Genomic DNA, 72,089 nt, shown 5'->3' with positions numbered 1-72,089 from the left:
TATTCTTGTTTGTACTGATCATAATCCTCTCACCTTCATACATAAAATGAGAAACAAGAATCAGAGGTTGACTAGGTGGAGTTTATTGTTACAGGAATACGATGTAATTATAAAACATATTAAGGGTAAAGATAATGTAATAGCAGATGCTTTGTCTAGAGCTTATTAAAACACTTTGTATATACTATGTATTTTTGTTCATTTTATTCATGATAAGTTTTTGTTACACTAAAACTTCTTTTAAGGGGGGAGGTGTTATGATATTGTAATTATTGTATTTATTTATATTGGCCTAATTTGTGTTGTATGGCCTGATAGTTGTTTACAAAATAATCTTATAACTGTGCAGTTAAGAAAAAACTGGAACAATCACAGATACTTATGGAATGATTGGAACTTTCTATTTGACTTACATAATGATTCCAGAATGAACCTAATAAAAGATGTGTTATATAAACTTCTACATTTTACTAGAAACTTCCGTTGTAACTTTCTAGGACATCCATTCGAGAGTGTTCTAGAATTTTCCATGACAATATATATATATATATATATATATATATATATATATATATATAAGTCTGAAAATTACACCAAACAGTGTTAGAGTTAGATTTTCTACTGACAAATTTTTGTCCGTCCCTCAGCGGGATTCGAACTCACACCTTTGATACACTACAGCACCAATCGCTTAGCCTCATGTCCAGCGCTCTAGACCACTCGACCACATCCGCTATATAAAAAATATAACTTCAATAGTCGTAGTGTTACCTTGTCACGGAAGGTAAATCTAGAGATAGACATGAGACACGTGTTTTTTAAGCGTGTGTAGATGTTATATTATTATTTTCATACACAATGTATTTATTATTTATCAGCAATCTAACTCAACAATTTTTATATATCATATAGGATCATGATTCATTTCATTATACAGTCACTAGAAATAAGTATATCATACAAACAAGTCTAAACAAGTGACAAACCATACAATATACATGTCCACTGGATCTAAGAGTGATATAGATACAAGGTTAATGCAAATATTTATATAAGTCTGATATATATATACAGACACTAAAGTTAAACTCTCAGACTTAGACTTGGACTTAGACATCGATAGACACTAATATTCATAGATAGCATTTTGGATTGACACTTTTATTCTACAAACAACATCATACTGGATTGTTACTTTAATATTCAGATTGGATTCCGAAAGATATCCGGATACAGATAAAGATAAAAGATTGGACTCATATTTTGACAGTTAAGTTGACAGTAATATTTGTGTAATACTTCTTGTAAACTTTTGTATAATAAATATTGTTAAATTTTATTATTGAACTGTGTCTTTTGTTGGCTACAATTTAAAGGTAATTTCTGGCCGTAACACTATACATATATAATACCAGAAGAATATTAGACCGTTGTTGTGCTATATTTCAACAGTGATATACTGGTTTGTTGTTATATCATATAAAAATAAACATGGCTTCAAATGTCACACTGTCACTACAATCTCAACAAATAAGTCAACATCAGCAGCCACCCCAACCAAGTGATTTGGATGCGATACACAATAAACAACTTATCCCTCAGCTGAGAGAGTCTCTAGCTGTATGTATATATTGAAGCATTTTTTTTTATTAAATAGTGTCATGAATTATAAAATTTTTTGAAACATAAACATTTTTAACATGTATGGTTGCCTATTTCACACCGAACCAGAGATAGTTTTCAATTTTGATAGGCTCTAGCAATGACTTATGACATCCATAAAGACCGGAAAAACGTTTACTATGTGTTATCCTGCATGCACTTTATAACTTTATAACTAACTAACTAATTTTATTCAGTATAAAATCCAGTACAAAAGGATCATCGCTGAAACCTGTGAACACATATAAAAACATATACAAAACAAAACAACAATAAAACATAACAGCCAACAATTTTGACACTTATAACAAGCAATAGACAAAACTTACACTTCAATATTATGCAATTATTCCCACTGATGAATGTCTAATCAAAATACATTGTTCTATATATATAAGAAATCTGGTGAGTACATCCGTGTCCGAACAGTACATTAAATATTTGAATATATCAAAATTATTTAAATTACAAAAACATGGTATAATATTAACAATGTCATCATAAAACTTTCCCCTCTAGTCTTGATAGAGTTTGCATCCACATATAAAATGAAACTCATCTTCAATTTTGTTATCAATACAATGTTTACATATTCTTTGATCCAAAGGCGTATTATTATATCTGCCTTTTTCAATGTGTAAATTATGGTTAGAAATTCTTAATTTGCATAACTGTCTAATATATTGTTATGAAATATTTAACTTTGTATAAGTCTTAGGTTTATATTCCTTTTTTATACGACCGCAAAAATTTTAATTTTTCGTCGTATATTGCTATCACGTTGGCGTCGTCGTCTGCGTCGTCGTCTTGTGTCGTCGTCGTCGTCCGAATACTTTTAGTTTTCGCACTCTAACTTTAGTAAAAGTGAATAGAAATCTATGAAATTTTAACACAAGGTTTATGACCACAAAAGGAAGGTTGGGATTGATTTTGGGAGATTTGGTCCCAACATTTTAGGAATTAGGGGCCAAAAAGGGCCCAAATAAGCATTTTCTTGGTTTTCGCACTATAACTTTAGTTTAAGTGAATAGAAATCTATGAAATTTTGACACAAGGTTTATGACTACAAAAGGAAGGTTGGGATTGATTTTGGGAGTTTTGGTTCCAACAGTTTAGGAATTAGGGGCCAAAAAAGGGCCCAAATAAGCATTATTCTTGGTTTTCGTACAATAACTTTAGTATAAGTAAATAGAAATCAATGAAATTTAAACACAAGGTTTATGGACACAAAAGGAAGGTTGGGATTGATTTTGGGAGTTTTGGTCCCAACAGTTTAGGAATTAGGGGCCAAAAAGGGGCCCAAATAAGCATTATTCTTGGTTTTCGCACCATAACTTTAGTATAAGTAAATAGAAATCTATGAAATTTAAACACAAGATTTATGACCATAAAAGGAAGGTTGGGTTTGATTTTGGGAGGTTTGGTCTCAACAGTTTAGGAATAAGGGGCCCAAAGGGTCCAAATTGAACTTTGTTTGATTTCATCAAAAATTGAATAATTGGGGTTCTTTGATATGCCGAATCTAACTGTGTATGTAGATTCTTAATTTTTGGTCCCGTTTTCAAATTGGTCTACATTAAGGTCCAAAGGGTCCAAAATTAAACTTAGTTTGATTTTAACAAAAATTGAATCCTTGGGGTTCTTTGATATGCTGAATCTAAAAATGTACTTAGATTTTTGATTATTGGCCCAGTTTTCAAGTTGGTCCAAATCGGGGTCCAAAATTAAACTTTGTTTGATTTCATCAAAAATTGAATAATTGGGGTTCTTTGATATGCCAAATCTAACTGTGTATGTAGATTCTTAATTTTTGGTCCCGTTTTCAAATTGGTCTACATTAAAGTCCAAAGGGTCCAAAATTAAACTAAGTTTGATTTTAACAAAAATTGAATTCTTGGGCTTTTTTTGATATGCTGAATCTAAACATATACTTAGATTTTTGATTATTGGCCCAGTTTTCAAGTTGGTTCAAATCAGGATCCAAAATTATTATATTAAGTATTGTGCAATAGCAAGAAATTTTCAATTGCACAGTATTCAGCAATAGCAAGAAATCTTCAATTGCACAGTATTGTGCAATAGCAAGCAATTTTCAATTGCACAGTATTCAGCAATAGCAAGAAATCTTCAATTGCACAGTATTGTGCAATAGCAAATATTTTCAATTGCACAGTATTGTGCAATAGCAAGAAATATCTAATTGCACAATGTTGTGCAATAGCAAGAAATTTTCAATTGGAGTTATCTTTCTTTGTCCAGAATAGTAGTTGAATCAACATAAATCATTGTTTTATACAATATACAATGTATATTCACTTTTACTACCAACTGATAAATTAAAACAATCTTTACCATTCAGTGATAAGCACTTTATTTTACATTTTAATATTTTATGATGTATTTAAATGAGTAGTTATTGTTGCAAACTCCATTAGGAATTTGAATTGAGATCAGTTTTGGAAAAAGGGAAAAGGGGATGTGAAAAAAAGGGGGGGGGTTAAATTTTTCTCATTTCAGATTTCATAAATAAAAAGAAAATTTCTTCAAACATTTTTTTGAGAGGATTAATATTCAACAGCATAGTGAATTGCTCAAAGGCAAAAAAAATATTTTAAGTTCATTAGACCACATTCATTCTGTGTCAGAAACCTATGCTGTGTCAACTATTTAATCACAATCCAAATTTAGAGCTGAATCAAGCTTAAATGTTGTGTCCATACTTGCCCCAACTGTTCAGGGTTCAACCTCTGCGGTTGTATATAGCTGCGCCCTGCGGAGCATCTGGTTAACTTGTAATTTGTGCGTAGTTTGTTTTGCTTTTCACCTGACAAACATAAGAAAAAATAATTTCCATATCTTTCTTGTAATATCTTTTTCACTGCAGATATGAGTTTTCCTTCTGACATAGTTCCTTTATTATTCCAAACATAATCACTTTATATATGTCCCTGAATGATGATCTTATGTAAACAGAGTACTATAATTACTATAAAAAAAATATCACAAAAATACTGAACTCTGAGGAAAATTCAAAAAGGAAAGTTCCCAATCAAATGGCAAAATCAAAAGTTCAAACACATCAAACGAATGGATAACAACTGTCATATTCTTGACTTGGTACTGGCATTTTCTTATGTAGAAATTACTATCTTAGTACACCAGAGCTCTTTTTATAAGACTCCCGCAGTACCTGTCTCTGAAAAAAAAAGAACCTCTATACCTAAATTTAACACAAGGTACCCATCTCCATTTGAAATATAACGCTTGGTCTGTTGGTATTTTTGTTATTCATTTGTCAGAATTAATCAAAGTTATTCCCTACTGTAACTTCAAACTGTACTGATTTCTGAAGGAGTGCACATAATAACATACATGTATGTATTTCACTAAGTTTTCTAAAAAATAGTCTATCATTAATGATTATTCTTTAGTATTGATTTAAGAAGTGTAAAAAATTGTGTAATGTGTAATGTGTAATGTGAACATTCTTATTAAAATGTACTGTTCATTTGCTAAAACATTAGATGGTCATGAATTTATTTTATAAATATTGTTTTCAGAATTTAATGAAAATTGCTGGCCAATTACTACACCAGAATGCCACAACAGATGACTCTTTGTAAGTATGATAAATCAATCTCAGATTTGTTTGTAGAAGTTTATATGTTGTTTTTAGTCTGCTATACTAGTTCTGCAGAAAAAAGAAGCTACATATCACATGCTTCAAATGAAAACTGGAAATAATTGAAATAACAAATATGAAATTCATAGCATTTAACAATAGTGATTAGAATCTTGTTTGGTTGTCCGTTGAGGATAAAACTTAGTGTTCCTACTAAAACACCTCATCTCAGATTTAAATCTTATTCATGCACTGTATGTTAATTTGGGGAAATTTAGTGTGCAAAACATATATATTTGACTGTACATGCTGTATGTACTAATATAATAATTTTTGTTATTTTCAGAAAATCTATAGATGGTCAGCAACAAAGACTTGAAAGAACTCTTGAAGAATTTTACTCAATATGTGATCAATTGGAAGTAAATCTAGTAAGTTGTGAAAAATTCATAAAATCTATTTGTCTGACTTAGAAAATCAGCAAACACTTGTTCTTTTAATGAAGCAATTATAATCTCAATTAAATAAATGTATGTTGAGAAATCTGAAGACAATATATAAAATATTATTTATATATATTACAAATTACGATATCATGTCTGTCTTGTAAAGTTGTTCATGAATTAAGCAGACAATCAAGACTTTGCATTGACACAAATAATCAACAAAATTATAATTCCTGAAAAGTACATTATAGTCTATTTTAAATTATTCATATTCTTTTTAGACTCAAATGGGAGATTTAAAATTGAACATATTATTGTTGTATGGGAACTCATTTTAAAGAAAAACGTAAATTAGTAAATGTTCTTCTACTGATACTTGTACAAAATAAAAGAAAAAGGACCAATAACTTTGACTCTACAGAGAAAAATGGACATTGAATAAATATAAATATGTATATAAACAATATCAGCAGAGAAAAATCTATTTGTCACAAAACATTTTATAGATTTTGACTTAAATATGTACATATATAAACTCTTTCAGAGGTTGAATTTAGAAAGTGTACAACAAAATGCTGACAGTTCCAAGTTTTTGCCATTGCAAGTTAATGTACCTAAAGACAACAGCCAGCTTCCAGAGGGACAAGCTTTACAATATTCACAATATTTACAAATAACAAAACAACAAATCAGCTGTGCAAAGGAAGTTCATGACCTTTTGTTAAAGTTTTCCAAGAAGGTGACTGACAGATGAGACCATAAAATATTTTGGACTGTTTTAGCTTTTTCATTTTCATTCATTATTACATAATAAAAGGCATAATAAAGAAAACAGTGTTTTCCTATTTTAATTAAATAACCTTATAAATGTATATAGTATTATTGCTCTATATGCAAAAATTCCAGAAATTAAGATTATAGGTGTTATATTTCTGATGTTAGATATTGTGTAGATTTTGAAAAGGACTTTTTAAAGGGATCCACTTGTGATTAGTCTATAATACCTATAAGTATTTGTATCAGTTTGCATTATTTCCAAAAAAACTTAATATTTCATTTTATTGTTCACACATGCCTGTAATAATTGTACCTTTTAGTTATATTTATGTATGTTCTCTATAACTATGTAATTATAAAATAAGATGTGGTATGATTGCCAATGAGACAACTCTCCACAAGAGACCAAAATGACACAGAAATTAACAACTATGACCTCAACTATAGGTCACCATACAGCCTTCAACAATGAGCAAAGCCCATACCGCATAGTCAGCTATAAAAGGCCCCGAAATGACAATGTAAAACAATTCAAACGAGAAAATTAACGGCCTTATTTATGTATAAAAAATGAACGAAATAATTGCAGTTAAAGTTTTCATATACTAGTACCCAAGATCCATCAAGTTCCTATGACTTTGCAAAGTTTACATGTTACTTTTTGTATAAGAACCTTTAATGATAAATCATTTTATAACATATTGTATCCACTCAAATAATATCAGATAATTTTATTTCTTGATTTTGTCATTTTGATTTCAATGCTGTATAAAATCCTTTTAATTTATTCCCTTAAATTTGGCATAGATTGTACCTGATGATAGTAATTCCAGAAACACAATGTGCACACAATAAACAGTTAGCTCTCTTGGTTTGTACGACCATCTCTTAATGTCCATATATTGTCCTCATCCATTAACTTTTCACATTTTTGTTTTTTCCACTTAAATCATTTTGCTAAACATGGCTGAAATAATATTTATGGATGGTCCTTTACAAATGATGTTCAATATGGTTTGAGACACTACATTGCCGCATGATTTTCAAAACTTACATTGAAAGTATTAGGGTGTATGTTTTATACGACCACATTTTTTTTTTTCTTCGTATATTGGTATAACTTCATGGTCGAATGAAAACCTTTGGTTTCCTGACAATAACTTAAGTATAAGTAAATAGAAATCTATGAAATTTACACAAGGTTTATAACCACAAAAGGAAGATTGGGATTGATTTTTGGGGGTTATGGTTCTAACAATTTAGGAATAAGGGGCCGAAAAAGGCCCAAATAAGCATTTTTCTTAGTTTCCAGACAATAACTTGCGGAACAGTGTATGAATCTCTCTGAAATTGTACCACAAGTTTCCATACAACAAAGGGATGGTTAGGATTGACTTTGGGGGATATGGCACAAACCGTTTAGGAATTAGGGGGAAAACCAGAGTTTCTTGTTTAATGGACAATTTAAAGGCAGTGTAAAGGAGGTAATCCAAACACATATAAAGAACAATGTTGTGTATGTTTGGATTTACCTCCCTTACACTGCTTTTAAATTATGTATAAAAAAATGTTGTATTGTCTTGAGGTGATAAGCTGTCACTACTTTTATATGACTGCAAAAATTAAAAAAAAATTGGTCGTCTATTGCTATCATGTTGTCGTCGTTGTTGTCAGCGTCGTCCGAAGACAGATGGTTTCCGGATAAAACTTTAGTATAAGTAAATAGAAATCAATGAAATTTTAACACAATGTTTATAACCACAAAAGTAAGGTTGGAATTGATTTTTATACGACCACAAAACGTATATTGGTATCACGCCGTCGTCAGCGTCGTCTGAAGACAGATGGTTTCTGGATAATAACTTTAGTATAAGTAAAAAGAAATCAATAAAATTTTAACACAATGTTTATAACCGCAAAAGGAAGGTTGAGATTTTGGGGGTTATGGTCCCATCGGTTTAGGAATTAGGGGCCCAAAGGGGCACAAAACATACATTTATCTAGTTTCAGGACAATAAGTTGTGTATTAGTATTTCAATTACTCTGAAATTGTTACACAATGTTCATACCATTAAGTAGAAGGTTGGGATTTATTTTCAGGGTTATGGGGCAAACAGTCTAGGAATTAAGGGCCAAAAAGGGGCCAAAAACAAGCATTTTTGGTGTTTCGGGACAATAACTTGTTTAACTGAATGGATCTCTCTGACATTGTACCACAAGGTTCCATATAAAGAAGAGAAGACTTGGTGTCAGTTTGGGGTTAATATCCCTGAACATTTAGGAATAAGGGGCCAAAAAAAAGGCATTTTTCTAGTTAACAGACAATAACTTGTTTTAAAGTGTATGGATCTCTCTGAAATTATACAACAAGGTTTGGTACTACAAAGAAAAGGCTGGAATTGAGTTTTGGGGTTCTTGCTCCAAGGTGGATTTCAATAAGTGAGGGGCCAAAAAAAGGGTCCCAAATAAGCATTTTATTAGTTTTCAGTCAATAACTTTTGTTTAAGTGTATAAATCTCTCTGAAATTATACCACAAGTTTCCATACTACAAAGGGATGGTTATATGGGGTAGTGGACCAAATTATTAAGCAATTAGGGGCAAAACAAGGATTTTTCTGGTTAAAGGACAATTTAGACAATTTAAAAGCAGTGTAAGGGAGGTAATCCAATTAAAATTTAAATTTAAAGAATACTGTTATGTATATGTTTAATCACTTTATTACCTCCCTTACACTGCTTGAAAATTATGTTAAAGGAAGTGATAATTATCTTGAGATGTGAAGCTCTAAATTTATTTTTAGAAGTTACTGTTAATTAATATTAATTTTAACCATGACTGTAAGTTATTTTATATTTTAATACTTTATGATGTATTTAAATGAGTAGTTAGTGTTGGCAACTTAATAAGAAATTTGAATTGAGATTATTTTTGGAATAAGGGATTGGGGGAGGTGAAAAAAAATGGTGAGGGGTGGGGGGGTAAAATTTTTCTCATTTCAGATTTCATAAATTAAAAAGAATTTTTCTTCAAATATTTTTTTTTGAGGGGATTTATATTCAACAGCAGAGTGTCTTGCTCAAAAGCAAAACAAAATTTAAGTTCATTAGACCACATTCATTCTGTGTCAGAAACCTTTGCTGTGTCAACTATTTAATCATAATCCAAATTCAGAGCTGTAGGAATAAGGGGCCAAAAAACAGGCCATATTATGTCGAAAATTTGATCGCAATCCAAATTCAGAGCTGTATCAAGCTTGAATGTTGTGTCCATACTTGCCCCAACTATTCAGGGTTTGACCTCTGCGGTCGTATAAAGCTGTGCCCTGCGGAGCAACTGGTTGGGGTTATGGTCCCTAAGGTTTAGGAATTAGGGGCCCAAACGGCCCAAAAACAACCATTTATCTAGTTTCAGAACAATAAGTTGTGTAAAGTATTTCAATTGCCCTGAAATTGTACCACAATGTTAAATACCATAAGTAGAAGGTTGGGATTTATTTTAAGGATTATGGGGCAAACAGTCTAGGAATAAGGGGCCAAAAACAAGCATTTTTGTAGTTTCAAGACAATAACTTGTGTAAAAGTGTATGAATCTTTCTGAAATTAGACCACAAGATTCCATACTACTAAGGGATGGTTAGGATTGACTTTGGGGGGTTATGGCTCAAACCATATATGAATTTGGGGCAAAAAAGGGGAAAAACAAGATTTTTTTTCTGGTTAAAGGACAGTTAAGACAATTTATAAGCAGTGTAAGGGAGGTAATCCAAAAGTAATGTTGGAACTATTTCACACTGCTTTAAAAAATGTGTATTGGAAATTTGCAAATAACTTCAGTATTAATAAACTCCATTGGAAATTTGCCAATAACTTAAGCATAATAAACTCCATTGGAAATTTGCCAATAACTAAAGTATAATTGGAAATTTGCCAATAATTTTAGCATAATTGGAAATTTGCCAATAACTTAAGTATAAGTAAATATAAATCTTTGAATCAAAACACAAGGTTTGAAACCACAAAAGGAAGGTTGGGATTGATTTTGGGGGCTATGGTCCCTTTGGATTAGGAATAAGGGGTATAAAAGGGGCCCAAATAAGCATTTTTCTAGTGTCCAAACAATAACTTGTGGAACAGTGTATAGAATTGCCTGAAATTGTATCACAAGATTCCACACCGTAAAAGAATGGTTAGGATTGGGGTTGTGGAGTTAGGGGCAAAAAAGGGGGAAACAAGGGTTTCCTGGTTAATGGACAATTACTTTAGCTTTGTTTCTTATGTTGGTACTCTTTGCTAGTTGTTTGCTAGTTCTAGTGTGAAATATTTTATAAACTGTTTCTAGAAACATCAAATACTGTGATTTAAATACATATAATAATTAAGAAATTATGATTGTCTTGAGATCATTAGCTGTAAATTTATTTTTAGAAATTACAATTAAGTATTAATTTTAACCAGGACTGTATGTCATTTTATATTTTAATTCTTTATGACGTATTTTAATGAGTAGTTATTGTTGCAAACTCCATTAGAAATTTGAATTGAGATTATTTTTGAAATAAGGGAAAGAGGTGGGTGAAAAAAAATTGAGGGGGGGGAACAATTTCTCTCATAATTAAAAAGAAAATTTCTTCAAATATTTGTTTTCAGGCAATTAATATCCAACAGCATGGTGTATTGCTCAAAAGCAAAAAAAAAAATGTTAACTTCATTAGACCACATTCATTCTGTGTCAGAAACTTATGTTGTGTCAACTATTTATTGTAAAGTTACTATTAAACAGTTAAAGGAATATTAATTTTAGCAAGGATTTGTATAGTAAGTCTTAAAATACAAATCCTTGATTTTAGCCATGATTATGTATGTCATTTTCTATTTAAAGACTTTTATGGTGTATTAAATTGGCAATTATGGTTGCTAACATCATTGGAAATTTTAATTCAAATTATGACCATATCTTGAGGGAAAGACTTTTTTTTTGGAAAAAAGGGGAGATGTGAATTAAATGGGGATGGGGCAATTTTTTTTATCATTTCAGATTTCAGAAATTATAAAGAAAATTTCTTCAAATATTTTTTTTTGCAAAAAAAGGGGAGGGGATTAAAAAAATATTTTTGGGAGGGGGTCAATATGCAACAGAATTTTGTATTGCACAAAACCAAAAAAGCAGGGGTAATTTTTTATTTGGGGGGAGGGGTCAATATGTAATAGCATATTGTATTGATTGTATTGCACAAAAGCAAAAAAATGAATGTAAATTCAAATCATATAACCAATTTTAAATTCTTTGTATACAGTTAGTTTTCTATGTTGTGTCATGTGTACTATTGTTTGTCCTTTTCATTTTTAGCCGTGGCGTTGTCAGTTTATTTTCGATTTATGAGTTTGACTGTCTCTCGTATCTTTCGTCCCTCTTTTATTCTGTGTCAGAGACCTATTATGTGTTAAATATTTAATAACAATCCAAATTCAGACCTTGAATAGTCAAAAAGGGAGACATGGGTATGCTGTTTCTGGCAGCACTGGCGTACATAAAGTATAAGTTTGTGATTAGGTCAGTTTATGGGAAACTACTTGTGGTAGGTTAATGATATGAGGTATGCACGAGTTGTATAAATTTGCGTTAACACATCTCATTTCCATGGAGACGATTTAACCCCACCTCCTCAGTCATGGTCTATTGACCACAAAACTTTATTAAAAGTTTGGGCCAGTTTAAAGGGAATTACTAGTGGTAGGTCAATGATATTTGGTATGCAGTTGTATTTGGCCGACATGGCTAAAAATGGAACATTGGGATAAATGAACGTTTTCTCTGGTTTTTTTTAAAATAATAGTTTCAATCGACATCTTACAGTAAATCACATTTGATAATTTTTCATGAAAATATAAACATTGCCTATTTTAAACAACCGTGACAGGATTGATTTACAGTGCCGGATCCAGCCATTTTAAAAAGGGGGGTTCCCAACCCAGAGTAAAAGGGGGGGGTCTAACTATATGCTCCCATTCAAATGCATTGATCGGCCAAAAAAAAGGGGGGGTTCCAACCCCTGGACCCCCCCCCCTGGATCCGCCACTGATTTATCAAAGCACTTCTACAAATTATCCTCACAGGGGAAACTTTTATAGAACTTGATGAGGATTAGGAAACCCTCCTCATAAATTTCCTTATTTAGTGTTACTGAGTTGCAAACATAGCTGCGGTAGTGGAACATAACTCAAACTGACTAAAACATGAAAATCACATAATATCTCTGAAACCTCTACAACAATGTATATTTAGTAAACTAATATTTGGCTGGAATGATATATAGAAGGATCTTCACGAACAATACTCTTTGGTACAGAATGGGACCAGAAACGCTACCACCAGAGACTGTGCCAGTGGCGGATCCAGAAATTTTCATAAGTGGGGGCCCACTGACTGACCTAAGAGGAGGCCCGCTCCAGTTACGCTTCAGTGCTTCCCTATATAAGCAACCAAATTTTTTCCCAAAAAGGGGGGGCCCGGGCCCCCTGGCCCCCCCCTAAATCCGCCTCTGTGTGCGAATCCTGATAGGCCGATCATAAAAAATCTTCTATACAAAAACAAGGCGAAATGTTTGTAACTACATTATGTATGAATATTAATATACCAACTACAAGCTATGATTATGTTACTGTAGATATGTTTAGTATGACGATCTTAATACATACTGCGACAAAAAAATGAAGTTTATACATAGAACCAGCGTTGTCAAGCAGATGCAGATTCTTCAAAATTGTAAAGATCTACTCCCAAATCTCCAATCATAACATTGTAATTTTACAGTAATATCAAAACCTTAATGTTTCTACCCTTTCCACTGCTATTTGAAAGATCGACTACATCATTTTATTATGAAGTGTTTTCTGTTAAAAGTAGACTCAAATTCAAGGTCTGGAAATTTTACTCTGTGAAAACCACACTAATTCACACAACAATTGCAGATGACATTATAAAAATTCCGGACTTTTTGATAGACAGCATATTTGTTGAGTTTGGTGGATTGATGTTTCAGCAGACAGTCGGTATTTAAGATCTAGTTGTGCATCAGTACTGTTCGACTTGTTTTTGTACTCATATGAAGCAGCATTCATTCAGAACCTTCTTTATGACAAAAAGAAGAAACATTTTGGTTAGTTTTTTAATTTCACTTACAGATAAACTAGTTTTGATGATGTTGGTCCGTGTAACACTTATCAATTCAAAGTTTTAAAAAGTTTTGAAATTTTAGATTTTTGGAATTTTGATCAAAGTTTTAAAATATCAAAATTTCTTCAAATTGTGTAAAAGTTTTGAAATTTTAGATTTTTGGAATTTTGATCAAAGTTTTAAAATATCAAAATTTCTTCAAATTGTGTAAAAGTTTTGAAATTTTAGCCAAATTATTAAAATATTAAAATTCTAAATATCGTTTATTTTGATAATTTAGGAATTTGATCAAACTTTTAAAATACTAAACCTAACGTGCAATTTTGATTATTTCACTTTTTGAAAGCTTGATTTTTTAAAATTTTTGATTCAAATATCAAAAATAGTAAAGGGGCGAAAAGAGGGGTACCTGTTAACACTGATGTAAACACGGCTCTGATAACAATCATTCTTAGTTATAAATAATTATTATACTTCCTGTAAGAATGTTCTTCTATATAAAAAATTGCTCTATTTTTGCATAGTTTTTTAAAGAAATATATAGCGTTAACTGCACTATGCGAAAATAGTAGGCCTTGCTGTTGCAACAGACTATTGATTTTCATGTTAATCATTGTCAATTTCACGTGCAAAGGCGGAGCTTAGTTGCTTTGACAGACAAGTGGGTTGGACTTATGAGCATAGCAATTAATAAACTAAGGATCACGGCCGACACTCGGCTAACCGAGAGATTGGTCGGTTAATCTATATTGAGTATGCGGCTATATCGGCGGTTGGTCTGTTAATCGGGTTGGCTAAAGTCTGTTAATCAGGTGTTATCGAGAAAATCATTGAAAGTTTAGCATGTTTCATTGTATAACTTTTTAAATATATTTTTATTATAAACATTATTCATGTCTAACAAAATAATTCAACATACCGAATCCAGTGGTGTAATTATTATTTTTCTAGCTTCGATGTACGATCTATAAAATGAAAAGGCGGGTTACTCATCAATAAATTTATACACATTTTACACACACAAAATGTACACAAAATGACACGTTGGTTGATTTTACTTGCATGCAATATTTTGAACATTGAAAAAAGACAGGCATTATGTTTGTTAACCATATTGATATCTTTGTGTGAAAAATCTACACGAAAATCTGTATTTTGGTGACATAAATCAATCTTGATTTAAAACCTGGTCTGTTAATGGGTCGGATGTATAAAACCCGGTCTGTTAATTGGTCTGTTAAGAGTTATGAATGGCAATACAAATGTTATTTTATTGCTATATGGGGTGTTATCGGATCAAATGGGTAGGCTCAAGACGAGCAGCTAAAATATACGGAAACAACACATGAGCAATGAAACATAAAATATACGATAGCAGCACATGACCAATTAACAATTTAGACAATGGAAATTGAAAATTGATAAAAATGGTTTCAAAAAGTGTAATATTGAAGTAATATCAATTTCATCCAAGAATGGTAGCATATATCGTATGGATTCTGTTTACATAATGAATTACACGAATTTGTCATCTTCATTGGTAACCAGTATATAAATCAGAGATAAACGTCGTAATGTAACTAAACATCAGTAAGTAAAATATATTGGGATGCTAAAATATAAAGAATAGAGAAAGAATAATATACATTTATTTCCCGTGCCTCAGGGAGATATAAAGATTTGTTCAATGACACGTGGGATAGTCTCAACCAATCAGATATTGATTAAACTATCAATGTGTATAAACAATGGAATGATATACAATTATAGCCTTTGTATGAGGGCAATACAAGAACATATTGACCTAAAAGAAGTATATTGACTGAGGACGAAGTCCTATGTCGAAATACTTCTTTGGGTCGATATATCCTGTATTGACCTCATACATAGGCTATAATTGTTATATTATAAAATTTCCAACCATATTTGTATCAAAATCGTCATTTAATTTTGTTTGAATTTTATAGATATCATATTGTGTAATGTCTCCTATACATTAACGACATATAAATAAACCGTGCAATATGCTTTTTGCTGTGCAATATGCATTTTGCTATCCGCCGTTTTTTATCACCCTCGAAAATATAGTTTAACATGTGACTATCCCTGAACGAATCAATAAGTTAAAATATACGAATTAATAATACTGAGTAAGATAAATAAAATGTAGAGAAAAGTGACATAACAATTTAAAGAATAAAGAAATAAACACCACCCGGGCCCTATCCGGACCCTCATGGTATACACGAAAATCTGGATGGAGACGCAGAATATAGAATAGTAGATAAGGACAGTAGAGATTGATGCAGTGCTAAAAAAGAGAGAAAAAATAATAATTGTTTAAGAATACAGACATGAAACACCCCTGGGTGTTGAAACAGTAACGGATTGCGATGTACTCATATTGGTGACGAATGCTAGAAGTTTACATGCGGACAACTGCAGTTCTCCTCTGCACTCATGTAACTTTGTAACTAAAACAGGGGTATGTTTTTTTTTCACATGTCGCACCGTATCTCAAAAACCATTCTTGATTATTGCTTAAAACTTTACACACTTCTTAGTTATATTAATCTTAATATCTGTATACTTTTTGGTGATGATTCAAAATTTCATTTTTGAGTTATTGGGTATTTCGTAGAAAAGGGGAGGTTTTTTTTTTTTACATTTCGTGCCGTATCTCAAAAACGATTTATGATTATTGCTTAAAATTTTACACACTTCTTTGTTATATTAATCTTAAGATCTGTATACTTTTTGGTGATGACTCAAAATTTTATTTTTGAGTTAATGAGTATTTTGTAAAAAAGGGGATGTTTTTTTTTTACATGTCACGCAGTATCTCAAAAACAATTTATGATTATTGCTTGAAACTTTACACACTTCTTTGTTATATTAATCTAAAGATCTAGATACTTTTTGGTTTGATTCAAAATTTTATTTTAGTGATATTTATTTTTTTGTTAAAAAAAACCAAAAAACAGGGTGTCTCAAAAACAATAAATGGTTATTGCTTAAAATTTTCTCAGGAACTATTTATGATTATTGCATAAAACTTCCACATAAGACGTCGGGCGTATCATGCGCTCATGGCGCAGCTGTTTATTTTTTTAACGTTTTTCAATTTATTTTCACTTTAAAATAAAATTCGTTTTTTTTTATGTATAACCCTCTGTATATTCTTATGTGTAGATTTAAGAATACTCTTATACAAAAGAATAGAGGATAACAAATATAAATAAGTATGGTTAACTCGCCAGAATAAGAGTTTTACAAGAAAGAAAAAAATGAAATATGAAAAGAATATTTTCAAATAAAGCTTAACCAAAATAAAATGAAAAAAGGGGGAACACTCAACAAGAGCCTGTGTATGAAATACTTTATTTTCAATATAATACTTCCATGATAAGATAAAATAGTAACATATGGTATTGATTTGTGATACAGCATTAGAAAGGATTTGTCTTGGACCCATGGAACGCTTATATACTATGTAAATATTGACACATTCGTGTTTATATTGCAGTCAGTTTAGGTCATGGAAGTATTATATAATACTTACATATTAGATCGATAATTATGGAGATTTGCTTAAAAAGAATTTTCGATGTATTTTGTCATTTTTGTTATCAGACGACATTTTATGAATATTCTAAACAATTAAATCAATGAACGAATGAGAACATAAAGATAACATATCCTACATGTACCAATGATTTTGACGCTATACTATCTTACTATTTACATTCAAAATACTTGCATTTACCTCATTGAGCTCTTTCATATAATGACAACAACAATACCCCCTAAAAATAACAGGCTACCTTTTTCATAAAACAAAACGAATATACTTTTTTATATGTTTTGAATAACATTAAAATTTCACGTTGCCATCTTTTTGAAGTAACGTTTTATCATGATATACTCTATTTCAATTTACTTTTTCAGATAATGTAACCAATTTTCTTCAACAAATCAATCATCGTGTATTCAATTAATTCATTACAAAGTAATGCTATTATTACTCGAAACTATACAAGTTAAATTAAACAGAGCCTCTTTTTAGAAAAAAACAAAACATCCCTTTTCTGTACTTTTCTCAAAGATGTCGACAGAATCACAATACTTAGTTTTGATGTTACTTTAAAGACCTCTTTGGTATGACAGCAATTAGTGTATTGCTTAAAACCTAAATAGATATATTTATTATTTAATAATGGATGTAAAAAAATTTAAAAAAAAATCACATCATAAAAATTCAACTAAATAACACCAACCACAATTAGTCTTTGAACATGTTGAATACGGTCAATCGTAGTTGTCTGAATTTACGTTGTAATGCATAACAAAAATTATGAAGTTCCACTTTTAAAAGCATAGGGACAACAGTAAACATTATTTTAAAATGATGATTTTTGTACCATTTGAAAGGAAAACATTTTGTCAATACTGTATAATTCATTAATTTAATTTACAATAAAAAATGAATTAAATATGATTTTTTTTATTAGACATGTATACTTCGTATTTGCTATATTCAACCAGAAGATACCCCGACTTTCAACACGATGAGGACACCAGTAAATTTCAAGATAAAGTGAATTTTATTACACCATTTTAAAGCTGTAAAAGTGGTGCAATCTCTATAATTTGTTAATTTTATATGATATATATAGTATAGGCAAAGTATTCGTTTATCTAACTAGTGGTCATAATTCCCCATAGACAATAACGTTAAAAAAAAATCAATGATAACTGCTCTCTGTGGGATAGTTGATAAGGCCATCCAGCTTAGCTGTCCGCAATTCTTGTGTATGTATGTAGAAAGGAACTAAACGGAATAAAATGAATTAAAACTTAAGTTAACAAAATGTAGCTGCATTCGCTCCTTTCCATTTACTTCTTTAGAATGATTTGAAAACAACATATCATTAAGTAATAGATGAAAAGAACCAATTGGATGATGCTGTCGAATCAAGTGTTAACGTCCAGTGACAAATATCATGTGCATATGAGAACGACAACACGTTATATATGTACCCCTGTGTTGTATTAGAAAGACACTTTCAGTCGGATTTGAGAACGTGCTACTTTGAACAGATTCAAAAATTAAGGCTGATTGAAAACGTTGATATTAAATGCATGCATATTCCAGCGGCCAATCCATATCATGCTATATTGAAGTGACACACCCTTCAACAAAATGCAAAGAAAGTCAAAATAAAAATGCTCTTACTAGAACGTTATTTGCACCGTATTGTCATTTTTTTTTACTCAAGAACATCTCATTCTTTACTTTTTCAATGGGAAAATATAAATGTAGCAAAACTGTCAAGTTACTATTGCCGTGGCTAAATAACTCTTAACTGACACAATTTCAATTTTCCAACCCATTAACAGACTTTATTCCCATAATTTTCACTAAAACGTGGTATTATTCACGTTATATTACAATTATGAAATATTTACTAATGACAATTTATTTTTTAGAACCAAAGTACTATTCTGAGTCCTTTAAATGATATCTAAAATTGTTTGTTTCGCCTTTTATTTAAAAATTGCTATGCGTATAAGCATAAATTATACATACTTGCGCGACGCCTTTTAGTTTTACTGAAAACTGGGCAGACTATGAAATGTTTTTACAGGTGGAAAATATTCTATGATAGATATCATTTTGTCAGACACTTTTCATTTTTTGATTTGGTTCTTATAATATGCCAAAAATATGTATATTTGATAGAGTTTAACATAAAATTGTGTGTTTTATGAATGTTTATATCATAATGATTATATTACAAGTTTATAGACTTTAATAGAAGCTGACCCTTTTTAGAGAGATATTGTCATAAAATGCTCTAGGTACTTTCTGTATATATATGTTAAAGTCAAGGATCAGTAAATGACCAGTCCATAGATTTTTTTTCGAATTAAGAACTCAATTAGATATTGAAAATATACATCAGAAAATGTAAAACAAGTTTATGTCAAAGACTTCGTTTTAAAGAAAAAGCTATTTTTGAAATAATCCGATAGGGTACTAAATTACATTGAATATATAGGGAAACTAATATTTTTCTTTAACAATTTTCGGTTTCCTGAATAGATAAATCACGTGAACCACTCCATAGAATTTAAAAAAAAATCAAAATATGTTCTTCCTCTTCTCATATTCATTGGTCCATTATTATATACATGGTATACAAACTAACCTTACTGATAATTTAACAGAATTAGATATTGATCCAGAAATAATAACAACTGTACAAAATACAGGAACAGCATTAAATAACATAAAAAAAGCAAATTAAATCTAATTGCAATGTCTTTTTCAATAATCTATTGGAAAAAAAAGATAAAGGATTTAAATGAAAGTAATAAAATGTTCCTATACAAAAATATTAAAGATTAACTTGAAACAAAAATTTTACCTAAAACATAACCATTCTGACTCGAGAAAACTATTAACAAAATTCAGAATTAGCGAACACACTCTTTTAATAGAAAAGGGTAGACATCTTAAGATCCCTAGAGATCAGAGATATTGCAAATTCTGTAATGAGATAGAGGACGAAAAACACTTCTTTCTCAACTGCCCTAAATATAACTTTTAAAGAAACAAATATTTTGACTTCATAGAAATCAATTCGAAGTGGAAAGATACTGCTAAAGATGATCAACTTAAAATAATACTAAACCCCACATCTCACAGATTTATATGGCAATAAAATTTGATTTGATTTGATTTGATTTGATTATTTCTGCACTTGGAAGGCTCTTATTTAATGAATTTATGATATTAGTCGTTTATTGTGCACTTTCGAATTACAATGAAGTATTGATTAAAAACAAGTAAAAGTATCATAAATTCAAAATAACCTATAAAAAATACACACAAAACAAGAAAGAAATTCAAAGTTTTGTTTTAAATCCTACAAAAACAAAATACACGTATAAACAAAATATATAACACGACAAACAAGAAGGGCATTTGCGCCGATTGAAAAAAAATTGATTCTTTCATTTGCGCCGATTTCATTTTTTCATTTGCGCCGATTTTATATTTGCTCCTAATTGGATTTACAGGTAAGTTAATACTTGTACATATACTATACCGTGCAGGTATATTGGTAAAATCTGTTTATAAACAAAGGTTTTAGTTAATTTTGATTCATATTGTTCTGAACTTTGCTGTAATTGATGGACATATTGCACACTGCAACTATCCTAGGAGTCAATTTTTATAACCATCGACGGCCATACACATAAGTACGTTAATAGCAAGACAAAGAAAAGATGGATTTCGTTATTGACAATTAAAACAAATATAGAAGAGACGAAATCACAAGAAAGGAATATATTAGATATGTTGCCTATAAATACTCAGCAATAACAGATTTATGATTTTAATGTATTCCGTTTTTATGGATTTAAATGCTGTAAATAGATTTTCAATTCGTCATTTTAGTATAAACCAGAGTGCTTTTATCTAAGGTTTTTACTTCTTGATTTTAAAGTATGTGAATATAGTGTACAACTTGAAGACGGAAGAGGTCTATAATGATAAATGAAAAATAACATGACTTGGATGGAGAGTTGTCTCATTTGCACTCATACCACATCTTCTTATATCTATTCACCTGTAATTAACCTGTAATTTACCTGTAAAAAATCGGCGCAAATGAAAACAAAAATCGGCGCAAATGAAAGAAAAAATCGGCGCAAATGCAAAACGCCGACAAGAAGGTGTAATTATATATATGCCGTGTAATTGTTTATTTCTTCATGGATCAGTGATTTTATTACCTGGTTAATTACTGGCACGTGTCGTCGGACAAAACCTTCGATGACAGAAAAAATCAAATTACGACTTAACTAAAATTTTTAATGACTAAAAATTTCAGATACATTATCTTCATGAAAACCTACGTCCGATGGTATGTTTATTTTATTTATAGCACCATCCAATCATGGGCTTAGTGCAGGTTCATGAGCTTAGTGCACCAAGGCGGCCTAGGTGGTGTTTAGACGCTCCCTTATGTATTATATGTCTCTGGTCCGTGTAACACTTATCAATTCAAAGTTTTAAAAAGTTTTGAAATTTTAGATTTTTGGAATTTTGATCAAAGGTTTAAAATATCAAAATTTCAAATTGTGTAAAAGTTTTGAAAATTTGAAATTTTAACCAAATTATTAAAATATTAAAATTCTAAATATCGTTTTTGAATTTGATAGTTAATGAATTTGATCAAACTTTTAAAATACTAAAAATTACGTGCAATTTTGATTATTTCACTTTTTGAAAGTTTGATTTTTTAAATTTTTGATCAAAATATCAAAAATAGAAAAGGGGCAAAAAGAGGGGTACCTGTAAAAAGCGAAACGAAATAAAAGCGGAACGAAACGAAACAATATGAATTTAAAACATATTGATACATAAAAGTTTATGTATGAAATAAAACTACAGATAGACAGTTGTAAGCGGTGAAAAAATGGATGACAAAATAAATATTTCTCAAAAGAAGAGAATTCATTTCAAAACAAGACGTACTACGGATCTGATATTGGCCATTTTACTTGCTGGTTTTTCTAGCACTTATATATAAGAAAAAACAGGAGTAACAGTAAAAACTGAACAACTCGCAGTAGGTCAAATAGTATGTTTAGGTTGAGCATGCATATATATTTTCTACTGAACTCTTTAAAAGCAATAGAAAGGCTCAATACACGGTGTATTATCTCTTTTGATTTCAATTTTTTCTGTTTGCTCTACGACTTCTTACTTTCTGCAATCATGTTGGCTAAAGAATACATCATTCCACGTACATCGATCATCTTTAATGTTTTAATCTGTTCTTTGTAAGTTGTTGGCCCTTAATATTCAGCTTTGAGCGTTTCATATCATATATAAACGTATACCATAAACATTATTTTCAGCATTCATATGTATGTAATAGTTGCCGCTGTACTACATTAAGCGACAATCTATCTATTTGTAGGTGTCGGCATTTTGACTATTGAAAATTCTTTTCAAATTAAAGTTTATATCAGCGATATACTTAATAAAATTGTTAGCGCTTCGACAAAACAACCTACTTTTAAAGTTAAATGGTTGCTCCCTTCTAGACAACGTTTGGACTGGTTATCATATACGTACATGTAGTTCCATTATGGGTCCTAGATCAACCACTGTTTTTAAATAGTAAATAAAAGGAAAGGGATTTTTTTGTATAAAGGGATATTATTGTTCCGTATTTGCATTTTGTTATTTGAACATTTTTAAGTTATCGTACGACAATCGACTTTTAGCAAACTAAAAGAACACTGGTACATCCAGGCAGAATGGGGCGTGTAAAGAGAAACCACAGTGTCAGCTGCATGATGGATTTTTCCATATTTGGCCATACACCATTGCTCTCGAAAAACCAATACAATGTAAAACGCTTCAGATTTTAAGTATAGAATTCAACTACGGAACGCTGAAACTGAAATTTGAAAGTCAAGAAAAATAAGAACCGAAAAAAATTGAAGAGGTGTTTGGCCAAAGTGAAGTTAAAACATATCAAAATCCATCTATAAGGGCTACTTTGTCCGAGGGAGTTAAATCCTTAGTTTCTTCGTAATTTGTACGTAAACAACCTATTTTAAATTATCGATTTTTTTGTTGCCAGTGACGCATATTTCATGTATGTTCCGAAACAAATAAGCAATAATTACAACAGGGAGAGAGTGTGCATAATGAAGACATAACCTTTCAATCAGTTTCATGAATTGAGGTCTGGAGCTGGCGTATGGCAATAACTGTTAGCTTTATATATAGTAGTCCTTTGTTAATTTATTATCATTGTCATTTTGATTAGTTTCGTTTGTCTCCTATTCTGACATAGGACTTGTATTTCTTTTAAAGTGCGTTTTACTGTTCGTATTACTGTGTGTTTTTCATTCTTTATTGGCTAGAGGTATAGAGGAGGGTTGTGATCTCACGAAACATGTTTAACCCCGTCGAATTTGTGCGCCTGTCCCAATTCAGGAGCCTCTGTCCTTTTAAGTCTTGTATGCTTTTAATTTTAGTTCATTGTTATATTTCGAAGTTTAGTATGACGTCTATAATCACTGAACCAGTACACTTTTTTGTCTAGGGGCCAGCTGAAGCGCGCCTAGTACAACGTTCATTGCGACGCTATGACGTAACGTTAGATATTGCTACCACTCCAAAAAATAGCGTTAAGTAAATATTTGACGGGAAATTTTTTATAGAAATGCTGAAATCAATATTTCAAATTATACATGAAAATAAAGATTGATACTTAAATTTTTACATTATGATAGAAAAAGAATAAAAATATAATATTCATAGGCTTAGGAAGACACAGATTATCCGAAAAAACGTTTACTTAGCGTTGTCCCATGTAACAAACTCGAAACATAAAACTCGAACAATTCGCGAAATGTGCACGCAACTCTTCGAAATTTTGCATGAACATTCTATGACGGGATATATTTCAGTATTGGTTGACATGGCTGTCTCCATTTAAAATTTGCATACATATTTTCAAAAGAATATGATGTACGGAAATGTCCCATCGGAAATTTAATTTGGAAACTTAAAACATTGCAGTTCAAAAATAAAATTTTGACAAGATAATTTATTGAATTGTATGCACCATCGTTTTGTACTAAGTGTTTGCTCCCGAAATTCGAATTGAAAAATAAATTGAGCTGCATAATAAATTCAAAACAATAGATTTGCAATGTCTTGCGGAAATGTCCGAGTTCAACTTCATGCCTTCACAAAAACTTTTACGGAAAAAAACCGGAGATTTGATTTCGTGATGATTATTTTTCGGCCTTGATAACTATACCAATAAAAAGTACTTTTAAAGTTGAAGTTGGTACACCAAATAACATTAATATTACAGGGTTATCTATAGAAAATACGGATTAATGAAAATGTCTTGCAAGTTTGTCCGTTATCATAATTTGACGTCGCTACAAGCGTAATATGCTAGGGACGGCATGCACTGCGTGTGCCTTCCTCCACTAAATATAAATGTCCTGCTTTCAACAAAACGAAATGATGCACACATTACAAAAATACATATCTACAAGACTGTCAAAAAGTAAGAACACTTCAGTATCATAAGTATAAGCTATTGTGTGTCACTGCTTGTATAAAATCATACTCGGGTTGAATATATAATGCAGCAATATTCCTCTAAAAACACATAATTACTAACAGAAAAATTGAATATCCTATGTTAATTATAAAATCATTGGATTCTCACGGCATTTATACCTGTGTGTTATAATTTGCATTTACCCAAAAAGGAAAGTAGGAAGAATTAGATAAAGCACGTTTCCAATTAAACGTCATTTTTATGTTACACTAAATGGTAGCAATATCTGACGTTGCGTCACTACATTAAGTATTCCTTCCGTGTTATTTCTTGGAACTGAAATAAATCATAAAAGGCAATTTATTATCGTCATGCAATCGATAAAAAAGAAAACAAAACGTTTAAAGTTGCATGCGACTGATGCGCTTTTTTATCTACCTTCATCAGGAACGTCAAAAACGCGAATAATACTATTTGGTTTACTGCGAGTTGGTCAGTTTTCACTGTTACTTCTAAATGTTGGGCACTGGGAACACAAAATAGCGCTGAATTATTTATCTCAAACGCTAACCTTATATAAGAGATTGAAATCAACTTATTTGATTCCGGTTTAAATAGGTTTAACTAATTTTTTTTTTTGATAGATGCACAACCTTAAAATTTCAGGATACTGTTATCCCATGTGATGTCTAATATGTTTCATAAAAAAAATCAACTTCTTCTTTTCATTATTTATTTTGTAATTAAAAATGATTTGATATATTTCGTGCTATTTATATAATAATGTTGTGTTTAACATAACATTAATATCATTATTATACTGACTGTTTACTATTTGGAATAGTGACAGTAGTGTTTTTCAGTGTAAAAAAAATGCGCTTTTTGTAACTCTGCATATAGATGTATTTATACTGCAACTAGTTGTGTTTATTTCCTAAATATAGAAGCATATCTATATTTTATATAATGTCAATTTCATCATGGAACGCTTTTTCCACAATCAGGGGTCCATTAATGGATAAAAAAAGTTTGACATTTGTGTTACGATTAAAAAAGCTATGATTTTATTAATTTAAGTTGCAGTATAAACACAATACTCATATAACTCAATACCTTACAAAAAAAAAAACAATGATAGCGGACCATATATAACTATTTATCTGTAAACAAATGACTTCTAAAGTATTCAAATAATGTTGGCTTCAACGGCAGTAAGCAGGAGTAAACAAAGAATAAAAAATTTAAATATGCGTCTGGGTAATCGAGACTAGTCCATCATGGGCTTAGTGCACTTCCTGGAGCTTAGTGCACCAAGACGGCCTAGGTGGTGTTTAGACGTACCGATACATATACATAAAAAAAACTCAATGCAAGCTCATAATGTAAATTTCGAAAAACACACTAAGAAAACAATTTACCGACAATCCCAAAAAAACAACTCAATACATGCCCAATTAATAATGAACACAAAAAGTAATAATTTTTTAATGATCTATAAAAATTATGAATATAAGACTAAGTTGATCATGATTAAATAAAATATTGAATTGAATTGATTAACGGTAAATAAACAAACAAATTAAGTTTTTTTCTACTCATTAATTAATTTTATATTTTGTATTTTTGGAAAGATTGTGGACACCTGTGGTGTAACAACTTCTTGTGTACCAGGTGTCAATTAAAACTCTTTTAAACAGGTTGTGATTTACCTGCCCATCGAATAATTCAAGCCTAATATACATGTCACACTGTGAAATTATGTCTCCGACACAGGTGTATATTAAATAGAAACCCGTTATGAAACTATCAAATAAAATGAACTCTGATACAATTTATTAAGTGTCAACTATTTAATATCGTTTTTTTTTTAAATTCAATTTCAAATTATGTCTCTTTTTCAATAATACATATAATACAAATCAAAATTAAAATGACATTGAAATAAATATTTATGCATGAACTCAAATTATTTAATTAATTATGTTAAATTTAACACTGAAACAGTTAATTTATGCTTAAACATTCACCATTACATTGTATTTTATGTCTCTGCACGGACCGATGTTCTGTCTCAATAACCGGCCACATTTCAATGAGTGCTCTCATCTCATATATATTCGAGTAAACTTTACGCTAAAGATACTGGTGAAAGTAAAAAGTCTTGATCACTCAATCAATATTTGTTAGCTTATTCTGACAAAAATGAAACATACTGGCTGCTAAAAACGAATTATTATTTCACTATTTCTAATAATTGAAGGAAAAAAAAAATCATATTTAGAATTTGTTATATCTCTTGTAGCTAGTGCCCCTTTACTGTAAAAACGATGTAGGGGACGACCATTTGATATTCTGGGGGGGGGGGGGGGGAGGGGGGGCCAGGAGGATTTGTTTTTGATCGGTTATTTATTTTTGTAAACTAAGAGGACAGATTATTCATTTTCTGCACTATTGAAGCAAGATTTTTCATTTTCATTAAAGCAAGGGACTGATTATTCATTTTCACAACCATATTTTTGATATTCGAAAACATACAATTTTTTAAATGATTTGTTTATTATAAATAATACATATAGTATAGTCAAGTCATTATGTACTATTTAATTAGATTAACCATCCCCCTCTGCAGAAATGAATCTTTTAAATTCCCAACTGCATATACATGTATTGCATACATACATAGTATTGAAGTTTAGTTATAAGTAGGAACTTTTAAATGTATTGGCAAACATACTATTTAAAATTTTTTTTGAAGGGGTTTGGACCCACTGAAGGCCCAAGAAGCTATAGAACAAATGATGCAAAATCATGCTTTCTGGGTGTTCTGAAGACCCTTTCATAATCTGAAAATGAAGTTTTGTTTTAATAATTTTTTGACAATATTTTGGTCTCAAAGCAAAATGTATAAATTCAGTGCAAGACTGAAGTTTCTAGGGACAACATCAAAAGATCAATGTGCATGATAAAGCAAAAATGGAATTCACATAGTTAGGCCTGTGGCTGCTGTTTTTTTTTTTTTTAAACTCATGATCAAGTTCATAACAAAATTACTAGATTACAAAGGGAATGCAACACTAACAGAATACAGAAGGGCAATCAATGAACAAAAGACAAATAAATAAGAAACATTGATCCCGAAAAATCAGGGCTATAAGTCTGAGGGAAAACAGAACTTTCTTCTTGCAAGGCCGTGAACACAATTTGATATAGAGACAAGCGTTTGGTTTTGAAATTTCCTACATGTAGTTACGGCCCTGTTAAAATAAAGGTGTGGTAAGGTTTCTTGAGACAATATACCTCAAGTTAAATGAAACCAATTTTCAGACATTTCAAGTATATTTAAATAATATTTATACTTTTGTTATTAAAAAATGTTGGAAGTGCTTCCCGATTTTTTTGGGGAAAAAAGATGAATTTATAAAGAATCTGGTGCCATCTCATACTTTCGATTAGACCTGCTGAGTTATTTATTTTCTATACATTGCAAGTCAGGTAATTTATTTTCAAACTACCACAGAACAAACCATTTATTTTTGAGATTATCAAGGCTGAGTTATCTATTTTCAAAATCCTCCTCCCCCCCCCCCCCCCCAGAATATCAAATGGTCGTCCCCTTATTATTTCACTATTTCAATTTCACTAATAATTGAAGAAAAAAAAATCATATTTAGAATTTGTTATATCTCTTGTAGCTAGTGCCCCTTTCACTGTGTCTAAACCACACCGGCAAAATTTGCTCGGACTCGATGGTATCTAACATCCGGCACAATGACGGAACACCAATAGACAAAAGAAAGGTAGGTTTCTCCTTATTTTTTTTATTTTTTTTATGATATCGAAGAATATATATACATATACAACTATTTTCTATTGTGAGATGCAATATTTTCTACAACCGTTCTATATTAACGGAGAAATAAGTCAAAATGCATGTCAAAATGACGAATTGAGTGAACCTTGCCTCGAAATTGTTTAATTTCTCGTTAAATTGATCACATTGTACGGAAAGAAAGGTACGGGAAGATAGATATTGACACGGAGATTGCAAATTTAGTTATTATGAGCATCTCCATAATTGTATCTCTGTGTATGGAACGAAAGAAATGGGTCATGTCAAAATGGAACTGGCCGGTTTCGTCAATGTATACAACCCGGTTTCGTCATAGATTTCAAAATGCATAACCCGGTTTGGTCAAATAAAAAAAATCATAATCGCATTACATTATAATTGATTATTTAATTTCAGCGTTCAAAAGGAGTTTTGTGGGTCTTTGGAAAACAAGTTCGTTCACCGGACAACGGCTTATTATTTATATGAGTCTCAGATTCAAATAAATAATAAGCAAACACTGGAATTCCTACTCTTATAGAACACAAATATTTTAATTTACTTTGCATTCCGAAATTTTTTAACAGCATATTGAGATTAAAACTCTCTAAATATGCGTTTTCTATATGAGTTATGGGAAAATGTGTTGAACATGTTTAAACTTGAAATTAAAGTTTACGGTCTTAAAAATCGAAACACACAATTGATATGTGATTTTCTCGCACAAAAGGATGGACACCTTTATAAGTAATCTAATCATTCTATGTATGTAATCTTTTCTACAATCGTTAAGGGATAATTTTAACTATGATACAAGTTTTGGCACACATCGCGCATTTACTTTACAGGCTCTGTCATCGGACGAGTTAAGGTTTTTTCATCATTTTTTATTATTTGTACTTTTGTTGTACTGTTTGTGTAAGCGACAACACTTTGACTCAGTCCATTCCCGAATCACACGCTTGTAAGTCCATGGTTGTCTTTGGTTGCTTTATACCATATGCGTTTTGAACATAAAATAGGCAGGTAGTTTTCTTGTTTGAATTGTTTTACATTTATAATTTAGGGCCCTGTTATAGCTTGCTTTCATGCAGTTTGTGTGTTTTTCTCATTGTTTAAGTCATACGCTGACCTAAACTTGATTAATTCAACATAATTTTTGTGTCTAAAAGAAAATTGTCTCTTTGTCAATGTTTATGGGATAAGTGGTTACCGTCACTTCTTCTTAATAAGACCTAGATATAAATGACGGTCATGTTTTGCAAACCAACTTTTATTCACATTGAAAATACAAAACTGTCAGATATTGTTTTCGAAAGTTATCTTGAAGTTTCAATTGAATTTGAACTGTAAAAATAATGTGAAAAACATGCCTATGAAAATAAATGTGCCTACCAGAAACGGGGAGAAAGTTACAAATCTCACTGCTATGTTATGGATGCTTAAGTGTGAAAAATCGCTTTAGTGCGCAAGTAACACAGCTCATATATAATACCAGAAAATCTGGCAGGACTGCATGCATGATTAATTTGTGCAGAACAGTATAGACTATGGTCGGTTTGGGTCTGTTCGTCAATGATTGAATGCATAAATGTATTAATAATTGATAGTAAATATTGTAAACTAAGTGTATATGATATAGTATAGTAAATTAGAATTGTGGCACAATCAAAACACATCCTTTTATTTTCCATCTTTACATACTACTATTATAAACAAAGAAAATATAATAATGTTACGTAATGTTACAAAATAATTAGATACCAGTGTTTGCTATTCAGTATTTATATTCCATTTAAAATTAGTTTGAAGTTAAGTGAAATAAGGGATACGCCTTTCGTTAGGAAAATGTGTATTAATAGGCGCGTAGCTCCCTATACGCTAACACGCAGTTGCGTGCACATCGATTCGGCATGCAAAAAAAAATTGGCCAAATAAAAATTTATAGATTGAATGTTAAAGGAAACACCTATGTTGTCACTTTTTTAATTGATGAAATATCATTAAATAACGGCATTTGGTTTCAAAATAAAAGTGTTATTGGAGATTATGACAAAATCGGACAGTAACTTGTATCTTCTACAAGATTTGAATTTGTAATACTCAGTCTACGACATGTAGTTTTTGGAGCACATTTTACAGTGTACGGTTTATCAGTTTGGAATGAGATGTACCAATCGGCATTAGAATATCAGAACCCTTCGATATCGTTGAAAATATGCCGAGGCGATGTGGTCGACAGATTACCAGAGCCAATCACCCTGCAAACACGCCAAAACAGTATTTGAAAGTCTCATTATTTTTTGCGTATGTTGAAAACAAATGTACGATCAACAATGAACGACGACAGTTACTAGCATTACTGCATATTCATCGGCATTTCAGTGTAAATATTGACAATTAAAGTAATAGAGAAGTTTGTTCCTGCCTAGACCCGAAGAGCAGATTTTGGACAATTTTGAGTAAATTCTGTATCACAAATATGTGTTGTTTATGTATTACTCTATTCAGAAGATTTATTAATATTTTTACATTCATAAATTTTTTATATGATAAGTCCTATCTCATATAGTTCCTCTTTTAACCGTCCTATGACCGAAAACCGGAAAAGAAAACATTTTTCTGCATAAATGGGTCCCAAAAATTTTTCTTTCTAGCTACGCCCCTGATTATCATAATTAACTATGTCCAAAAGTGCCCGTTTAAAATAGATTTTAACACGCCAAGTTTACTTTACAATAAATAGATATTTAAATTCTCGAAAGACAATGTTCAGATCCGTGCCAAAGTTTCTTTTCATAAATTGTTTGTTTAAAAAAAAACACAAAAAAAACGGGTGATATATATAGACGAAACCGGGTGATTGTGTAGTAACAACATTGACGAAACCGGTTTATTTTAATTTGACATGACCCTTTTCTTTCGTTCCATACACAGAAATACAATTATTGAGATGCTCATAATAACTAAATTTGCAATCTCCGTGTTAATATCTATCTTCCCGTACCTTTCTTTCCGTACAATGTGAACAATTTAACGAGAAATTAAACAATTTCGAGGCAAGGTTCACTCAATTCGTCATTTTGACATGCATTTTGACTTATTTCTCCGTTAATATAGAACGGTTGTAGAAAATATTGCATCTCACAATAGAAAATAGTTGTATATGTATATATATTCTTCGATATCATAAAAAAAAAAAAAAAAATAAGGAGAAACCTACCTTTCTTTTGTCTATTGGTGTTCCGTCATTGTGCCGGATGTTAGATACCATCGAGTCCGAGCAAATTTTGCCGGTGTGGTTTAGACACAGTGCCTTTACTGCTTTAGTCTCTATTTTTAAATATCAGGAAAAGCCAGACTCTTTTTAGTATGACCATGTTGATCAGTATACAGTGTGCATTTTATGCTAGGCATTTAGAAAAAAACCACGTGAATATGACACACTATTGACAATAAATACACAAAATCTTTCCTAAGAAATTTTGTTTTATAAAATTGCCACATTTATTTTAGATATTTTGACACATGTTCGTTGTGTCCTTATTTCTTTGCTGTGGTCTATAAAACCTTAAATTACCACTTTACTGGACCTCACTGGAGGAGATGACAGATTTAGTTGATAATTTCAAAGGCGAATTTAAACGTTATAAACAGCGTAATCCTGTTCCTAATTTTTCCAATGTAATAGACATTGAAGAATCTCTGTCAAAGGTCTGTTATTTTCCAATCAAGGACCCCTAAAATATAATGGGACATACTTATGTGACGGGATTGCTTCCCTTAGAACATTTGGTAGATACTTAGTCAGCCGTAAGCGGTTGAGCTAAGGAAGTACTTATTTAGCTCAGTCGGTTAACGCGCTGCCTTGTAACACAGAGGTCCTGGGTTCGAGTCCCAGTGGAGACCAGCAATTTTGTAATGAAATTCGTGCTCTCCGGTTACATTGGCGCCCAACTAAAAAACCCACAGTAGTTAGTGAGGAATTCTAGCTAGGGTATGTTTGTATGAGAGTCATAATGGTATGATGACTCTTGAGGTGGGGGAAGTGTGACGGGATTGCTTCCCTTAAAACATTTGGTAGATACTTAGTCAGCCGTAAGCAGTTGAGCTAAGGAAGTACTTCTTTAGCTCAGTCGGTTAACACGCTGCCTTGTAACACAGAGGTCCTGGGTTCGAGTCCCGGTGGAGACCAGCAATTTTGTAACGAAATTCGTGCTCTCCGGTTACACTTACAATACCTGTCAATACACAATTCTCAGGTCACAATACATTCCTTTTCAATGCCTCAACCTTTATAATGCATATATGGTGTCGCATATACTTTTGGCACTGGCTACAGTTACATGGAAATGTAACAATAATAAAAATATTATTGTTACATAAGAGACTAAATGCCGGAATGCAAAGTCGGGTAAGGAACCGATTAATAACGAATGTAACAATAATTACTGAGGCTACGGTTACATGGCGTTATTGTTACATGAAAAACAGCAATATACGATAGGTCTATTAAAATGTACTAGATAATAAAAATTAAAGACATTTATTTTATATTTACAATACATACAATTATTAAATATTAATTCTTTAATTATTTATTTGCAATGACATTTTCTACATATACGTTTGTTTGACTTCATGTTCAGTAATTTCTCAACATTCTTTTTTACGTCTGAATCCAACTTGCGCTGATGATATAGGTGTTGGTAAGACGCCTGCAACAGATTGTACAAATTTAAGTAGAGAACATATAAACAAGAATGTGTCCAAAGTAAACGGATGCCCCACTGGCATTATCATTTTCCATGTTCCATGGACCGTTAAATTGGGTCAAAAGTCTAAAGTGGTATGATTGCCAATGAGACAATTCTGCATAAATGAACAAAATGACACAGAAATCGTACGGCGTTCAGCAATGAGCAAAGCCCATACCGTATAGTGAGCTATAAAAGGCAATGACAAGTTGTTTTTTTCTACATCAATTATATTAATTAAAGGAATATTTTTACAAAGGGTTGATGCTCACCTTGGTAATGTCATGATTATGTTCATTGTTGAATTTCGTGACTTCGAGGAATACACCGTCTTTACATTCAAGAACATTTGGCATTTCATCTGGAAAGTGCTGAAAATATAAAAACAATGCTTTCGGTCAGGGTTTAAGAAACAATTTAAAATTTCACAACAAAAACGAGGCAAGAAAGTTCCAAGAGGCAGAGGCAGACATACTACTCTGTTAAAGAAGATGTGAGGCTGTTCTCGAAAGCTATTTGGCATAGCTAGTCACAAAACAAACATTTGATTTTAATTTCACATATAAAAATGTTTTTAATGAGCACCATATTGAATGACTTAACTTACATGCGTAATGGGTCTTAGACCCTCTGCATTTAAATGATGTAGATGTAGCAAATATGTCGTTGAAAGATGGCGAAAAAGAGTTGGAGACTTGGTCTGTGTCAATTCAAACTTTGAATTATGAAACCAATTGAATATTATGACCCATTAAATTGATATTCGTTTATAGGTTAAAATAACTTACCTTTGGTTTGGACGAGCTCCATCTGATTTTGAAACGAAATTACGTCCTCCGTGGATACATGTATACCGAAGTTCACAGTATTTTACTTCACAGTTAGCAAACTTTGTTATAGATGAATCAATTTTTTTAGAACTGCGTTTGTATAGCTGAATGAAATTTGTGTCCTGATATTGTTTCAGTTTTGTTTCAAACGAATCCCAAGTTTTAAATTTTTCACCCACAACAAAATTGGTCACAAGAATCTCTTCATCCATTGTGCACAATCTAATTTAAAACCGATCTCTCATCGCTCCTGTTTCTGATATGTCGCGTGGGAGATCTAACGAAACCGGCTTTGAGGTCACATGTGAGTGAACTAAAAATAATGAATTTATAATGATATGCAAATGAGATGACGACCTATTAATAAGCCAATCAAAAAAGTTTATGAATTATTTTGACTGACGATTTCGTCGTAAATAAAATGAGTTACATCCCTTTACCTTACGTTAAACTTTCAAGATCGTGGAAGACTTAATTTCATTGGTCGAAAAAGACACACCTACGAGGTCACTCACATATGACCTCAAAGCGGGTTTCGTTAGATCTCCCACGCGACATATCAGAAACAGGAGCGATGAGAGATCGGTTTTTAATTAGATTGCATTGTGCATTGTATAATGACAGTAATACAAGTAGGTGTGCAGTTAAATACTTAAAGTGAACACTTTTCTCAGCCCGAGTTCTCAACAACAAACCATTGGTCCATATTTTCGCCTTTGGCACTACTTATCTAAAGTAATATCTTTAAAACACCAAAACCATAACATTTATACGTAAGAAAAAACAATTTAAACACCATTTGTTAACGATAATATTTATTATTTATCATTATTACAAGTATTATTTCGTACATATGCAAGATTAAGACAACAAAACTAGACAAAATTTAAGTTTAATGATTGCTGTTTTTCATGTAACAATAACGCCATGTAACCGTAGCCTCAGTAATTATTGTTACATTCGTAATTAATCGGTTCCTTATCCGCCTTTGCATTCTGGCATTTAGTCTCCTATGTAACAATAATATGTTTATTATTGTTACATTTCCATGTAACCGTAGCCAGTGCCTATACTTTTTGCATGCCAGACGTAGTCTAGTTTTGGGACTCTGGGCCCTTTTGTAAAAATCATTTACATTGATCTGCATCTGCAAGTTGTCTTTGTAGACAGTTTGAGACTGAGTGCTGTCCTGTACCTATTTTTATATATACAACTGCAAAAATTAAAAAAAATGTTGCTCATATATTGATATCACGTCGTCATAGTCGTTGTCTTCCAAAGACGGATTGTTTCCGGATAATAACTTTTGAATAAGTAAAAAGAAATCAATAAAATTTTAACACAATGTTTATAACCATAAAAGGAAGCTTGGGATTGATTTTGGGGGTTAGGGTCCAAAGGTTTAGGAATTAGGGGCCCAAAGGGTCCCAAAACAGCATTTTTCTAGTTTCAAGACAAAAAGTTGTGTATTAGTATTTCAATTGTTCTGAAATTGTACCACAATGTTTAATACCGTAAGTAGAAGGTTGGGATTTATTTTAAGGGGTTATTGGGCAAACAGTCAAGGAATTAAGGGCCAAAAGGGGCCAAAAACAAGCATTTTTCTAGTTTCAAGACAATAACTTGTGTGTAACTGTATGGATCTCTCTGACATTGTGTCAGAAACTTCCATATAGCACAGGGAAGGCTGAGATTCAGTTTGGGGTTAATTTTACAGAATATTTAAGAATAAAGGGCCAAAAAAACAGGCCATATTATGTCAAAAATTTGATCGCAATCCAAATTCAGAGCTGTATCAAGCTTGAATGTTGTGTCCATACTTGCCCCAACTGTTCATGGTTCGACTTCTGCGGTCATATAAAGCTCCGCCCTGTGGAGCACCTGGTTAGATATTGTTTGAAAGAGTATGGACCACAGAAACTTATCTGATTAGAAAACATCCATAAAAAAGTTACACCAAACAGCTAAAACATACAAGCTTAAAGCATACTCTTAAGCATGGGTTAAAAACACAAAACTAAAAGTGTTTGCAACATAAAAAATGCACATATCAATAACTTAAGTGACTTAAATAAGCACAAAATAGCAGAGGCACTACAAGCATAAGAAACAAAATTTTCCATGCTTAAACAAAGCAATAATTTAAAAGTAGAGAAAAGAACATAAGTAACTGGTTTTGTAGGCTAAAAGTTGACTTAGAATTTATTAAGTTCTAGTAGTGTATTGATTTAAAGATGATTTCTTGTGAAACTCATCTGGCAGTTCATTTCAAAGCTTTGTTTTCCCCAAATACCTTAGAGGGCCGTAATTAAACTTGGAGCCTATGAAAGAATAATTAATTGGTAATTTTCCACGTTTAGTCAGGTGATTTATAATTCTTATTACGTAATACATTTAGCTGTTCAGGTGCATTTTTGCAAATTAAAGTGTTAGCTGTTGTTTTGTTCAAAGGCAGTAATTATCTCAAGATTTTTTATTGTATAAACTGCTCCTTAAATTCCTTTATTTTTTACACTTTATAGGTCAGTTTATTAACTCTCAAAGTCCAAGACCATCCTGCTGTAAAAGGACTTAAACCTGTTGATCAATGGAAAGCATACACTCTTGACAGTTGCCCAGGTTAGTATATACATGTACATGTACTATCAATGTTTTTTTAAATGAAAAAGTTGTTTTAATCTTTTATAAAATACACAGGTATACTAGTTTTCAATATATTAGAGAAAATCACTGAAATTGGTCAAACATCATTAATAAGTTTAGGACAATAACTCCTGGAAAGAGTACTAGTTGACCCACAGTTTCAGCCATTTGATATTCTGATAATTTTCTGTTTATAGTTTTTGATGATCTACCTTAGTTTCACATAAATGCAAAATACTGTAAAAATCGTCCTTTAATAAAGGGCAATAGCTCTTATAAGGATTTGTCCTACAATTTCTTTTCAGGCTCACCTTGACGAAGACACAATTTATAGACTAAGGCATGCTATTGGCCTGAGAACACAGTTATTTCGTAGTGCATTTCTTTTAGACAATAAATTCAAATTTCTCAAAAAGATTTTTACAGTGTAGTGTACTACCAGTGAGACAAATAATATCAAAATTATAGAAACTTCTACCAGCTCTAACTCAAAATATTGACAATTCTGTGTTAAGGGGGTGTAAAATTCAGTTTGACAGCTTCAGACGTGAAAAAAATTGACCTTTTTAAACTGGACCAAATCACTACTTAACATGAAGATTCAGCACCCAAATTTTTTTAACATGTAAATACATCCCCCTACTTAATATTTCATGCATTTAATATCAAGAAATAAATTGGGAAAGTGTATCAAATAAAACATGCAAGTTATACACTGTTTACACTAGGGACTATATTCGTAGACAACGAAAACCAAAGGACGATAACTGTGTCCTTGGACCTATTTACTGCAGTTGTGTCAACAATTTTTTTAATTCTGATTAGATCAGTTTAAAAAGGGGTAATTAAATCAATAGTATTTTGTATGAAGTTGTACATGTATTAGTAATGGCAGGTCTCATTTCCATCGAGATAATTTTGGCCTGCATCCTCAGTTAAGGTTTATTGACCTTGAAAGTTATTGATAGTCTACTTGTTTTAATGATGACATTTGAATTTAACCATTTGGAAGGTACATTTTGTGTACTATAAAAATTGCAATCAGGTGAGACGAATATCTGTGTCAATACTTTAACTTCCAATAGTGTTTCAAGGGAGAAGATTTGTGTAAAAGTTAAAGAAAGCCAAGTGGTAGTTATAGCTCACTAGTACTTCAGCTGGGTAAGCTTAAAAGGGTTTATGATCGATCTTCATTTTGCAAACAACTACTTTCAGGATTCATAATAATTTCGAACCCATTTGAAGATGGAGGTCAGCGTTATTGGATGGAGGAATGCATTAAAACTTATCCACTGGCACCAAATATCACCAATATCGATTCCCATCTATCTTCAGTAGATCAACATGATGTATGGCGGTACAGTAAAGCTAACTATAGGTTTGTCAATATATGTACAATGATTAATTATTATCTGTGGGTACTCTTTGGATTTAAATGAATGATAAATTTGAGTGTTTTTTAAGTCTCTAAATTTTCTAATGGTTTGAATGCAAAAAGAAAAATAAAACCATGTATCCTGAAAAAAAAAAACAAATTTCCCTCAAAAAGTGAATACACAGTATTGTATAGTACATGTACAATAATACTAGGGAAAGGAATTAGTGTGAATGGACTGGAATAATTTGTTTAAAATTAAGGACAATAATAATTAGAAAAGTAAAAAAACATAAATTGCAATTTGACATTGAAGAAGTTTTTATCAAATTTAAATAATGCAATTGATCAGTGTAAGTTTTCAGATTAAGTAAGCTATGCAAATTAAAAAGAAATAACAACTCCAGTATTTATACAGAATAATATGGAAGATGATAAAAGAAAATGGTTCTTGATATTGGTTCAAAGCAAAGAAGACATTTATTAATAATAGTCTTATAAGACTATCATAAGTTTGTTCCATTGGTAGAAAAATATATCTAATAATATTAACAAAATAAATTGAATATTTGAAATAGTACGACCAGAACAATACAAGACAGAGTTGTAAACAAAAGAAAGTAATGATGCATATCGAATTTTTAATTCCAATGCACAAATTAGGAAACGTAGTTTTCATTCAATTTATTTATCTAAAATGTACGCTTGGGTTAAACAATGGAAATTAACACTGTATATTTATATAAACGATCAATCTTGTTAACAAAATAAATAAATAAAATGATGCCCTCGCTTGTGTATAACTTTATAAGGGACATAAGTCAAATTTGATCTTAATTCGTATATATAAGTTTCCTAACATTTGGTTAATGCAAACTTTTAAGTCTGAGATCAGGAACCAATTTGGGGACATTCAGACCATGGTAACACTAAACGTCCACTTGCCACAGCGGGGGCATAAAAATAACAGATATTACAGTAATTGTACATATTTTACAGGTGCCAGACACGTTTATTATTAATTAAACAATGTACGTATAGTGTCTTGAAATTTGATATTTATTTGTATGAGGCTTAGAAACGGGGGAAATGCGAGGTTAAACCGAGCATTTCCACTGTTTCGTACCGAATACAAATAAATTTCATATTTGAAGACACTATACGTGTATTGTTTTTATACTGAAATCGAAAATAAATTAAAAAAAAAAAAAATATGTAACAAATATTGTTTAAAAAGTGTTTGGAATTTCCCTCTTGGGGTATTTTCCTATGAGCATAATCTAGGCGGTAAGACATTGACAAAATAAGGAATTAGAAAGGGAAAATGAACATGGTTGTGGCGTGACGTTGTTGATGAAATACAGAAGTTCCATTAAGTAGGCGTGGCTTATAGGTTAGTTGAGGTCATTGACGTATAAAGCTAAAGTTTATACGTATAGCTTTATCTGTATAGCAAAATAGCTGATTGCAGTATAACATCAATTATACTGCTGCAATGTCTTGTTCTGTATAAAGTTGTATTTATACAAAGGTATAGTGTACAACACCTGTCTAGTAGAACTTCTATTATTCACACCAAATCTTTTTTTGCTATAAATTTTATTTTGCAGTAAGGATATAACAAGTAAAGATAGTTTGATGATGAAGTTGAGATGGGTCACCCTAGGATACCATTATGACTGGGATAATAAAGTTAGTTGTATTCTGATTGTTTTAAATTGTAGAATGCAAATATACCTACTCTTTTTTTTTTACCATTTTAATGAAATTCTAGGCAAGCAAGTAATTGCCTAAAAAATGTCACTTTTGAAATTCAGTGTCATTCAAAATACAACTGACCTTCATGTGACATTGCAAATTCAATTACATGTGACTTCAACATGGTCTTGTGAATGTATGACCAAGGTTTTATAGAACACAGCTTTGTTTATGAGGCATAAGAGCATCACATTAGAATAATAAGATTAGCCATAAACTGTGTGTCTTGTGTTTCTCACCATATATAAAAAAAAACATGAGTCAACATGTGTGCTGTAACTTAAATTTTCTCCAAGTCCTAGATATTTAACTTCTGTAATATCAAAACTCTATTGCATTCAAATGCATTTAGTTAAATTATATTTGAATGTTATTGACAGTATAAAAAATACCACTTTTCCCCTCATTTACCATTAGTTATAAATTTGATAGTTTTAGAGAGAAATTCTACCCAAATGACTTAAAATTGTAATATTTAAACTAACAATTCCAGAGTTTAATCCCTTGGACCAATCCCATAAAGGTTTTTTAAAGCAATTGCTTTTATGCCGTCGCGTATGGCCATCTTTGTGACCCAGATCAGAGACTCCGCCCAGATCAAGCCATAGTATTTTGTTAAACAGGCTCCTGGTCAGTCATTCTTTAACACCTATGTATGTTTTCTAATGCAATACATAGCTTGAAACTTAAAAAAAAAGTTAGTGGATTTAAGAAGTTTCAGAATATGTTCTTGTAGATGTATTTTTGTATTTAAAGGGTCAACCGTTTGACTATCAAATAACATAGAAGTCCGAGTGAAAAAAAGTACATTTTTATAAATGCGATTCCGTTTTCCGCCGTTCGTACGAAGTTTCAACAAAATATGGATTCATTTCAGTTGTTGATTTAGTATTGAAAATTTAACTGAATTATCTCCTAATAAATACGGTTTTTTATGTTTAATTTGTGTTTCTTTAAGAGGTCAGGTGCTCTTGTTCATTCATAAAATTATCGTTCATTCATACATTTATCGTAAAATCAAAATCACTACACAGTAGGACAACCGGAAGCGCCTGAGTAAGGATTTCGGCGCTCAGTGATACGGTTCACTAGACGACGTTGTCAACACGTAATGGCGGCCATTATTTGACGTCGGATTTGGCATTCCTCGTTGAAAGTTGCTTTTATGACATTCTTGGATGCTTTAACTTTGTGCCACACAACATAAAAGATAAAACTTTATTCCAGATATTGCAGGTAATTATTTTCAAAGAAGTCGTATCCCAAGAAATGATTTAAACGGCAAAAATAAAGTGTAAAATAATATGAAACATGAATATTGAAATCCAAGTTTTCATCATTTCCTTTTCATGTAATGAATTTACTATTTAGGCAGCAACCATTTGATTTTCTGGGGGGGGGGGGGGGGGGGGGGGGGGCTATGGTTTTTTTTGGAAAAAAAAGTTTGTTTCCAGTTTTTGGAGAAAAAAATAATTTGTTTTTGATTCTGAGAAAAAAAAATTGTTTGTTTCACCCTCAGCTGCCACCCAGTATATGTAATGCTAAAATTGAAAGAAAAAAATTGTTTTCGACTTGTCACGAAAAAAATTTGTCCAGAAACCCCCCCCCTCCCCCAGAAAATCAAATGGTTGCTGCCTTATCACTTTTATTATTTTATTACATTCGGATTTCGGTCTGGGGTATCCGCCCTTGTCTCCAGAAATATTATACCCACTGTCAACATCCGTTTTCAAACTGGACAGACAAAATTAAAAAAAGTGTTCTTCACGATCTCCCTGGAAATAATTCACGCTATCACTTTGTGAACATTGTAAACATGAAACTGCAAATACGGACCAAAACGAATCAAATTTGAAAGCGTGGATGATCATGTTTCATGCCGACTGTAAGTTCTCTAAAAAAGGGGGTGGGGTGGGTGAATTTTGATGCACGTCAAAGTTAAGACGCCCATGTACTAAATCATTAGAATGTAAGACATATTCACTTTAACTCTTGGCTATTTTATACCTGGTCTTATATAAATAAATTCCCATTTCATCTGGGAACAATTAATTTTATCTTCATTATAAACTTACTACCTAACTAATTTAAAAAAAATAAAATCCAGTACAAAAGGATCATTGCTGAAACACATGAACATATAAAAACATATAAAAACAAAACAACAACACAATGAACAATAAAACATAACAGCCAACACTTTTGACACTTATAACAACATGAACAAGCAAGAGACAAAACTCATTATATGTTAATTGTTTATGTGTTAAGAATCGGAATGTATTGTGTATTGTTGTCATTATTGCCGTCAGGTGCCCTTAATTGGAAAATAAAGAACTTTGAACTTTTATATGTCCCTGATTTCATTTATATAATACATGTACACTCAAGTTTAATATTTTATCTATAAAAATTAAATCTTTTATGAACACAAATTGATACAATACAAAGGGAAAGGGATTATAGGTACTTGTTTCTGACAATGGGGGTTCACTATCCATACTCTTCTTTCCCATATATAAAAAAATAAACCAGATACATGTAGTATCCCCATTGTCATTAACCAATCACCCGTCACCCATTTGAGAGTTTACACAGTGACATACATTTACATGTCAGACCAGAAACTAACAAATTTCAGTGGCAAAACCAGAACTTTTCATAAAGGGGGGGGGGGGGGGGGGCTCCAGTCATGCTTCAGTCCCTATATAATCAACCAAATTTTTACCAACAAGGTCTCAATAGTCATGACAGTGGTGGTTCCAGGATTTAAATTGAGAAAAACTGGGTTGTGAGTGCCCCCAAAATGTATATAATTTTAGCTTGTATTGTACATGTTATGATATTTATGTACACTATAATTTAATTGAATATAAAAATGTTAACGAAAGGATTGTTAACACACAAATCTGCTCCATGTTATGATATTAAACATTGTTATCTAACATGTTTAACACCGCCACATTATTTATATATGTGCCTGTCCCAAGCCAGGAGCCTGTAATTCAGTGGTTGTCGTTTGTTTATGTGTTACATATTTGTTCTTCGTTTTTTCATAAATAAGGCTGTTAGTTTTCGCGTTTGAATTGTTTTACATTGTCTTATCGGGGCCCTTTATAGCTGACTATGCGGTATGGGCTTTGCTCATTGTTGAAGGCTGTACAGTGACCTATAGTTGTTAATGTCTGTGTCATTTTGGTCTTTTGTGGATAGTTGTCTCATTGGCAATCAAACCACATCTTCTTTTTTATATTATACATAAAAAATAATTTTTCAAGACTTGGAAATATTTTCTTTGCCCATTATTGCCTTTAACTTTTATGTATTGAGCAAAATGCTTGAGGCATAATTATTTATAATACTTAGTAAAAACATGTATTTTCTTGGTAATTCATATGGCAAATTTGTATTAATGTGTTGATAATAACAATGCAAAGTTTAATTTTGCTTTGAATAATTTAGTATATAATTTATTTAGTAATTGTATGTACATTTGCTTTATATTTACAGGAAGGAGAAAGATGTTCACTATGAATCAAAAATTCAATACATAGGACTTTTATATATCAACAAAAAACACTTGTACATGTGCATGTGTATGTCATGTATGTGTGATATACATACAACAAGAAAACAGTAATCAAATGGAATGTCAACGACCAGTGTCCAGTAATGTTGAAAGCAAAATGATTTTGATAGAAAACAATAGGACTAGAATATATTATGGGTAAGTAATCCAAAAGTGTCTGTTTAGGGTAAAAACAGTCAGTTATTTACAGTGTGCTATGATTTCAATCCCACAAATATGAAACAAAAACATAATATACATGGTATGCAGACTGTTTTCATAAGGGAATTGACTGAAAATATCTACATTTGACAGTCAGACATAATTATATACTAAATTATTCTTTTTTATATATAAAAGTTGCCAATGGAATAAATTGAGGATGGAAATTATAATTAATGAGATATAGGTAAAAGAATCATACACAGACTTGAAGGTCGAATGGTATTCTTTTAATAGTTTAAAGATTTTATTCTGTTATCTATGCTGTATAAATGTCAAGATAGTTACATTTGGATTTAAAACCTAATTTCAAGAATGAAGGGTACCATAATTTAAATTTATTTTATGATAAAAAAAACAATATAAGGCTTTATAAGGGAATTAACTCTTACATGATGTGCATCATATCCATGCAAATGAAGCGTTTTAATAAATCTGACCATTTTTATACGACCGCAAAAATTGAAAATTTTTTGGTCGTATATTGGTATCACGTTGGCGTCGTCGTCCGAATACTTTTAGTTTTCGCACTCTAACTTTAGTAAAAGTAAATAGAAATCTATGAAATTTTAACACAAGGTTTATGACCACAAAAGGAAGGTTGGGATTGATTTTGGAAGTTTTGGTCCCACCATTTTAGGAATTAGGGGCCAAAAAGGGCCCAAATAAGCATTTTCTTGGTTTTCGCACTGTAACTTAAGTTTAAGTAAATATAAATCTATGAAATTTTGACACAAGGTTTATGACCACAAAAGAAAGGTTGGGATTGATTTTGAGAGTTTTGGTTTCAACTGTTCAGGAATTAGGGGCCAAAAAAGAGCCCAAATAAGCTTTATTCTTGGTTTTCGCACAATAACTAGTATAAGTAAATAGAAATCAATGAAATTTAAACACAAGGTTTATGACCACAAAAGGAATGTTGGGATTGATTTTGGGAGTTGAGGTCTGAACAGTTTAGGAATTAGGGGCCAAAAAGGGGCCCAAATAAGCATTTTTCTTGGTTTTCGCACCATAACTTTAGTATAAGTCAATAGAAATCTATGAAATTTAAATACAAGGTTTATGACCATAAAAGGAATGTTGGGATTGATTTTGGAAGTTTTGGTTCAAACAGTTTAGGAATAAGGGGCCCAAAGGGTCCAAAATTAAACTTTGTTTGATTTCATCAAAAATTGAATAATTGGGGTTCTTCAATATGCCGAATCTAACTGTGTATGTAGATTCTTAATTTTTGGTCCTGTTTTCAAATTGGTCTACATTAAGGTCCAAAGGGTCCAAAATTAAAATTAGTTTGATTTAACAAAAATTGAATCCTTGGCCAAGTTGGGGTTCTTTGATATGCTGAATCTAAAAAAAATACTTAGATTTTTGATTATTGGCCTAGTTTCAAGTTGGTCCAAATCGGGGTCCAAAATTAAACTTTGTTTGATTTCATCAAAAATTGAATAATTGGGGTTCTTCGATATGCCAAATCTAACTGTGTATGTAGATTCTTAATTTTTTGTCCCGTTTTCAAATTGGTCTACATTAAAGTCCAAAGGGTCCAAAATTAAACTAAGTTTGATTTTAACAAAAATTGAATTCTTGGGCTTCTTTAATATGGTGAATCTAAACATGTACTTAGATTTTTGATTATGGGCCTAGTTTTCAAGTTGGTCCAAATCAGGATCCAAAATTATTATATTAAGTATTGTGCAATAGCAAGAAATTTTCAATTGCACAGTATTGCACAATAGCAAGAAATCTTCAATTGCTCAGTATTGTGCAATAGCAAATATTTTCAATTGCACAGTATTGCACAATAGCAAGAAATATCTAATTGTACAATATTGTGCAATAGCAAGAATTTTCAATTGGAGTTATCTTTCTTTGTCCAGAATAGTAGTTGAATCAACTTAAATCATTGTTTTATACAATATACAATGTATATTCACTTTTACTACCAACTGATAAATTAAAACAATCTTTACCATTCAGTGATTACAAGCACTTTCTTTACGTTTTAATATTTTATGATGTATTTAAATGAGTAGTTATTGTTGCAAACTCCATTAGAAATTTGAATTGAGATCAGTTTTGGAATAAGGGAAAGGGGGATGTGAAAAAAAAATTGGGGGGGGGTCAATTTTTTTCATTTCAGATTTCATAAATAAAAAGAAAATTTCTTCAAACATTTTTTTGAGAGGATTAATATTCAACAGCATAGTGAATTGCTCAAAGGCAAAAAAAAAATTTTAAGTTCATTAGACCACATTCATTCTGTGTCAGAAACCTATGCTGTGTCAACTATTTTATCACAATCCAAATTTAGAGCTGAATCCAGCTTGAATGTTGTGTCCATACTTGCCCCAACCGTTCAGGGTTCAACCTCTGCGGTCGTATAAAGCTGCGCCCTGCGGAGCATCTGTTTTTGTTAGATAAGAGAATGACTTGAGCAGACTGTATTGAAGTCATAGATGGCAATAACAATGAAATACAATATATTATAATTATCATTCTTCATTACTTTTTGATTGAATTAACAAACTTAATTTAATAACAAAATATTTCATTTTCAGAAGACAACACATCCTGTCAGAGGAATAATTTTACTGGAGGATAAAAATTTTGATACCTGGAATCAGCAATTTATATGAAATTTGTTATGAGAGATATATTCATGTACAGAATGGTATCCTAGGTGGTTCAAGTGATTATAAGCGGATATTTTTGTTGAACTAATGCAGGATTTAATAAATGAAAGTTTAACAGACTATGGGCTCCAAAGTTTATTAACAAGAGGATTTTTTAAATATGTGAGACTCATCAACATTAAAAAGTGCAGAAGTGAAATGTCACCATATTTATTAAAAAAAATCAGATTATTGACTCGGTTGTTTTCATGAATATTTTGTTTTAAGCAATTTCACTGTTATATAATTAATAAGATTCCACGTTTATTTTATACTTCTGACAACCGAATATTATATCTTCCCTCTGGCCTCAAGTGTTTCCCTTTTATTTTGCATGAGTGTAATATAAAAAAGCTCGCTTTTAGTTTTGGGCAAATTCAAGTTTTGCCATTCCTGAATTATTCGACTTTTTTCCTGGTAAATTAGACATGTACCCACATGTTGTATTTTGCTTTGTTACTTTTTCAAGAAATTGTGGATCAAGGCTGAATTTTATCAAATAAGCTCATTTTTGGATATTTATCACATATCACATACTTGAATAATCTTTAAAATTGAGAATATAGATGGGCAATGTGTCAAAGAGATATCAACCCAACCAAAGAGCAGAAAACGAGCAGAACCAGTAGTATGCTTATATTGATTTACTTCACTTTTGCCTTGTTGTTGAGATTGAGTGAAAGAATTTTTGTTTTGTTAATTCCTATCAATTAGGGGGGTGGGGACTTGTATTCAACACTGCATAACTAAATGTATATCCCATCACCAGATATGAAGCAGCCAACCATACAAAATAGGCCCCCTGTCACTAAAAGGAGAAAAGAGATGCACAACATACAAAATATTCCATAAGGCTAGCTACATTGTATCATTTGAAATTATGTTTCATTTATTTTTATACGACCGCAAAATTTGAAAAAATTTTCGTCGTATATTGCTATCACGTTGGCGTCGGCGTCGTCGGCGGCGTCGTCGTCGTCGTCCGGCGTCCGAATACTTTTAGTTTTCGCACTCTAACTTTAGTAAAAGTGAATGGAAATCTATGAAATTTTAACACAAGGTTTATGACCACAAAAGGAAGGTTGGTATTGATTTTGGGAGTTTTGGTCCCAACATTTTAGGAATTAGGGGCCAAAAAGGGCCCAAATAAGCATTTTCTTGGTTTTCGCACTATAACTTTAGTTTAAGTTAATAGAAATCTATGAAATTTTGACACAAGGTTTATGACCACAAAAGAACGGTTGGGATTGATTTTGGGAGTTTAGGTTTCAACAGTTTAGGAATTAGGGGCCAAAAAAGGGCCCAAATAAGCATTATTCTTGGTTTTCGCACAATAACTTTAGTTTAAGTAAATAGAAATCAATGAAATTTAAACACAATGTTAATGACTACAAAAGGAAGGTTGGTATTGATTTTGGGAGTTTAGGTCCCAACAGTTTAGGAATTAGGGGCCAAAAAGGGACCCAAATAAGCATTTTTCTTGGTTTTTGCACCATAACGTTAGTATAAGTTAATAGAAATCTATGAAATTTAAACACAAGGTTTATGACCATAAAAGGAAGGTTGGTATTGATTTTGGGAGTTTTGGTCCCAACAGAATAAGGGGCCCAAAGGGTCCAAAATTAAACTTTGTTTGATTTCATCAAAATTGAATAATTGGGGTTCTTTGATATGCCGAATCTAACTGTCATGACTGTGTATGTAGATTCTTAACTTTTGGTCCCGTTTTCAAATTGGTCTACATTAAGGTCCAAAGGGTCCAAAATTAAACTTAGTTTGATTTTGACAAAAAATGAATTAGTTAGGTTCTTTGATATGCTGAATCTAAAAATGTACTTAGATTCTTGACAAAAAATGAATCAGTTAGGTTCTTTGATATGCTGAATCTAAAAATGTACTTAGATTCTTGATTATTGGCCCAGTTTTCAAGTTGGTCCAAATCGGGGTCCAAAATTAAACTTTGTTTGATTTCATCAAAAATTGAATAAATGGGGTTCTTTGATATACCAAATCTAACTGTGTATGTAGATTCTTCATTTTTGGTCCTGTTTTCAAATTGGTCTACACTAAAGTCCAAAGGGTCCAAAATTAAACTTAGTCTGATTTCAACAAAAATTGAAATCTTGGGGTTCTTTGATATGCTGAATCCAAAAATGTACTTAGATTTTTTTATTATGGGCCCAGTTTTCAAGTTGGTCCAAATCAGGATCTAAAATTATTATATTAAGTGTTGTGCAATAGCAAGTCTTTTCAATTGCACAGTATTGCGCAATGGCAAGAAATATCTAATTGCACAATATTGTGAAATAGCAATTTTTTTTTTAATTAGAGTTATCTTTCTTTGTCCAGAATAGTAAGCAAGAAATATCTAATTGCAAAATATTGTGCAATAGCAAGATTTTTTTTTTAATTGGAGTTATCTTTCTTTGTCCAGAATCAACTTTAAAATTTGTTATATACAATATACAATGTATATTCACTTTTTACTACCAACTGATAAATTATAATAAATAACATTCAGTGATAACAAGCAGTTTTTTTTACATCTTAATATTTTATGATGTATTTAAATGAGTAGTTATTGTTGCAAACTCCATTAGAAATTTTAATTGAGATTAGTTTTGGAATAAGGGAAAGGGGGATGTGATTAAAAAAATTGGGTTCAATTTTTCTCATTTGAAATTTCATAAATAAAAAAGAAAATTTCTTCAAACATTTTTATGCCCAACCTACGATAGTAGAGGGGCATTATGTTTTCTGGTCTGTGCGTCTGTCCGTCCGTTCGTTCGTCCGTCCGTCTGTCCCGCTTCAGGTTAAAGTTTTTGGTCAAGGTAGTTTTTGATGAAGTTTAAGTCCAATCGACTTCAAACTTAGTACACATGTCCCCTATGATATGATCTTTCTAATTTTAATGCCAAATTAGAGTTTTTACCCCAATTTCACGGTCCACTGAACATGGAAAATGATAGTGCGAGTGGGGCATTCGTGTACTGAGGACACATTCTTGTTTTGAGAGGATTAATATTCAACAGCATAGTGAATTGCTCTAAGAGAAAACAAAAATTTTAAGTTCATTAGAACACATTCATTCTGTGTCAGAAACCTATGCTGTGTCAACTATTTAATCACAATCCAAATTTAGAGCTGAATCCAGCTTGAATGTTGTGTCCATACTTGCCCCAACCGTTCAGGGTTCAACCTCTGCGGTCGTATAAAGCTACGCCCTGCGGAGCATCTGGTTTTTACATGTGGAATTGTTTTTTGTTAGAAGTTATTTATTCAATTCAAGGTAATAAATACAGTTACCTTTCAGTAATATGAAAATTAGAAAGTTGGGGTATGATCAATGCCAATAAGACAACTCTCCACCAGATATCAAATGTCTAAAAAGATTAACTTGAACAAAAAGCAGTTAGTGAGCCACATGTATAAAAGACCCTGTTACATGACACAAGACAGGCTGAAAAGGAATATTCTGCATCTGTATGCAAAAGTGAAAATATGTTTAGAAATAAATGCATGTGTAGCAATGGATGCAAATGAATAGTCAATCCAGACAAAATCTGCAACGTTTTGGCGTATGTGGTTTATGCACAAAATTGTCAACCAAATTTTACATACTTCATTCAAATAATTTACATTAAAGAGGACAACAAAATAAAAAAAAAAGAACAGGGCTAATGGGTATAAGGGCAAAGCACCCAGGGCGAACAAGTACATAGGCGGATCCAGGGGGGTGGGCCCTTACATGGGAAAAAATTGGTTGATTATTTAGGGAATCAATGAAGCATGACTGGAGCCCCCCCCCCCCCCCCTTTAGGAAAAGTTCTGGATCCGCCACTGAAGTACTATTGTGAACGGACCAGGATTTCTTTAGAATACCCACCACCTACTTTGAATAGAATTGGTCATCCCTCCTATGCATAGATATATTGATAGTCAGTATGTCAATGCCCCAAGAAACTGCAAAATGAATTTTTAATAAGTTTTTAAAGTCATGATGAGTTTGAACCTCCACTGTAACCGGAGATTGAGAACCATGAGCCCTAAAAATGACACATACCTCTGACAAAATAAAAAGAGCATGCCCCTGCCAACGCCCCCTTTTAAAAATAAGAAACCAAACAAAACACACAACGATAATTATATTAACGAAAGGAATATCAACAGCTTTTCTATGACCTAATCAGATTAAATGTTCATTAAAAACTCAGCGGCAGGTAACAATATTCACGGAATGAATCTTGTTTTTTATAAGTTACTTTGAAAACTTTTAGTTAAAGTACGATCATGATTTCAACAAATCAGTCGGGGTCCCATGATGTGTAAGCCTAACACTCTAGGGTACCAAGTACGGTATAACGTTGGTATGGATTCAACATATTGCATGCCTTCCTTGGCATTAAGATTAACAAAATTGCTACAAAGAAGAAAAGAATCCAACTTTTAATGACTTTTTACGTTGGCATTTTCGGCGCCGGAAATTGACAACGTTTATCTATATACTGACACAACTTCGGTTGAGGTCGATTCCGGCAATTCTGCTTAAAAAATCACATCCAGTAAAATTTATTGATGTCTTAACTATGTTAACATATATTTGATATGTTTAAACTATTTTTAGTGGATAATTTTTTCGAGAGATGAATTACTATCGTGTTCTTCAGAAACAAGGTAAAGGGAGGAACAGGGCCCCCATAGTGGGGACATACAAAGTAAAGATGACCATTCTCCATTTCTACTCAATAGAAGTGCCTAATTTTTTCAAAACACATACATTTTGTACCAAAGATTAGCATATGAAAGTTTTAAAAAAATTGAGTCGGAGATTTTTTAGAAACACCTCATAATTTTAGCATATCAATAGACGTACACAATGGAAAAATAGCCAAAAATGGCGCCTTCTTCAATTTCGAAAAAAATCTATAATTTTACAATTCAGTGACACAGACTGCTATATTTAAAGAGGTTTTATACCTAATGATTCACCTTTTCATGATATTTGAATAAATATTTACTTTAAAAACAGAAACTCTTCCAATTTTCAAATCTACCGACCATGCAAGAAAAAACCTATAAAAGATTGAGACCCCTACTTTAAAATGGGAACAAATTTTTGCCCTGGCTTGGACACCTCTGTTCTTTACGAATTTCAATGCCAAAAACTCGCGAAAATAGGTTGTAAAAATTTTTAGCAAATCGAAGGATAGGTATTTTTTTGTTCCTATTTTTGATATAGCCATTTAATCCTATAGTGCAGAAAATCAAAATCCGAAATTCTATGTTCAGATGTAAAAAAATAAGATTTCCTTATGTTTCAATGATAAAAAATGAAAATAATATGTAAACTCATATATTTTTCTCATGTAGATATGCTTAAAATCGACAGTATTTATCGTCCGCACTTTGCCGCAAACGAATTTAAAAAAAATACAAAAGCGCGCCATTTTTCAGTTGACGTCGGCCGACGCAAAATAGTCCAATTTTCGGCGTAGGACTACTGAGCGCCGCCGAATCACATTTTAGCCGAAAAGGCACATCCGGTTGTCCTACTGTACACAGGTTAATGCGTAGTGTCAAATTGTTACCTGTAATCTAAAAATAGACAAACTTTATTTGCGCAAATAATTTAGCGGAACGAAACCCTTGTTGAAAACACATAACAATAAGTTCGTTTTCCTTTTCTGTCAAAACTCCGTAATATTTATCGATCACCTTACTAATGAAATGGACCCGTCCAAACGTCCGCAACCTCAATCGTAACAGCAATAACAAAATTAAAGTACATGGAGGAAAATACATGGAGGAAGATACACATAGGGCGTAATATGCACCAATGAGAAGAGTTGTGCCTAAGGCCAATCGTAACTACTCGGCCATTCTCGCTACGCAGTACAATAGTGTTATTTCTTCGTGCAACCAGAAAGGCCGAGTTGTTCCGATTGGCCTAAGGCCTGAGGATTGAGGAGTAGATGCCAAGTCGGTCCAGATGAAGAGATATTTACAATTTGGAATTTTCTAGTTTATTAATACATAGATTGAAAAAAAGTACGTCTTTTTAAATATCATGATCAAAACTGGGTTTGCATAACAAATGTCAGATGAAACCATTATCCTCGTCTTTTCAGTGAACAAGTCTACTACGTTTGTTGACACTCGACGGTTCACCGTTAGCTACTTCAGGAAAAAAAATCAACTTTACTAAAATCTTCTTTTCTTCATAAAATAGTCACCTGGAGACCTTCACCTAAATTGTAAATATTACACTTTTTGATTGGATGCTATTTTAAGGACGTTATTGAAGGATCTTTATATAGTAACAAATAGGCATTTCCCAAAAATTGACTTGGCAAAGAGAGATAACTCTTATTCATTTTTATTACTTACTGTAAAAAGTTTGATTAAAAATAACTATAGTCTCTTTCTTAAATCAATATCTGAAAAATAAAAAAAACCCATTATGTTGACAGAAAAGAACAATTGAACAAATTGTGATCACATAATCTTCGATACAATATTTGAATTATATTTTTTATCATCAACATTTTTTTTAATAAATTCTAAGTTTTTTTTCTACAAATTAACTTAAAATTACCACTCTTAAAACTGTATGAATGGGAAGGTTTATTTGTTATATATTATATAGCTCTGGTTCCTTTCACTGATTTGGCTATACTTTTTTGACCTTTTGGATTATAGCTCTTCAACCTTAATAAGCTTTGAATTTATACTATTTTGTCAACAGCATCACTGATGAGACATGTATTGTCGAAATGCACATCTGGTGCAGGAAAATTGGTACTGTTACTGTTAATGTTATTTTTATTTGTTTTTCTTATTTTGTGAGATCATGTTTCTGGATTCTTTATGTTTTTCATACATTATTTGTAACTCTTCAGATTTTAGCATCACATTATTTTCAATTTTTTATTTTTAAGGTATATTTTTGATTTGAAGGGTCATTTTGACTCCATCATGGACATACTCCTGCATGTCCAAGTTTTCCTTGTAATTTCAAAAGATAACATCTTAAAATATTTCAATTTATAGTTATTGAAGAACACTTACATAATCTTTAAAGTCCCTTCACTTATGTCATTTTTCAATTCCTTCACTGTTAAGTCATACTTTTCAAGGTTTGTGTTCTCTATTTGGCCCTCCAGTTCATTCCAATATATTACCTGTCAAAAGAAATATATTCTTATTTTAGCTTTTGTTAAAGTAGATTCAAAGTCTTACTTCACAACACTGTATAGTATTAGTGAACAAATAACTTTTCTCAAATCATTATTTAAAAATAAAACAAAAGCAACACAATAATTAACTGGCTGAAAGCAGCAACATAAAACGACATGAAGCAACATCAACTTAAAAATGCAGTATTAAGTAACACAAAGCAACATAAGGTAACTAACATAAAGCAACATAAATTAACACAATTAGCAACACAAATTAACACAAAGCAACATAATATATAAAAGCAATGCAACATATAGTGACAAAATGCAGCATGAATGAAGCAATGACAGAGCCACAACTTAAGCTATGAAAGTATTATTGAACAGTGAAATAAAACTAGCGTTATTTTACACTTAGGGGAGCAGACTGAAGTAGTCATTCTTTATGGCAGCCTTATCAGTAATTTGATTGCAATGAATTAAATTGTGTTAATTAGCATATAAAAGAGTAAATTTTTGTAGTAGGTTTTAATTTTTATTGTCCAAGTTTATATGGTTTGATATTAAACTTTCAATTTGACCAGTTCCATTGTACACAAGTCGCTAAAATATTCAACAGGGAAAATTTTACGTACTTGAGTATAATGGAATTACAAACATGAAAAAGATAGACTTGGAATTTATTTTTAAATACTGAATAATTGCAGTCCCATATATATATATATACATGTATCTACAATCTATATATATATATATATATATATATATATATATATAGATTGTAGATACATGTATATATATATATGGGACTGAATAATTGCAGTCCCATATATATATATACATGTATCTACAATCTATATATATTGCAGTCCCATATATATATATACATGTATCTACAATCTATATATATATATATATATATATATATATATATATATATATATATATATATATATATAGATTGTAGATACATGTATATATATATATGGGACTGCAATTATTCAGTATTTTATATATATATATGCATTTATATAGCTGAGTATGCGCTTTATTGGCTATGCTCATTGTTGTAGGCATACAGTGACCGATATATTTTTTGTCTTTTGCGGAGAGTTGTCTCATTGGCAATATCATACCACATCTTCTTTTTTATATATATAAAATAACTACAACGTGTAAATATGTGTAAACCCTGGAAATTAAGTTTATACAATGTGTGAAATATTGTATTCCTACCATAACTTGTGAAGGGATTGGGTGTGATGATGTGTTGTAATCCTACACCTTGGATGTAAAATGATATATATATTTAATAATAAAGTGTGTGTTAAAAATTGCATGCAACAATTGCAATAAAAACATTTGTGAATATATGCTTCAACAATGAATAAGGAAGGTATTTTGTTCACCTCAATGAGATGACAGGAATGAGATATTTGTTATATTATTATTTTCCCATGGTGACAATGTAAGTCTTATTTTTCAGTACACCATTAAAACAAATGTGAAACAAGGAGTCTTCATGCACGCCAGATAAATCAGAAATTTTTTTTTACCCTAAAAGTTTTTCTGCGTGCGGCATAATGTACAATTTTCCCATGGTAGGTTGTCAATTCTGACCCCTCGTCCCAAGTATGGGTTATGTACTTCTTGTTAAACCAGCATGGTGGTTTAGATATTAATTCATGTTGTGTTGGTGCCGATGGAGTTGCTGACTGATTAGGTTTTGGAACGGATGATGATGATGATGACGATGATGATGGTTCAGGTATAGATGATAACTGATCAGGGTTTGAAATTATGGTTGAAGGAGCTGGCAATGGTGATGATGGATTGTCATTGTTACTTAATATTGCACTCAAATTGATATCTGCATCTACCTCCATTGGAACTACAATGGCATTCTCAAGATTTGAAATTTTGTTTTCTTCTTCCATCAAATTTATCAAATTTTTCTGTAATTGCTGTATATCTAAATTTTTTCGAAATAGTGCTTTGTCACAAATTTGTTTTTCAACATCTTTTCGGAATATAATTTGGGTTTTTAAAGCATTCAACTTATCTTTTTTAAACTGCAATGCCTGAATATACCTGTTCATTTCAAATTCATTTTTCCATTTCCCCCCCATTTTCTCAATTTGGTTGATTACATCTTTTAAATGTTCTTGTGATTTTTTTAGTTTGGCCTCTTTTTCTTCAATTCTCCCTTTGATAGTGTCTCTCCTTTCCTGTTCTAAGTTTATGTCATCAGCAATAGATTTTTCTTTCAAAATTTCTGCAGCTTTTCTGGCCTGGGCCATAATCATAATCTTATCCTGTTCATTTTTCTCCCCTAGCCAAGCCATTGTCTTGTTGTTTTTTAACATTAACTTCGCATTAATAGTGGTCAAACTTATGTTGGGCGAAATATTTTTTTGGCGGTCGAGTTGTCCCATCATCCTCTCTAAAGAAATATTATTAGATGGACAAGTTGATGACTCTTGAATTGTTTTTACAGATGGATTATGAAATTTTCCTCCTGGAAGATAATTTGTGAAAAATTTTCGACATTTACTTAATATAGACGATGCCATTTGTCCAAGACATTCTACAACTGTAGAATATGCTATCAGTGGTTTTAAAACTGCCAAATTAAAAGTAGAAATATCAGAAGGATGACCTGGAAACATTACATATTCTGTATCTAAAAGTAAAGCGGGATTTTTAACGATTTTTTCTAATTCATCAACCAAAGTGTTGTAAGTAGTTGCCATTTCCAGTGCAGGTTTGTTCTGAGATGCCAAAGAAAAATAAGGCGCAGTAATTTTGATGTAGATGATTCCAATAGATTGTATAATTGCCGTGATTACTTCATTCTCAAATAGTTGCAGAATAGATGTGAGCATAAAATTCGGTTTATCTTTTGAAGAAGTTATGTATGTTGTCAGCAGATCTTTAAGACAAAAAGTACCACAAGCATTATAAAATAGAGTATTGAACCTATTGCCCACAAAGTCTAATATCGGGACATGTACTATATCATTTTCACGTAAAAATGTTCTACAAAAAAGGGGGTCTCCAACTTTGTCACTATGAAATAACTTGGAAACACAGCGTATCAAATTATGAGAGTATGATTCCCCTTTGTTTCTGAATAAATTCTTAAACTTCACATCATGCTTCTTTTCAATTTCCTTTGCAACTTTTTCTACTTCATCGGCAAATTGCAATAATGGGTGTACGGAGCACTGAAACTCATTCAGTTCACTGTCATTTGGCAATTCCTTGGATTTTAGTTCACTAAGTAGCTTGTTGGATTTTAACTCCGTTGCACTCCTGTCTGTCATGCAGTTTGTTAATTTCCCAACAAATTCCTTAGTGGATGAAGCCTCATTGACCATATCTATTGTCGCATTAACATATTTTTCTGCTGTCCCACTTGATATCTCTTTTAATCCTGCAAAGCATATGTTTGATGATTCTCATATAATAATAATACTAAGTGTTCATCCGGTCTTGTCATGAATATGCATGAAATATTTGCCACTGGCTGATTTTTATTTCTTTCCCATATTTTTAATCAATTTTATGATACCTTAGATATGTTCACAGTTCACAACTAAATCATATGACAGAACATTTTGGTGGGTCGGTGTTGTTGTTGGACCCCTATTTGTGACCAACCGAATTAGACTATTTACATGCTTTGTAACCACATCAGCAACATAACATGTCCCACATGTGGAGCTGTTTTTGCTTTCCTTATTGGAGCACCTGAAACTACCCCTTATTTTGGTGGGGTCCGTGTTGTTGTTGTACCCCTATTTGTGAAATTTCACGCATGTCATACAAGTGAGAGGTTAAGCACTATAAAACCAGGTTCAAGCCACAATTTTCTAATTTGAAAATGCCTGTACCAAGTCAGCTATATAAAAGTTATTGTCCATTTGTTTGATGTGGTTTATCATTTGATTTTGCCATTATATTAGGAACTTTATGTTTTCAATTTTACGCTTAAGTTCAGTATTTTTGTGAATTTACTTTTTCACTGACATTTCCTGTTCATCATTGCTCAGACTCTTTTTATTTAACACGGTTAAATCAAAGCATATTCACCTATATATGGCCAGGTGTATTACTTAAACAATTTTATTTTTAATCTATGCACTGTAGACTGTGGATCTTATGGCAGATTAAAGATATCACATTGACAGTCATACCACATCTTCTTTTTTTACATGAACTAAAAGTAATATCAATTACCTAAAGTAAATTCTCCTGTGCTGCAATTTATTTTCGCACCATAAAATTGTCTCCCTTGTTTTGTTGTAGCATCTTTCATTATTGTCAAATTGTTAGAATGTTTGATTGCCTCTTCAAGTTGCTTATTGCATATTGCTTTGGCCTCTCGTGAAATGTTATGAATTGATGCAACTGAGGGCAAAGTGTCTATTTCCTCTACATTAAAAATTTGGCATATACTGGCAATCACATCGGAGATATTTTGCATTGGCACATTTTTTGAAATGCATGCCAATACACATTCCCTGATTTTATGGGAGAATGGATTTCCTCTACTGTTTTCTTTCACCGATGTTACAGGCATGACAGGTTGATCTGGTTCATTCATTTTGATGACTTCATTTTGCCAGTAAGTAATTTCATTCTTTAATTCAATGCTGTCTAGCCTTGTCAAATTACACTGGGTTCCCCTGCTGATTTTGGGTAATGTTTTTACTGCATCTGTTTGTACGTACTTTGCTGTTGATTTTGGCCTCTTGTTCAAAACTTTTACAAAATCGATTTCTTTCTTCAAATTTTTTATTTTCATATTTTTTCTTTTCACCTTTTTCTTTTCATTTGACAATTGTATGTATAATACCGAAAGTTTCTTTTTCAGAGATATAAGTTTATGCTGAGTGTCCAAATTTGGGCTGGTTGGTTTAATGTGAAATCTCTTGGGAATTTGGAATAAATGTTTTTCATAGGCATCAGCTTCTTCATATCTTCGTCTGGTTTTTAGTTTTCTAAGATTAGCAATCACAGATTTGATTCTTTTGATTAAACTGGTTAAATGAATCTCATTTTCATTTTTATTCAAGACAGAGCATACCCATCTATGCAGGATACGCTGACTTCCTGCTCTAAAATGCGATTTACTTTCATGAAATAATTTGATCACATGTTTATTTGTGAGAGTTTCCATGTGAAATGGAAGAGGAGGAACGTGATCCATTATGTGCAAGTTTATTACCTTTGTATAAAAAGTGTGCTGTAAGTAAGACACATTTTGTCAATTCTAATTGTAAAATAAACATCTCTTATACATGTTACCCATAACACATGTTCTTTTATTTATATGAACTAAAATTAATATCAAATACATAAAATTTCAATTTCATGAAAGGGACTGTACTCTAAATTAATTTTTGGTAAATGATCTGACAATTTGTAAAAGTAAAGATTCTAGCAAACATCATAAGTGTTGGAATATCCAGTACCACTAAGATAAGTTTTGCTTATTGAATCATTGAATCAATGTCAAACATGTTAAAGAATTTAAATAATTCATATTCCAAATTAGTTTTTAACCTGAAATAGTGGTAAAATGTATTGAAAATATTGTGCAATAACAAATATCAAAAGCATGTGATTTTTATAAAAAGCTTTGGGAATAATTTCTCACCTTACAAATAAATTGTAATTTCTTTATATAAATAATTCTGGTCTATTTAGAAGTCATTTCCATTATTAAACATTATATGCTCATTTGCCATATTAGGTTTTCTTCATTGGTAGCTAAAAGTGTGTAATATATCCAGGAGTTTGCAATTTCAAAATTTACCCAAATAATATCACAGATTTAGAAAAACTGACTGACTGATAAAAATTTTCAAACACAGAAAAATATTTATAAATACATTGATTTTAATTGACAAAGTTTTAAAATATTTTCATAACCATTATTTAAAATAAAGAGCTGTTGTGATAGTAGGAAAATGCAAGTAGCTATTTCATCATAAAAACCAGAGTACAGTAAAAGAAATCTAAATCCAAATGTATGTGACGTCATCACAATGATAGTTATACTCTAGCGTTTATATAGACATTGATAGAAGACAAATAAGATGTAAACAAGAGTCCTGAAATAAACAGAAATTTATTTTTTCAATTTGTTCAGACATGCAATTACAGAAAAAAATAATTCAAGGTAAAAACCATTGAAAAAATTGTACTCATAAGTTTGGAATTTAAAACTGATTACATGTCTAATTGCTTGCATTTTGCAAAACATAATTTTTAAAAATGTAATTAATATAAAATGAACACATAAAATTACACCACTTTACTTCATTTTCTTGAATTTGATAAGGGAAACAGAATGGGATGAACAATCTGTATCACTATCTTCATCCCGTTCACTTACCAAACTCTGGAAACGAAGTATTCCTCCTTCAAAATCAGTTGGCCATTGAGTCTCGGCATCACTGAAACTTGGTTCATCTGATGCTAAAGGCAATCCATATACAAAACCAGCTGGTGCTTGAGTTTCAGCATCACTAAAGCTTGTTTCCAATAATTTTAGGGATGGTAAGCCATCAACAACAGATGGTAATTGAGTTTCAGTATCACTGAAACTTAAAACACCTGCTGCTGAAGGTAGTTCATCCTTAAAATATATGGAAGGCTGAGTTTCAGTATTGCTGAAACACGCATCAACTAGTTTTGGATATGGTGTACCAAAATAATCATTTGAGCACTGAGTTTCACCATTACCTAAACTTAGACCACCTGATTCTGAAAGGGGTTGGTTGAATATGTGTTCTCCATCAGACAAACATTGGCTATCTAAATCATCATATTTCTTTGAGATATTTGATGACTCAGTTAACCAATGTTGATCTAAATCTAATTCCTCATCAACTGAGAATGACTTGCTTTCAACAATTATTGAAGCAAATGATTCATTATGTTGGTGAGGAACTTCAATGTCTTTGGAATCAGAGGTTATCCAACTTTCACTATCACTAAAATGTGATGGTGAAGTAGGAACAGCCTGTGATTGCCATGAAAGTTCAATTGAATCTGAAAACCTGTTGCTTAATGCAAACAGAGAATCAGAGGAATCAATGGTACTAGGTGCCCCTATAGTACTTGCTCTTCTTCTACAATTACAACAGTCACAATCTCCTAGATAGGTACAAACATTAGATAATTCCTCAGAAATATTGATATCTGGAAGTACATTACAGTATTCTCCAAAAAGAAACCTATACATAATGGCATCACGAGCATTCGTATAATAAGGAATAACTTCTGTCCAAAATTGACATCTTGCCATTGTCTGTAAAAACAGATTAAAGTAACTTCTTAAAAGATAATACATCTTAATTCATATTAATAAACAGTTGCAACAAGGAATTAAAACTATGTGTTTAAAGAGTTTTTTGGGTCATCTAGCCAGCACCTAACATGAAATTAATTTGCAGCCAAAGATTTTATCAGCAGTCAGATGAAATATTTGTTTGTTGATAGAAATTTTTTTTTAAATAAAGGGCCATAACTCTGTGTACCGATTATGGTGTAAGAATATGGATTGTTCAATTATGCCTTAAAATAAAATACAGCAGTATTGAATTGCATGCATGTTTCCCTCATCCAACCATAATTCATTATATGATTCTACAATCAAAATATTGAAAACAAAAGGTACTTACTTAACAGTGAGGTAAAATATAAATTTTCTGTATCTAATATAAATATATGGTCTTATAAGGTTGCAGATTCTCTGTAAAATAAATAATATATATATACATTTACCTTACCTCCTATAGATTTATAGAGATATGATTGGTTAAAGGACTACACTATGTATATTTGATATAGGGTGTCCTAAAAAATATACAATTAGCAACCATACATGGTTTAACTTACCATATGGTGTTAGTGAGGAGTTATTTCCCTTTCAAAACATAAATAATACCACAACCCTTCATAAAAACAACAACCCTCTCACCCAATATTGAATTTACTGACCCAATATATCCTATTAGGTCACTAACACACCATTAAACTAATATTATCAATTATAATTTTTATGAGGCAAATTTAAGTTTTAAACAGAAATTTGGCCAATTATAAAGGGGCATAACTCCATAACGGTAACGCTTGTCCACATGTGTCAACTGTTGTGAATGTCATGTTATTTTCTAAAGTCAGCAAATAATTGAGAGATATATATACTATGCATGCAGGTTCTTCTGATAGTGTATCCACTGTAACACAAAATTGATCTATGTGTTGTGGTAATGTCTTTATTTTTTTTGGTGTGTTTTTTGTCTGCCTTATGTGCATCAAAGGATGAAGAGGATTAAGTAAGTAAGTAATAAGTGTGTTTAAGAATTTAAATTTAACTTGCGTCAGTTTAAAAAAAATCTATGAATATGTGCAGATTTTCATTGATAAAGGGAGGTAATTTAATGTATTTATTTTTTTTGTGTGTTAGGATGGATTCTTTGTATTTGGTTCCAATCAAATAAAGCAGTATTGCATTGCATGCTAGTTTAACTTATCTATCCATTGAATAGTCATGATAATCTTACAATTAAAAACCCTAAAAATTTAAGTACTTACCTCAACAGCAATATTAAATATAAATTTGTGGTATCTTAAGGTAAATAGTTAGGGTCTTCTAAACTTGATTCTCTGTAAAATAAATAAAGAATATATACATTTATCAATTATAATTCAAATTACTTAGCTGAAGAAAATAATTGGATTAAGTATCTGAAAAAGTACATAATAAAGAACAATAACTCTTTGTTTATAGTCTGGCAACTGCAAACAACATGAAACAATTATTAAATGTAGGCAATAACTGTTTTTTGTCTGCCTTATGTGCATCAAAGGATGAAGAGGATTAAGTAAGTAAGTAATAAGTGTGTTTAAGAATTTAAATTTAACTTGCGTCAGTTTAAAAAAAATCTATGAATATGTGCAGATTTTCATTGATAAAGGGAGGTAATTTAATGTATTTATTTTTTTTGTGTGTTAGGATGGATTCTTTGTATTTGGTTCCAATCAAATAAAGCAGTATTGCATTGCATGCTAGTTTAACTTATCTATCCATTGAATAGTCATGATAATCTTACAATTAAAAACCCTAAAAATTTAAGTACTTACCTCAACAGCAATATTAAATATAAATTTGTGGTATCTTAAGGTAAATAGTTAGGGTCTTCTAAACTTGATTCTCTGTAAAATAAATAAAGAATATATACATTTATCAATTATAATTCAAATTACTTAGCTGAAGAAAATAATTGGATTAAGTATCTGAAAAAGTACATAATAAAGAACAATAACTCTTTGTTTATAGTCTGGCAACTGCAAACAACATGAAACAATTATTAAATGTAGGCAATAACTGTTTTTTGTCTGCCTTATGTGCATCAAAGGATGAAGAGGATTAAGTAAGTAAGTAATAAGTGTGTTTAAGAATTTAAATTTAACTTGCGTCAGTTTAAAAAAAATCTATGAATATGTGCAGATTTTCATTGATAAAGGGAGGTAATTTAATGTATTTATTTTTTTTGTGTGTTAGGATGGATTCTTTGTATTTGGTTCCAATCAAATAAAGCAGTATTGCATTGCATGCTAGTTTAACTTATCTATCCATTGAATAGTCATGATAATCTTACAATTAAAAACCCTAAAAATTTAAGTACTTACCTCAACAGCAATATTAAATATAAATTTGTGGTATCTTAAGGTAAATAGTTAGGGTCTTCTAAACTTGATTCTCTGTAAAATAAATAAAGAATATATACATTTATCAATTATAATTCAAATTACTTAGCTGAAGAAAATAATTGGATTAAGTATCTGAAAAAGTACATAATAAAGAACAATAACTCTTTGTTTATAGTCTGGCAACTGCAAACAACATGAAACAATTATTAAATGTAGGCAATAACTGTTTTTTGTCTGCCTTATGTGCATCAAAGGATGAAGAGGATTAAGTAAGTAAGTAATAAGTGTGTTTAAGAATTTAAATTTAACTTGCGTCAGTTTAAAAAAAATCTATGAATATGTGCAGATTTTCATTGATAAAGGGAGGTAATTTAATGTATTTATTTTTTTTGTGTGTTAGGATGGATTCTTTGTATTTGGTTCCAATCAAATAAAGCAGTATTGCATTGCATGCTAGTTTAACTTATCTATCCATTGAATAGTCATGATAATCTTACAATTAAAAACCCTAAAAATTTAAGTACTTACCTCAACAGCAATATTAAATATAAATTTGTGGTATCTTAAGGTAAATAGTTAGGGTCTTCTAAACTTGATTCTCTGTAAAATAAATAAAGAATATATACATTTATCAATTATAATTCAAATTACTTAGCTGAAGAAAATAAGTGGATTAAGTATCTGAAAAAGTACATAATAAAGAACAATAACTCTTTGTTTGGGTCTGGCATCTGCAAACAATTACTAAATGTAGGCAATAAGTGTGTTTAAGAATTCAAATTTTACTTACTTTGAACAGATAAAAAATATCTATGAATATGTGCTAGCAAATACAGCATTATTACATTGCATGCTAGTTTCACTAGTCTTATAATTAAAAAGGTAAAAGCTTAAAGTACATGTACTAACCTTTACAGCGAGAATAAATGTAAATTTCTGGTATCTAAATATGTGGTCTTCTAAACTTGATTCTCTGTAAAACAAATAAAGTTGTTTAAAGTCTGGCAACTGCAAATAAAGTATAAATACATTTATCAATTAGAATTCTGGTTTGTTTTCAAAATTACTTGTATAATTATGTGCTTTTGGAACTACCTGCAATAACACGTGTTATTTCTATGTGATATAATTCAAAAGAGAAGTACATAATCATGATAAGGGCAATACATCAATAATGTTCTGAGAAATGCATTCATTTAGTTTAAGAAAATGTGAATGTGTTGTCAAATGTGGTGTGTAGAGAAAGAATCCCATTTTGTATAATTTGCTGCAGTATACAGATGTATATACATTTTTTTACACTGCATGAAGTTGTAAGTGGCAAATCAAATAATTTTATGGGCCGCACCCACTGACTGGCTCAGAGGGGTCCTGCTCTGGTCATGTGTCAGTGATTCTTTATATAATTGATAAATGTTTTACTCTGGTTGTCATCTGTTGCATTATATATTTACAGTACATAAGGTTGTAATTTGTTGCAGTATATTAAAAATTTACAGTATGTCATGACTTATTAGGTTGTCAATTGTTGCAATATACATGAACATCCCTACATGTATCTAGTTAGTAATATTATGGCTAAGCCTATGGAAGATTGATCATTTAGTTTTAAATAAATCATTAAACAATTAGGACAATTGATCATGGCTTTGAATTGTACTCATGATAATCATTGATATTGATCCTTGATTGCTGCATAGATATATCTATGTGACCCTTAGGCAAAGTTTACAATTAGGTTAATCATATTTGATAATCTGTAAGGTAAAAGAAAGGATTGTAATCAGAGACCTCATTATGAGTTAAGGGTGACAGTTATGTTTTGAATGACTACACCCCCCCTTTTTCCCCTCCTTTTGTCAATATCAAAGTTTTTATATAAAATTTTGAAAACAGGATTTCATCATTGAATATATATTGAATGATATTCTCCATAAAAACCTTTTGGGCAATCTTTATCATTCTTTTGAAAAAAAAATGACTATAGATCTAGGGGACAAAATTTTCATACTCAAAATGAATTTTTTTCCCCACATACTAACACACCATTTTTTGGTCAAAATTATTACATCAAAGAATAATTGGTCCCTATATATACGAAAAATAAAGGTACTTTAAGGTATAATCAATTCTTTATTACATTTTTTGAACTTTAAAAAAAAAAATCGTACCTTCTTCCGCAAAAACTCTCTATAAGAAATCGCTTTTTCTCAGATAACATGCTTTAAAAATAATTTTTACCTGTATTTATATTAATATTGTTTTATATTATCGTCATGCAATATCCTTTCAAGTCCAAATAAGTTGTTCAATAAATGATAATAGGTATAACCAACCGTCGTGATTCCCGTGCGTAATAAGAGTGATGACCTAAGCAATTTTAAAGTCATTTTTTTCCTGGAGTTATCTACCCTACCTTATGCTCTCTACGAAAGGAGGTCGTTTTCTGAAGTAGCTAACACCGTGTTAGCAATTTTATTTCACATGTTTTCGAAATATTGAAGATCATTATTCGCAATGTTTCCTAAAAATTGATAAATATCAAAGCAACGTAGAGCTGTTTGTTCTTGTTCATATAATAAAATTGAGAATGGAAATGGGGAATTTGTCAAAGAGACAACAACCCGACCATAGAAAAACATACAACAGCAGAATTAAGGTCACCAACAGGTCTTCAATGCAGCGAAAAATTCCCGCACCCGGAGGCGTCCTTCAGCTGGCCCCTATACAATATATATACTAGTTCAGTGATAATGATTAAATGTCATGTTTGTCTGTGATGACCCCCCTTTTCGGGATTGCATGAGAATTGTAGTTATCTCGTACCCACATGCACTTGTTTCTATCCATAGGAAGGTCGACTATCCATATAAAACTATTTATATGGATAATCGACTTTCCTATGGATAGAAACAAGTGCCGCATCAGAAGGACACATATCAACTGAGCAATAATGTTTGGAACTTAGTTTTAAAAATGATGACAAAGTAACATTATGAAAATATTTTTATTAAGCTGAAATATACATTTATTCTTTACATGTTTATGTCTTGTAAGATATTTTATTTCTTTCCCGTTTTTTAACATTTGCGTCTGGAAAGTTGAAATGTTTTAACTTAATCATTTGTGTTAATGGTTAAATATAAATTAATAATGAAAATTGTTAAAGGGGCACTAGCTACGATATATATAAAAAAATAAAGTATGATTTTTTTTAGATCAATCATTAATCAAATTGGAATAATGAAATAATAATTTGCTTTTAGCAATCAATTTCCTTTAATTTTGTTGAAATAAGCGATTAAACATAATTTTTGACTGATTCACTTGCAAGTGAAAACGTCATCATCATTCTAACCGGTATTCATGTGAACTTCAAGTTAACCCCTAGCTAGAGATTGACAACGCATGCATTGTACGTGTACTGGTTATTTAAAGAAAAAGAATGTCAACAATAAAAGTGAAACTACGGTACATCATTTGATTACTAATTCGATGCACATAAAATCATTCTTATATGGTTAAAAACAATGAGAAACATCTATTTTTAATTTATAAAATAAAATCAAACAGACCTATAAAAATGCAATTGCACGTGTTGGTTTAATCTATTCGAAATCTTTATTGTTGTTTACATCGCTTATATGGTCATCTGAGGTCAAATCGATAGTTAATTAGATGGCGTCTGGACTAAAATACACACGAAACGAACCTATATATTATTTACCCCATGCTCTGTAAACTGTTTATTTTAGATTTTTGATAGTTTGGATAAATGTTTTGCATTGTTATAAACCAAATATGAGAATTTGAGTCAAATCGGTTACAATGAATTTGACAGCTAGTGCCCCTTTAAAATTAAATCAATAAAGGAAATTATTGCCCAGTTACAAACACTACCAGGGGATAATCCATGATGATTTCTTTTTGAGTTATATGTTTCAGCACATGTATATTTGACCCCAACTTTAGCCTGGTAAACGTGCTGTCTCCTTGTGAAATATAAAACATATTAAAAATGACTTTCTGCTAAAGTCTTTTATTTATATAAAGTTAAAACCTTCTTACTTTAACTAGACAACACTCATCATGTCAGGTTTAATTCTTGTATATATGTGGATGAAAAATAAAAGTCCCCAAACATTAACATGGCAGCAATTGCTTTTACAGCCTTTAAGGCTTTGATTTCCATTTCTTTTTATTATAAAAGTATAAAAATAATGCTAAATGGGATTTCAAGTAATGGGTGCAATCAACAGTTTTTTTCTATGACGTCATATTTTGAGGGACCATGTATAAGTGACCCTTAGTGGTGGACTGATTAATAAAGATACTTGTATAAAACTAGATATCACCGGAATCAGAATGTTTCTAAGTGTACTTTTAATGGTATAAAAAAGTTTTATCCAGAGAAACTGGGAAGAACATTGCCTTATTTAAGCTTAAAAAACCTGAAATCAGGTCATGTGCACACCCCTGAAGACATGATACCTGCACATTTTTCATAATCAAAATTGTATGAATTTCATAGATTTTTACCTGGTCTTTCAAAAAATTCATGCTTCAGTGTACGTTCGCCTGCTCCGAAAAGAGCTACAGTGGCTGCAAATAAGTTATCAATTTTCACTGCCAAAAAAACAGACTGTTTACAGTGTTGTCTCCCCTCAAAACATGTATATTTAATCTAATTTTTTAAATTAGTTTAATCATTCAACCTGCTTTAATTGAAGTTAATTAACATATCTTTACAACCAAATACAAAAAACATGATACTTTTTCACCAATTATGTCCCTCCATGTCTATTTTTAGTTGGGGAATAACCCCTAGTTTTTTTATACGAAACTGTTTATAGCACCCAATGCAACCATTTAGTGCAAAACACTCAGTTAATACCTACAAATATTAAAATTAGTCCTTATATAAAAAAAGTACTGTTCAAATTGAATCATGCACATCATACATTAGTTCTGAGGAGTGCATTATTATAAAAAAAAAAAATTAAAAAAAGGTAGGATTGTTTTTTTACCACAAGATAACTTTCTTCTAATTTAATTACAGAAATATTATACAGACAAACACAGTGAATTTCCAGTGGACCTTTCTAGGCTCTGTAAATATATAGCATCAGTATTAGGTTACCTATCGTTCACTCCAGAGGCTGCCATTGTTAATTATTATCACATGGATTCAACACTTGCAGGACATACAGATCATTCAGAATTAGACCATGATGCACCATTGATTTCAATAAGGTATGCTTAATATCCTTAATGTTTAATATTCAGTGACAGATCTTGAAATTTCCATGTGGGGGGGGGGGGGGGGGGGGTTACCGACTGACTTAAAGGGGACCTGCTCCAGACATGCTTCAGTGACTCCCTATATAATCAAGCAGATTTTTCCAACAAAAATGGGGGGCTGAATGCGACTATGATATTCATACAAAAATATTTCTATTATTTAAAAAGTTTATCCAAAATATTTTACATTTTACTTTTATAGAGAAATCAAATACCAATTATTCAAAGAATGTTTACATAACATAGAAGCAACATTTTATGGTTATTATGCAAGAAGTGACATGCTTAATTGGGCAATAATTGACCTTTCCTTGGACTTGGAATGTTTGATATACCAGGCAATAGTACTTGTGAATCTGATCTTAATCCAAAGACCATTTTAAAGGGTACCTTAATGTGACCTACTGTGCCCCAACAAATTTTCAGACCCTATGTCAGTAAATGATAACACATGAAGGTCTGGATTTTATCATTTTGCTGATGAATTTATAAAACTCTTTATCCTGTATTGTAAATGCTACAATTTTATAATGTTTATACATGTATCATTTTATAACCAATAGCATTTCAACACTATTAAAGATTTTTCCTGTAATAAGTTTAAAAAAAAGATATAGTTTATATCATTCTTGTTATATCACCTTTGTTGAAATTGATGAATAATCTTTTTTGATTGCAGTTTTGGCCAAGATGCCATATTTTTGATTGGAGGTCTAACTAAAGAAACAAAACCAGAAGCCATAATGTTACACAGTGGTGATATCTGCATAATGAGTGAACAGTCAAGACTTGTATACCATGCTGTACCAAGAATTATGAAATCTGAAATGAACAGAATAGAAAAGTGTATACTGACATGTAACAAATGCATTGATTCATACAGTGAACAAACTAATTTAGAACACAACAAACAGTCTTGTGATAAACATTCAGACTTTGGACAGTTTGACAGACAATCTGATTCTGCAGAAAAAAGCAGAGAGACATCTATAGACGAAAAATTATTTTGTGATTATTTGAACTGTACACGGATAAATGTCAATATCAGACAAGTCCTAAAACCAAATGAACGGTTTCCTGAGCATCAAAATGATTTGTCATGTAGTGTTGAGAGTAAAAAATTAAAACTGGATACAAATTAGTTAAAAAGTCAATACTAGAAAACTTCAATGTTTTTTGTCTGACTTTCATTGAAGGAAGTAAAACTTTCAGGTTGCTTATCACTGGCAGGCAAAATATTATGCTTATTGTTTAAGAAGAACAAAATTTTATTAGCACTTCATATGTATGCTTTAACAACTTGTTCCTTTGGAGTGTGATATTATTCTTTGCTTGCTTATAGTATCATTTTAAGCTCACCTGGCCAAAGGTGCAGTGTTTGCTTTTTTCCATCACACAGTGTCTGTCGTCCTTAAACTTTTACATTAACAATTTTCTCTTCTGAAACTAATAGTCAAAATTTAACCAAAGTTGGCCAAAATCATCGTTTTGGTATTTAGTTTAAAAACTGATGCAGTGATCGACTGCTCTCACAGTCTTAATCTGGATACATGTACCTAATTAGGCTAAAAATAGGACATAAAGGTTTAATGCAAGCTTTGTCTATAATTTTGAAAACTGCTCGAGATAAAGAAATTCTGACATGAGCCAAAACTTAAGGATGTTGAGGCTCTCCCTATTGTCAATTTGAGTCAAAACTGTAAGACCACTTCTTATCAGAGTTGTTGCAGCCCTTAGATGTCAAATATTACCAGTTATTTTCAGAAGAAACTTTTAGTAATAATAATGACCAGCTAGATAAGACCTATAAACAAGCCAAATTTTATAAGAGTGATTACCCTTCAATGAAAATTTATTGTTACCTTATTTTGTGCTATGGACTAAAACAAGAGAATATAGAAAGAGACTGGAAACAAAAAAGAACAGCAATTCAAGATCATCAAAACCATATTAGCGTTAGCAATATTATCAAGATTCATTTTAAAATAATATGTTGAAAATAATGGTCCTTTCAGGAACTGTACCTACTCTCCTTAATTAAACATGTATATAAGATGACCATAAACACAATGTCTTCCACTGTGTCATCAAATGGTAATCTTGACAAATCATTTAATGAATACAAGTTATCAATAAAATGTTGTCATTTGAAGAAACCTCTAGGAAAAATATAGCCCCTAATTTATTTTTGACTTTATTGAACAATTATTGAAAATATTTTGAGTTTGCATATTTATTCAAATGCCAGATTTTTACCCTATGAGTGATTCAATGATCAGTGATCAAAATACAACATTCATCACTCTTTTTTACTTGAAAATTCAGAAAAATATAGCAAAGAAAGTATTAATATTAAATTTAAGGGTTTGAGGATATATCCCACAGCCTCAACTTGTCTGACAAAACAGCCATTGGACAGCAGAGTAATCTCAGACTAATTTGTCCCATGTTCTCTTGAACCAAAGGATGGTCAAAGATGTACAATTTCCAAATTCTCTTTAACCAATGAGACGTGTTTGTACCTGTAATAACCAGATTCTCTTGCACCAATAGATGATTATAAGTGTATTTGTTCGACAGAGGCGTAGCTTGCATGTATGCTCAGATGCTCAAGCATCCACATCATTTTGACAACAAAAAAAAATAAATAAATAAATAAAAAGAATAGCAGCAGTTTAACTCTGAAGTATCCAAATGTAACAAGGCTGAGGATATGAGGATAACGTCCAGTCATTTTCGAAGCAGTATGCCTGGTCTTTCATTTAGGATAATTTAGTTTGATAGTTGAATCGCAGAATAGTGTTTCAAGTTAACTTTTGTTCGTAAAAATAGTGTATGTCATCGGCTAAGGCAAGCGGAGAGGACTGATACGCTGACCAGTGGACATGTTTCATCTGAAAATTGAACCTAGTGGAGTGATGGCTTCTCATTTGACTATAGCAACTAACAACTAAAACACCATATCTGATATCGTTTCTTGCGACATTGTAAACGACGTGATAAAAAAATATATTTGTAATATAGATCGTGATAAGTCCTAGGCTTATAAATTCCCGTTTCTATCTAGGTTCAATTACTAATTTTATTTTCAATCAGTAAAGAACAAAGATCCTATGTTCCCCGCCATGCACATTACATGTCATATTTTATCTATCAAAGGGCAAGGCACAAGGGAATAACTAAAAAAAAAACTTTTATTTCTTTTTCTTTTTTATTTTCAATATCTAAAGAGAAATAAAAGCTTCACATCAAATAAAATGGGATTTCCATTACAATTTATATTTCAAAGGGTCGTTACTGGTTAAAAATCAGTGGCGTAGCTTGCATGTATGCTCAGATGCTCAAGCATCCACATCATTTTGACAAAAAAAAAAAAAAAGCAGCAGTTCAACTCAGAAGTATCCAAATGTAAAAAGGCTGAGGAT

The 72,089-nt window shown here is 31.4% G+C and overlaps 2 protein-coding genes and 2 long non-coding RNA genes across 4 annotated transcripts; 2 read left to right on the top strand and 2 right to left on the bottom strand.

The window, feature by feature from the left end:
* The first annotated feature begins 1,463 nt into the window (after positions 1 to 1,463).
* On the top strand, positions 1,464 to 6,562 carry LOC143067537 (mediator of RNA polymerase II transcription subunit 29-like). The gene is made up of 4 exons (XM_076240878.1): positions 1,464 to 1,620; positions 5,223 to 5,281; positions 5,631 to 5,715; positions 6,275 to 6,562. The coding sequence occupies exons 1-4, from the start codon at positions 1,492 to 1,494 to the stop codon at positions 6,482 to 6,484; spliced, it is 483 nt and encodes a 160-aa protein (XP_076096993.1). The 5' UTR covers positions 1,464 to 1,491; the 3' UTR covers positions 6,485 to 6,562.
* A 25,633-nt stretch (positions 6,563 to 32,195) lies between these two features.
* On the top strand, positions 32,196 to 70,881 carry LOC143067546 (nucleic acid dioxygenase ALKBH1-like). The gene is made up of 6 exons (XM_076240889.1): positions 32,196 to 32,342; positions 36,738 to 36,834; positions 38,074 to 38,236; positions 39,844 to 39,925; positions 68,423 to 68,616; positions 69,344 to 70,881. The coding sequence occupies exons 1-6, from the start codon at positions 32,235 to 32,237 to the stop codon at positions 69,804 to 69,806; spliced, it is 1,107 nt and encodes a 368-aa protein (XP_076097004.1). The 5' UTR covers positions 32,196 to 32,234; the 3' UTR covers positions 69,807 to 70,881.
* On the bottom strand, positions 33,260 to 34,420 carry LOC143067550 (uncharacterized). Its single transcript, XR_012975970.1, has 3 exons — positions 34,174 to 34,420; positions 33,658 to 33,756; positions 33,260 to 33,346 (listed from the first exon to the last, which is right to left on the bottom strand). It is a non-coding gene; the product is annotated as an uncharacterized LOC143067550 (long non-coding RNA).
* On the bottom strand, positions 52,629 to 61,401 carry LOC143067551 (uncharacterized). The gene is made up of 3 exons (XR_012975971.1): positions 61,329 to 61,401; positions 53,522 to 53,634; positions 52,629 to 52,890 (listed from the first exon to the last, which is right to left on the bottom strand). It is a non-coding gene; the product is annotated as an uncharacterized LOC143067551 (long non-coding RNA).
* Positions 70,882 to 72,089: the final 1,208 nt, after the last annotated feature.

This window comes from Mytilus galloprovincialis, chromosome 3 (assembly GCF_965363235.1).
Source record: "Mytilus galloprovincialis chromosome 3, xbMytGall1.hap1.1, whole genome shotgun sequence".
NCBI lineage: Eukaryota > Metazoa > Mollusca > Bivalvia > Mytilida > Mytilidae > Mytilus > Mytilus galloprovincialis.
The sequence above is the reverse complement of the archived record's forward strand: the minus strand, read 5'-3'. Positions and strand labels throughout refer to the sequence as shown.

Coding starts and splice junctions, on each gene's coding strand:
- LOC143067537 (XM_076240878.1), top strand. CDS start 1,492: ATGGCTTCAAATGTCACACTGTCACTACAATCTCAACAAATAAGTCAA. Junction 1,621..5,222: donor AGCTGAGAGAGTCTCTAGCT/GTATGTATATAT, acceptor TATTGTTTTCAG/AATTTAATGAAAATTGCTGG. Junction 5,282..5,630: donor GCCACAACAGATGACTCTTT/GTAAGTATGATA, acceptor TGTTATTTTCAG/AAAATCTATAGATGGTCAGC.
- LOC143067546 (XM_076240889.1), top strand. CDS start 32,235: ATGACAGATTTAGTTGATAATTTCAAAGGCGAATTTAAACGTTATAAA. Junction 32,343..36,737: donor TTGAAGAATCTCTGTCAAAG/GTCTGTTATTTT, acceptor TACACTTTATAG/GTCAGTTTATTAACTCTCAA. Junction 38,237..39,843: donor TACAGTAAAGCTAACTATAG/GTTTGTCAATAT, acceptor TTTATTTTGCAG/TAAGGATATAACAAGTAAAG.